The following is a 57,546-nucleotide window of genomic DNA, read 5'->3' on the forward strand; positions in this document are numbered from 1 at the left end:
GCTCAACGTGTCTCCTCCTTGTCTCTCTCTCTCTGAAGTGGCTTAGGTTAGTTAGAGTCAGTGTTAGACCCAGCTCAAGCGTGTCTCCCTCCTTGTCTCCTCTCTCTCTGAAGGTGCTTAGTTAGTTAGAGTCAGTGTTAGACCCAGCTCAACGTGTCTCCTCCTTGTCTCTCTCCTCTTGAAGTGGTTATTTAGGGTTAGAGTCAGTGTTAGACCCAGTCAACATGGCTCTCCCTTGTCTTCTCTCTCTTGAAGTGGTTAGTTAGTTAGAGTCAGTGTTTAGACCCAGCTCAACGTGTCTCCACTTGCTCTCCTTCTATCTGAAGTGGCTAGTTAGTTAGTTAGAGTCAGTGTTAGACCCAGCTCAACGTGTCTCCTCCTTGTCTCTCTCTCTGAAGTGGTTCGTTAGTTAGAGTCAGTGTTAGACCCAGCTCAATGTGTCTCCTCCTTGTCTCTCTCTCTCTCTCTCTGAAGTGGTTAGTTAGTTAGAGTCAGTGTTAGACCCAGCTCAACGTGTCTCCTCCTTGTCTCTCTCTCTGAAGTGGTTTAGTTAGTAGAGGTCAGTGTTAGGACCCAGCTCAATGTGTCTCCTCTCCTCGTCCTGGTCTCTCTCCCTCCTCTGATATGTGGTGTTAGTTTAGTTAGAGTGTCAGTGGTTAGACTCCAGCTCAACGTGTCTCCTCCTTGTCTCTCTCTCTCTCTCTGAAGTGGTTAGTTAGTTAGTTAGAGTCAGTGTTAGACCCAGCTCAACGTGTCTCCTCCTTGTCTCTCTCTCTCTGAAGTGGTTAGTTAGTTAGAGTCAGTGTTAGACCCAGCTCAACGTGTCTCCTCCTTGTCTCTCTCTCTCTCTCTGAAGTGGTTAGTTAGTTAGTCAGTGTTAGACCCAGCTCAACGTGTCTCCTCCTTGTCTCTCTCTCTTAAGTGGTTAGTTAGTTAGTCAGTGTTAGACCCAGCTCAACGTGTCTCCTCCTTGTCTCTCTCTCTTAAGTGGTTAGTTAGTTAGTCAGTGTTAGACCCAGCTCAACGTGTCTCCTCCTTGTCTCTCTCTCTCTCTCTGAAGTGGTTAGTTAGTTAGTTAAGTGTTGACCAAGTAAAACGTGTACCTCCTTGTGACTCTCTATTCGCTCTTAAGGGGTTAGTTAGTTGTAGTTAGAGTTCCGGTTAGACCCAGCTCAACGTGTATCCTCCTGTCTCTCTCTCTCTGAAGTGGTTAGTTAGTTAGAGTCAGTGTTAGACCCAGCTCAACGTGTTCCTCCTTGTCTCTCCTCTCTGAAGTGTATTTAGGTTTTAGAGTCAGTGTTAGACCCAGCTCAACGTGTCTCCTCCTTGTCTCTCTCTCTCTGAAGTGGTTATTTAAGGTTAGAGTCAGTGTTAGACCCAGCTCAACGTGTCTCCTCCTTGTCTCTCTCTCTCTGAAGTGGTTAGTTAGTTAGAGTCAGTGTTAGACCCAGCTCAACGTGTCTCCTCCTTGTCTCTCTCTCTGAAGTGGTTAGTTAGTTAGAGTCAGTGTTAGACCCAGCTCAACATGTCTCCTCCTTGTCTCTCTCTCTGAAGTGGTTAGTTAGTTAGAGTCAGTGTTAGACTCAGCTCAACGTGTCTCCTCCTTGTCTCTCTCTCTCTGAAGTGGTTAGTTAGTTAGAGTCAGTGTTAGACCCAGCTCAACGTGTCTCCTCCTTGTCTCTCTCTCTCTCTGAAGTGGTTAGTTAGGGTTAGAGTCAGTGTTAGACCCAGCTCAACGTGTCTCCTCCTTGTCTCTCTCTCACTGAAGTGCTTAGTTAGTTAGAGTCAGTGTTAAACCCAGCTCAACGTGTCTCCTCCTTGTCTCTCTCTCTGAAGTGGTTAGTTAGTTAGAGTCAGTGTTAGACCCAGCTCAACGTGTCTCCTCCTTGTCTCTCTCTCTCTGAAGTGGTTAGTTAGGGTTAGAGTCAGTGTTAGACCCAGCTCAACGTGTCTCCTCCTTGTCTCTCTCTCTCTCTGAAGTGGTTAGTTAGTTAGAGTCAGTGTTAGACCCAGCTCAACGTGTCTCCTCCTCGTCTGTCTCTGTAGCGGGTGATTCGCAGCAGAAGCCAGTCTATGGATGCCATGGGTCTCAATTTCAGGAAGCCACTCACTGTCTCCACTAGTCTCAGCGTCAACTTTACCCACAACCCACCTGAGAGTCCCAAATTCCCAGGGATAGTAAGTACACTAAAGTAACAGTCCCACTGACAGCTCTGGTCTTGAGTAAGGTGAGCGACGCTCTCTCTCCCTTCCCTGAGAAACCCTTGATAGAGCCCATTCCTTGCCTCTTCACACGCCTGCCTAACTCACTAACCTCTCACACAATAGAAATAGATAAGTCTTCACTCACACAGCCTCTAGAAGCTAGAGTTACTAGACACTCACAACTGAGCCTTGCATTGACATTTGTAGTCCGGTGAGTTGGATCAAAGGTGCTTTTAACATTGAATGCATTCTAAAATTGTTTTCATTATTAAAATCTCCTGCCTATGCATTGCATCTGAAACGCCCCCTGCACTGTGTGCTCTGTGTACATGCCAGCTCCAGCTTGTGCTTGATGCTCTGTGATGTTTATACCAAGAACACGCCTGCTTGTTATAAGAGTTCAAGTATGTCGTGTGTAGTGTATGTAGTGTGTACATGATGTTTAGTGCGTACATGGTGAGTATTTCTGAGGCGTTTGTTAGACAGATTTGTGGTTTAGGATTGTTTCAATAATGTATGTGAAATTCTGTATATGTGGGGTGTAGTATTTCACTGACACTGACTTTGTTAATGAAATGTAGGATATTATTGTATTCATTATAACACCTCTATAGCAAATCTAAGAGGAAGCTAATTTGTTCACTCACAAGATCATTGTCTACTATATAGCCTCTTGAAGCCACACAAATGTTAGTCCAAAATTTCACATCAAAAGGACAGGCGCAATGATACCCAATATTACTTATTGATCATTCAAAGCATAACACAAACAACAAGTGCTTTTCAAACGTGTATGTGACAGCACTGGAGGCTTTCTTCATGTTCCTGTCTGCTGTACTCTCTTACCCTGTAACGTATGTACTGCTGTGCTCTTCTATCCTCTTCTCCCTTTTTGCTCAAGTCCTTCTCTTCGTTTCACTGCCTGTGTCGCACCCACGGTGCCCAAAGTCTCTTTCTCGGTCTCTGTTTTATTACTGCGCTTTGATCTGTAACCTCCAGCTGTAACATGTGCTTTAATGTATTTTGTTTTATTAACATAACTTGCTGCATGAAATCTCATGGTGTTTTTATCTCCTCTCTCTCTCCCGCTCTCTCTCTCCCACTCTCTCTCTCTCTCTGTCTCTCTGTCTCTCTGTCTCTCTGTATCAGTCATTGCTTGTCCCAGGGAAAAGTCCCAGTAAATATGGGCGTCGAGGCAGTGCCATAGGGATAGGAACAGTAGAAGAGGTTCATATCTGATTCTAACTACTTCCTCCTTACTGCTCTTCCCCTCTGTCTCTTTTTTTCTACTTGACTCCACCGCATCGTGACCAAGCACTTTTCTTGTGGTTGATCAGTGAACCATAACATTAGGATTCCAGGGCAAACACTCCATCAATGCAAAAGGACGACTCCTTGTATAATGATATGTATGACTTTCGTAGCAGGAGATTGCATCTATAAAGTATTGTACACATACAGCATTTTTAAGCTATAGTTTTACTGAAACAAGTGAAGTTTATTGTCTCCTGTAACTGTTTGAACTACATCACACACTTTACATTAGTCTTTGATCCACGTAACATCAGATGAAGACACAACGATAGCACAAATAATGTTTTGTATCACGGCATAAAGACAAGTGGTCAGTTTGATGCTGTAGCACCTCCCCTTGGCCCTCACCTCACTGGTCTGTGTTGTCTTGCATATTTCCTTGTTTTGACGTTAAATTGTATTGTGTGTTCCCCCTCTGTACTCTCCACACGTATCGCTCAACATGTAATTCTAGTTTAGTTAATTCTCCATTTGTTTAAAACTATGAATATTTATGGTTTAGAGAACACCCCCCCCCCCCCCCCCAAAAAAAAGAAAACTGAAATGATCCTCAAGCTCTTTGAAGCTCACATTAGATAAAAGCTCTTTCTCAAGTCCTTATTTTGAAAGCTTACAAAGGGAGATTGAGTGAACAAAGCGTTCAGTCAGAAAGCACATTTTAGTGGTAAGCCCTGGAGTGCTAGAATCCATCTTTCATCTTATGCTCTGCTCTGCTCTACTCTGCTCTCACTAGTCTAGCTGAGTCACACTGGGTTTTGACGCTAAACCTAATATTCTAACGTCTTCTTATCTGTGTTAGCTTCAACTCCAAGCAGAGTACCATTACTCTGTAGTCTGATAATAATGATGAACTCTTGTATTTTTCCTCTGTAGATGGTCTATACTCTCACTATTTAGTTCAACGATGATCCTGTACCTTAAAAGCTATGGTATTTTGAAAACACAAGTGATGATATATAATAACACCTAACATAATGGCATTAACAGAAAAAGGAACAGCGCATAATGATGCAATAACCTTAGCGTTAACAGTAGACACAGATGCCATGTCGGGCTATTGATAGGCTGTTATTGTGATAGAAGGGATGTCATGGTTCTCACTGGTTGTTCTTACCCCTGCCCTATCAGTCTCTGATCATCCCTGGGAAGAGTCCAACCAGGAAGAAGTCTGGTCCCTTCAGTTCCAGGCGCAGCAGTGCCATCGGCATCGAGAACATCCAGGAAGTCCACGAGAAAATGTGAGTGTGAACTCAGAGACATGAATATTGTAAACATGATGTTGATATGTTAGTGACTATGCCTCTGTGTTTCTCTCTGATACCCCGTCCCTGTATTTGTGTCCAATGCCCTGTCGCTTTGTTGGTATGTACCCTCCTGCCCTTCTTATTCAGCATTCTTCCCTCCCCCCTCAGCAGCAGCCACAGCAGTAGGGAGTGTTTACCTGGCACACAGAAGACACCTGACAGTGGCCACGTGACTCAGGACCCCAAGTCTGAGAACTCCTCTAATCAGAGCTCACCAGAGGTGCTCACCACAAAGAACATGTGAGTAGATGCAATCACAGATATAGGCCAATATGATCATTCACATTAAAATGTAATCGTCATATCAACATGAAAGTTCAACATCACCAGGACAATGTGATTTCAGTACCCCAAAGAAACCTCAAATATGTACATCTTTTTTTAAACTCGGTTTATTCAGTTTTACACACATAATAAGACAACACAATAAACAATATAAATAATTTACTCAACTTGAAAACCAAATAAAATAACAAATAATTATGTTACCGGTCAAAAGTTTTAGAACACCTACTCATTCCAGGGTTTTCTTTATTTTTATTTAGTGAAGACATTAAAACTATGAAATAACACATATGGAGTCATGTAGTAACCAAAAAAGTGTTAAACAAATCAAAATATATTTTATATTTGAGATTCTTCAAATAGCCAACCTTTGCCTTGATGACAGCTTTGCACACTCTTGGCATTCTCTCAACCAGCTTCACTTGGAATACTTTTCCAATAGTCTTGAAGGCGTTCCCACATATGCTGAGCATTTATTGGCTGCTTTTCCTTCAATCTGCGGTCCAACTCATCCCAAACCATCAACATTTCGTTGATGTTTGGGGGATTGTGGAGGCCAGGTCCTTATTGGTAAAATAGCCCTTACACAGCCTAGTGGTGTGTTGAGTCATTGTCCTGTTGAAAAATAAATGATAGTCCCACTAAGCCCAAACCAGATGGGATGGCGTATCGCTGCAGAATGCTGTGATAGCCATGCTGGTTAAATCACAGACAGTGTCACCAGCAAAGCACCCCCACACCATAACACCTCCTCCTCCATGCGTTACGGTGGGAAATACACATGCAGAGATCATCCGTTCACCCACACTGCGTCTCACAAAGACACGCCGGTTGGAACCAAACGTCTCCAATTTGGACTCCAGACCAAAGGACAGATTTCCAGCAGCCTATTAGGGGTGGAGTAATGCAACCACTCACACTCACAGACAGTAATGGCCATAGACTGACCATCCACTGGACCAAAATTAAAGTTTCCAAGTAAAAAAATGTTTTTACATTTTATACAATGTAAGTGTAAACAAAATAAAAAACAGGGCAAGACAAGCTCACATTTTAGGTTCTGACAGAGCAAGAGGAATAAGGCATGCACAAGTCACATTCAATAAGAATCAATAGGCACATCACCAACCTCAATGTCCTCCCCCCCAAAAAACACAAAGAAATGGTCCTCCAACCAGTAAGTCACAGGGGTGTCAAATACAGACTTATTTTTGTTTTAATAAGAATGCCATCTGAGGGTGGACTGTTCAAAGTAAGACCGGAATGAAGCCCAAGCATCATAAAACATTTTGGAGTTTCCACGTGTATTGAATTGAAAAATAAATCAATTCAGAGAGCACAACACATCTCCCACCCAATATTTATAAGATGGGGGAGCTGCCATCTTCCAGTTCTGTAGTATTAGCCGTCTAGCTAAGGAGTTGTATGAGCAACAGTGTCCAACTGGATTCTTGACAGGGGGTACCTATGGGCAGTGCTCCATAAAGAGCTGTAAGGGGAGATGGCTCTATTACAGTGCCATATATATCAGAGAAACAGTAAAGTAATTGTTCAGCTTGTCTGGTAGAGACCTTGTCAAATCCAGATTGGAGTAGCTGGTGTTCTTTATATAGATCAGAGGAAGGATCTGTAGCATACATCCAATGTAGCCTTGGCTTCGCTCACATCTCGAAGCCGCTGAGAGTGAGCTTTGTTTTTCTTGGCTGTATAAGAAATTATTTGGCCACGTAGGTATGCTTTGAGGGACTCCCATATAGAAGAGCAGGACATACCTGGGGTTTTCAGCAGGGGTTTTCAGCAGAAATCAAATTGACAAACTCCTTATCTGAGAGTAAAATGGAGTTAAGACACCATCGATAACACATAGGAGGTTGCTGGGGTAACTCTAGCTCAAGCAGTAATGGTGAATGGTCAGAAATAACAACACTCTCATAAGTACACCTCTGAAAGTTAGGCAGAAGTGTTTGGTCCAAAAAAATAAGTAATCAGTGCGGGAGTATGTTTCATGAACATGAGAAAAAAAAGAATTCTGTCTATCTGTAGGGTGTAGGAAACGCCAGGCCTCACACATACCATTTTTCTGAAGAAAAGATTGAATAAGTAGGGCACATTTAGATGGGCCTGTAGTTCTTCATGAGAACTGGGGATATTGTACAGTTGAAATCCCCCCCTAAAATCAACGAATGGGAATCTAAATTGGGTATAGCAGATAAAAAGGTATTAATTAAACTTGTATCATCCCAATCGGGGCATAAACACTAGCCAAATCAAGAAGAGTAGAAAACGGTTTACCAGTTACTATGACGTATCGTCCCTTAGGATCAGGAATAACCTCAGAAGCTACAAAGGGAGTAGTTTTATCAACCAAAATGGCAGCACCTCTTGATTTACTATGAAAGTTAGAGTGGAACAGTTGACCAACCCAGTCCCTGCGAATCCTACATTGCTCACCAGTCCTCAAGTGAGTCTCTTGTAGAAATGCAAAATGTGCATTCAAACCCTTTAAATGTGTCAGCACCCTCTTACGCTTCACAGGGTTGTTAGCCCCTTTGATGTTCCACGGAATGTACTTGATGGTATTATTTTGCTCACCCTGAGCATTCCCGTTATACAACCCTGTCATTAGAGCCTACAGTGGAAAAGCAATGAATACCCAAAAGCCCCAGGATAACTTGTCTCAGAGTAATAATGTACTGTGTAAGATACTTGGAAAAATTACAGAAAAATAAACTAAAAAGAAGACAGAATGACAACATTAGAACTAAACAATTCAACCTCCTTCCTCCCCCCCATCTATCCATAAACTAACTCAATAGGTCAATGAGACAGCATGGAAACAAAGGAAGTACTTAAACCCTTAATAAAATGAAATAAAAATGACTGAAGGCTTTTAAGGCAAGCACACTGGACCAAAATATTCAATCACATCAAATAAACCTGAGAGGGTTCGTCAACTACCGAACTATACAGGAATAGTCCAAGTATAACTAAACATAAGAATACCACAGGTGGGCTACTTACTTACTATCAACAGTTAGCGAGCAACAGTTTCTGATCTATGAGCAAATTCAAGACTTCTTGATGTGGCGTTGAATGTGAGCCATAGCCTCCTCTGGAGAATCAAAAGTTGTAGTCTTTACCATCATGAGAAAGCCATAGACGGGCCGGGAATCGCAGTCTGTACTTCACACCTGGATGGTCCCGTAGTAGTCGTTTGGCCTGCCCGAAAGCTGTGCGTTGCCTGGACACAGTGGGGGAGTAGTCCTGGTAGATAGAGAAGCTCTGTCCTTGAAAGCTCAGAGTGGTATTGCGGGCTCGTCGGAGAATCTCCATCTTCTCATGGAAAGAATGATGTCACAGGGCCTCTCACCGTCCCGGGGCTTTGGGCGCAGTGACCAGTGGGCACGATCAATCAGGGGCTTCTCATCCATGGCGAGAACCTCTTTCAGCAGCCCGGAGACGAAATCCGTGGCGCGAAGCATTTCAGCTGACTCTGGGACTGATACCAGTCTCCGGTTACTGCCGGGAGAAAATCCTTCTAAGCTCACACAGCTCTCCTGTACCTTTTACAGATCCGCAGTCAGGTGTTTCATGTCAGCCTCCAGGGAGGTAGTTAGGTCAGAGACACTGGTAGTGGAGCTCTCCAGTGCTGCAATCGTCATGGTGTGCAACTCTGTTGTTGTTTTGAGGGATGTGATAGCTGGAACCGTCTCATTTCGCAGGATAGTTAAATCTGCTTTTAAAGTATCAGAAACCTCTTGTATTCAGACCTCAATCGTAGCAGCTACCTCTGTTTTCATTTCAACTATCTCCGAGTGTAACGTTAGTAGCTTGATGGCCTCGAGAATGTTAATTTCAGTGCCACCAGGCAAAGCCGCACCCCCAGGTAAAGTGCTAGTCTCTGGGCCCTCGGGCGGTGATAAAAATGGCTCTTGTGGGCCGGGTTTTCTCAAAGTTGTGTTTTTGGTCTTATGTTTTGTCGACATGCTGACATTTGGAAGCAAAATAGTCTTGGAAAGGGATCACCAAACTAATATTTGAATATAAATACGGTTTTGCTGCAAAATTCACATAAACTTTAAGATTACTGCGGGATCAAACAGAAAACACGTCAGTCGTACATTGCGCCCCTCAATATGTACATCTTCTCTAGACAGTTTATGTGTAACTCATTGTATAGTTCTATTGGTGTATCAATAACCCAGCCATGGTCCTGTCATAGTGTTGCAGGCTGACTCAGGGTGTAGGTTTGCTCTTTGTAACAACAGGGCCCAGTCTATCCCTGAGGGTCACGACCTTTCCCGCTCCTCCTCCAACGCCAGCAGCTTCGCCAGTGTGGTGGAGGAGAATGAGACAGAGGCCATGGAGGACTACGACACTGGCATGGTGAGTGTGCGTGCGTGTGCCTGTGTGTGTGTGTATGCTAATGTTTGTGTGTGTGTTTTGTCATGCATCTAACTGCCAGCATGTATGTGTTTCCCAGGAGAGCCTGTCTTCAGCGGGGACGCCCCACAAGCGGGACTCGTTAACCTACAGCACATGGCTGGAGGACAGTATGAGCAGCATGAGCACCACCAGCCGAGGCTGCTCGCCAGGTGAGAGAAGAGAGAGAGAGAGAGAGAGAGAGGGCCTTGGGGACTAGGGGGCAGGATGGAGATTGAGGATATACATAAAAGAGGGCATAAGGTACATATGAGGATAGTCATTTACAGTTGCTTGCCAGGTCGTGTTTGTAAAAGAGAAGGTCTTCCCCATTGGCGTCGGCTAATGGGGATCCTAATAGATCCAAACAAATGACCTACCTGGTTAAATTAAGGTCAGCATTTGGCAGTTTGATGATGTAGGAATATCTAATTTATTTGATTTATTGAGTCAGAGAAGGCTATATGTCTCACACAGTGCAGCCTGATCCTGGAGTTTTACTATTCAGGTCATGTGTTTTATTACCCAGGTCCTGGTAAACCTGATGGGGGTAAAGGGTCAGATATCCGTATCAAACTGGACCGGCCACAGGATCATCAGTCCTCATCGGTAAGAAATCCTCCATCCCGAGTCTGGGCCTGGCACTTTAAATGGATGTGTGCTCTCTGCCTTTGTATGAATTATTCTTCTGTTATGTGCTGTACTGTAGTACTTCGTTGTACTTCTGAAGCAGTTGTACGTAGTTGATCTGCTGTTCTATCAGTGCTGTGTGCTGTGGTTACCGCTGTTGTTGTGTAATTCTTCCTTGCTCTCTTTATGCATCTCTGTCTGTGTGCCCTTCCTGTCCAGAACTGTTAGCCTCTCCCACCTGATTGTTTCCTGGATGTCCATCTGCAGGTTAGCACTTTCTTCATACTGTCTTGAGTCTCTCTCTCCAATAAGTTCCCATAAGTGTACATAGAACAAGTTTGTCAATGATATTTTAAAGGTTACTCCAAAGAAGAAACAAGACCTGCATTGCTTATTCTCATAAAACATTGTATGATGTTTTCACATGTATTTCTATTTTTTGCTGTCAGTCTTTAGTAAGAGTCTGATGTCTCCTATCCCTAAAGCATTCCCATAAGACACAATCCTTCTGGGAGATGAGACGAGCGCAGGCTTTCGCCTTAACCAATGACGACGATGAGGAGGTGGACCCTGGCCAGCCTGCTGGTCAGTGAGGCCAGACCACCCCTTCCCAGAAGCCCCGGCGGTGGCGTGGGCGGCGGTTGGCATGCCAGGGGAGGAAGTCCTACGCAAACTTTTCCTCAGTGTTGTTTATTTCTGCTCACTCCCTCACCTGTCTGTCTGTACACACATCTTCTGCCTGGCTTTGTGTTTCAGAAGCACTCTTTTTGTTACCCATTAAATAAATAGGTTTATTTGTCCCAGTGAACAAATGGTACCTGTGGTTCAGTTTTGTTGAGGCTTACTGTATATAGCCATGCAGATCACACAGTGTAGCCACAGTGCCATTGAACTCTGCCAGAGACTTTGTTAGGGGCATGTTGGTGTTGTCATATGGATTGTACATTATAGTGACAATTTCATTGAACCCATTCAATCTCAAATACCAAATATCCAACAACAAAGATGTGTGCTTTTTAATTAAATGTCCATTATTGGTTATGTTGAATACAGTTTATTGTGTTAGTGATTTTTCAGGTAAAGTGATTGTAATGTGTCTATTAGCCATAGCTTTAACTTACTGTATAGAACTGTACAGCCAAAAACAGTTGCTCTGACAGAGTGAATATTTTCTTCTCAATATACAATAACTGGGATATTGTCATCACAATATACAATGTACTTCAACTCTCACCTGCTCATACTGCAAATTTAAAATGAAGATGGACATCTAACAAGAAAGAATGGAAATATAGCCTTGAACCTTTAAAATACAGTTTTCCTATAGCTTCATTATTAATGTATACCCTTATCAACATGGTCAGAAGCAGACAGTAATTGGACAATGCATGGTTTCAGATTATATGTTATATGATCACACTGTTTTTGCACACGGTGCTCATTGCTAACTGCTACCGATGTATTATTATTGTGAACCACCGTCATTTTGTGTAATTGTAACCTAACAGGCAATTTTAGCTTTGCACTTTGTGTTCACAGAAACAGTTGTTTATTTTGTTGTGTATCAAGCAGGTTACTGAGGTCAGGTATGTAGAGATGTGTTGATGACTACAGGGGTAATTCATAACTGAATTGGATAACGTACCGTATTAGTCCATCCAATCAGCTAGTTTGCCGGTCTAATCTACATTAGAAATTCTGCAGCCTAAGTGTTGCCATCGGTACCCGCGGAGAAATATGTTTGTATTTATTTATTTGGGGATGGGATGGGGGACTACTGTATTATTATACAGTATATTTGCTGTTGATAGATTTCTAGTATATTATGGGAGAGATGTACAGAGATGAATACTACAGTTTGTGCATGTTATACAGTATAATCCTACCCTCCACTCCATGCCAAATCTAATGTAACCTGACAATGACATTTATTTTAGTGAAAATCATGATGGGGTTCTACAGTTCTACATTATACATTTACATACAACTGTTGAGTACTGCCAAATGAACACAGTGTGTGGCATGTACAATTTCAAAAGTATGTTTTAAAATAAACAAAAACTATCCCACACTGTCTGCTCAATAAAAGGGAACAACGCATTACTATGAAGTGACTTGGGGTTGCATTATCATGACAGAGCTGACAAATGTGTGAGGAAAGGTAACTGAGCTAAAGAATTTGAATGTAGAACAGATATAACAGATGCTGTATATGTCCATCTAAATAAAATTGCCCTGATAGCTTTTATATTCAACTGCCTTTTGGATATGAGTTCATTCTTAGATCTTTAGTTTGTGAATAATGTTACTGTACACATTCACCTCTTTCCCTAGATCCCTGTTTAAAGATGACTTAAAGAAAGATGCCATTCCTCCTTTGGTATTTCGTCCCAGGGTTTATCCTGGCAACAACACGGTTCCACACGCCATCATAACATTTGTGACAGTTAAACAATGAAAAGTGTGTAGCCTCTTTATGATTTTCCTGTACTGAATGAAACCGTTGAAGGAATGTCCTATAAATAAGTTATTGAATGTGGCTAATCACCACCAGTCTCTAAAAGTAGAACGCTGTAAACGTTGAGGCTTCTCTCCTCCTCTCCTCTTACATAACTGTGCCACATGTACCAGATCAGCATAAATATGATTGAGTCAGTAACTCATCATCATCAAGGGGGGGAGAAATGGTATCAATGCATGAAAAGGACTGAGACAGATGCAGTTTTTTACAAATATAAATGATATACTGGCACTACTCGCAACTTCTAACCTTACCTATGTCTTTATGTTAGACTATGCTCTTCGGTCTTCACATTAGTCCAGTGAACACAGAAAAAGCTACATTTCCAATAACTCAGCAGAGTGATGGTGCCCTCCAGTGGTGTACACTTACTTATATGTGCATATTATTGTTTTATGTGAGTTGCTGTGCTTATGGGATAGTCACATTGGAGATGGGGATCTAGTAAAGCACAATGCCGCACTGTCGCATCAAGTTACTGGAATTTAAATGATAAATTATTTAGAAAATGTATGAACACTGCTTCAGTGTGATCTATTCAACAGATTGTATTTGTGTTCTGTTTTATTAGTGTATTCCTGTAAGAAATTAACTTGTAAATATGTTTTCCTTCATTTGTAAATATAGCCAAAATATGAAATAAAGAGCCTGGATTCATTCATATGTCTTACTGAGTTTTCTGCAGAGAATTTTGTTATGTTTAACTCACTACTGTATCTTAAAGTTGTCTGTCTATAATGGTTTTATGGTCATGGCTAGAATGGATCCAGCTTTGGTCAAATTAATGTCAGAATTAGGAGAATTAGGTTGAAGTTAGGAAAAGGGTTAGGGTTAGCTAAAATGTTACGTTAATTTGACAAAAGCTGGATCCCTTCTAGCCATGACCTGGTTTTATGGGAGGCATAGTTTGATGGATCCGTTCCATTTATTTTTTTATTTTTTGAATGAACCTTTATTTAACTAGGCAAGTCAGTTAAGAACAAATTCTTATTTACAATGACGGCCTACCAAAAGGCAAAAGACTTCCTGCGGGGACGGGGGCTGGGATTAAAATACATAAATAACATATAAATATAGGACAAAACACACATCAAGACAAGAGAGGCAACACAACACTACATAAAGAGAGACCTAAGACAACATAGCAAGGCAGCAACACATGACAACACAGCATGGTAGCAACACAACATGACAACAACATGGTAGCAACACAACATGGTAGCAGCACAAAACATGGTACAAGCATTATTGGGCACAGACAACAGCACAAAGGGCAAGAAGGTAGAGACAACAACACATCACACAAAGCAGCCACAACTGTCAGTAAGAGTGTCCATGATTGAGTCTTTGAATGAAGAGATTGAGATAAAACTGTTCAGTTTGAGTGTTTGCTGCAGCTCGTTCCAGTCACTAGCTGCAGCGAACTGAAAAGACGAGCGACCCAGGGATGTGTGTGCTTTGGGGACCTTTAACAGAATGTGACTGGCAGAACGGGTGTTGTATGTGGAGGATGAGGGCTGCAGTAGATATCTCAGATAGGGGGGAGTGAGGCCTAAGAGGGTTTTATAAATAAGCATCAACCAGTGGGTCTTGCGATGGGTATACAGAGATGACCAGTTTACAGAGGAGTATGGAGTGCAGTGATGTGTCCAATAAGGAGCATTGGTGGCAAATCTGATGGCCGAATGGTAAAGAACATTTAGCCGCTTGAGAGCACCCTTACCTGCTGATTTCACAGTTAGTTTGGCAGCTGGGGTGAAAGAGGAGGGATTACGATAGAGGAAACCAAGTCTAGATTTAACTTTAGCCTGCAGCTTTGATATGTGCTGAGAGAAGGACAGTGTACCGTCTAGCCATACTCCCAAGTACTTGTATGAGGTGACTACGTCAAGCTCTAAACCCTCAGAGGTAGTAATCACACCTGTAGGGAGAGGGGCATTCTTACAAATTGGTGCATTGACCTTATGATATCCAGTGGAACAACCACTTTACAATAGTGCATCTAAATCTTTAGGGGGGGGGGGGGGGGTAGAAGGATTACTTTATCCTATCCTAGGTACAAGGTTAAAGGTAGAGAAAGCTTCTTGGACACTAAGAAAGCTTTGTTGTAAAGCATTTAACACAAAATCCGGGGAGGGGCCAGCTGAGTATAAGACTGTATCATCTGCATATAAATGGTTGAGAGAGCTTCCTACTGCCTGAGCTATGCTATTGATGTAAATTGAGAGTGTGGGGCCTAGGATTGAGCCTTGGGGTACTCCCTTGGTGACAGGCAATGGCTGAGACAGCAGATTTTCTGACTTTATACACTGCACTCTTTGAGAGAGGTAGTTAGCAAACCAGGCCAAAGACCCCTCAGAGACACCAATATTCCTTAGCCAGCCCACAAGAATGGAATGGTCTACCATATCAAAAGCTTTGGCCAAGTCAATAAAAATAGCAGCACAACATTGCTTAGAATCAAGGGCAATGGTGGCATCATTGAGGACCTTTAAGGTTGCAGTGACACATCCATACCCTGAGCGGAAACCAGATTGCATACCAGAGAGAATACTATAGACACCAAGAAAGCCAGTCAGTTGATTATTGACACGTTTTTCCAACACTTTTGATAAACAGGGCAAAATAGAAATAGGCCTATAACAGTTAGGATCAGCTTGATCTCCCCCTTTAAATAAAGGATGAACCGTGGCTGCCTTCCAAGCAATGGGAACCTCCCCAGAAAGGAGAGACAGGTTAAAAAGGTTGGAGATAGGCTTGGCGATGATAGGGGCAGCAACCTTAAAGAAGAAAGGGTCTAAACCATCTGACCCAGATGGTTTTTTGGGGTCAAGTTTCAGGAGCTCCTCTAGAACCTCGGAGTCAGTGACTGCCTGAAGGGAGAAACTTTGTAGCGGGGGAGGGGGAAAAGAGGGAGAATCATCGGGGATAGTCGCTAATGGAAGGGGTGGTAGATGTTGGACGGGCAAGGAGGCATGGCTCAGTCAAATATGATTTCTGACTTAAGGAAGTGGTGATTAAAGAGCTCAGCCATGTGCATCTTGTCAGTAACAACCACGTCATCAACTTTAAGGGACATGGGCAGCTGTGAGGAGGAGGGTTTATTCTCCAGGTCTTTAACCGTTTCCAGAACTTCTTGGGGTTAGACCCACAGAGAGAGAACTGCTCCTTAAAGTAACTAACTTTGGCCTTCCGGATAGCCTGAGTGCACTTATTTCTCATTTGCCTGAACGAGAGCCAGTCAGCCTGAGTATGCGTGTGCCGAGCCTTTGCCAAATGCAATTCTTGAGGTGGGGTAACTCTGCAAGATCACAGTCGAACCTGGGGCTGAACATGTTTTTAATTCTCATTTTCTTTATGGGGGCGTGTTTGTTAACAATACCAATGAAAATATCAAAAAAGAAGGTCTTCGACAGAGGGGATCAAGCTGATTCTATGCCATTTTACAGAGGCCAGTTCATGAAGGAAGGCTTGCTCATTAAAGTTTTTTAGCAAGCGTCTATGACAAATCAGGACAGGTCGTTTCACTGAGCAGCCATTACGAACACAGGCTGTAAAACAGTGATCACTAAGATCATTACAGAAAACACCAGACTGATACCTATCAGGATTATTTGTGAGGATAACATCAAGAAGAGTAGCCTTTTCTAGGTGTTTGGAGTCATACCTTGTGGGATTGGTAATAATCTGAGAAAGATTTAGGGAGTCCCATTGCTTTAGAACTTGGTCAGGTGGTTTAAGCATGTCCCAGTTTAGGTCACCTAGCAGGACAAATTCAGACTTGGTGTAAGGGGCCGGGAGAGAGCTTAGGGCAGGTAGGGTGCAGGCCGGTGCTGATGGAAGACAATAGCACCCAGTAACAGTCAACAAAGAGCTATTTGAAAGTTTAATACTTAAAACCAGAAAATCGAATTGTTTGGGGGCAGACTTGGTGGAGACAATCGAGCACTGAAGGTGATCCTTGGTAAAGATTGCCACTCTCCCACCTTTGGAAGATCTGTCATATTGAAAAAGGTTATAACCAGAAAGGTTAAGATCAGTATTGAAAACACTCTTCCTTAACCACGTCTCAGTAATGACCAACACATCTGGATTGTAGCTCTGAACCCACACTTACCATAATAAACCAAATATATACCGTGTATTTTCAAATATTGACCACATTCAGGTCATTACTGAGTCGGAACCATGTCGGGGGAGATTTTGTAACAGGAAAAGAGGAAGAGTGTTTTAGGTGGACCGGAAGTTGTCTCCCGGAGTCACATTGAAAAACGAAAATCCTTGATAACGTTAGTTACGTGTTTAGCTAGTGTCAAGTAAGTCGTTGCGAAAATATTAATTGAATTACCTATTTAATATTGTGTTGTTAGTACACAGCATAACTTTTTAAACGTGTAAAAACTGTTTGGGATTATTCCCTGTGACGAGTACTCCATGATAGTGTTAGCTAGTTAGCAAGAGAGCTAACAACCAGTCATAGAAATCAACAGAATCTCTAAGCTAACGTGTCAGCAGCTAGCTACTCTTTTTACGCCACTTTGATGTCGAAGTGACTTTTTCGTAGCAGATTGGGAGAATTTACGCAGTAGATTTAGGATAATTAACGTAGACTTGGGTGGTAGCAAAAATGCATTCATAACGTACTACGAAAATCACATTGTATCAAAGCGGTATGTAAAGATTGTCTCGGCTAAATAAGTTAAGAGAAATACTATTTTCACGTAACTTCGATACAGTTACGATAGTGACTTTTTCGTAGCAGGTTAGGATAATTTACGCAGCATGTTATAATAATTAACGTAGCAGGTTAGGAGACGGAGGTTAACGTTAGGACATAGTAGGTTAAGTTTAGCGAAAATACTTTCCTAACCTGCTACGAAAATCAACTTGTATCAAAGCGGTTCGTAGCTATATCAAAGGGGCCACTAGCTGAAGTGTAAGCTATGGACCAGCAATACATTTCAAATCAAATGTAGACCTTACAGTGAAATGCTTACTTATACAAGCCCTTAACCAACAATGCAGTTAACCATCAATGCAGTTTTAAGAAAAATACCTTCAAAAAAAATAAAGTAACAAATAATTAAAGAGCAGCAGTGAAATAACAATAGCGAGGCTATATACAGGGGGTACCGGTTAGTCAAGGTAATTGAGATAATGTATGTAGAGGGGGGATGCAAGTAGTCTGGGTAGCCATTTGATTAGCCTTATGGCTTGGGGGTAGAAGCTGTTTTGAAGCCTCTTGGACCTAGACTTGGCGCACTACCATCTGTAGTGACTTGCGGTTGGAGGCCGAGTAGTTGTCATACCAGGCAGTGATGCAGCCAGTCAGGATGCTCTCGATGGTGCAGCTGTAGAACCTTTTGAGGATCTGAGGACCCATGCCAAATCTTTTCAGTCTCCTCAGGGGGAAAAGGTTTTGTCGTGCCCTCTTCACGACTGTCTTGGTGTGCTCGGACCATATTAGTTTGTTGGTGATGTGGACACCAAAGAACTTGAAGGTTTTTACAATTGACATGAATGGTCTAACATTTTTCCATAGGGCACGCACTGGAGCAGCCTACAGACTCATTCATTCCTGATGACTCCACTTGAATAACCATAGATATGTTTATCTCAAGGGTGGCCCCTCGCCTCAGTCTGCTTTGCAGAGCAACTGGTAAGTTTGTCAAGACCCACATCAGCTCTATAGCTAGCTTAAAGTGGAACTGACAATGTTTTAACTACTTTGCAGATGTGAAACAGACAATCATAATATCAGTAAAAAATGTCAAATGACCAGTTTATGCTACAAAACCAACTTTTATAAGAGGTTTTAAAACGAGGTTATATTTGACTCAACATTCCATAACGTACACTAAAGCATTGTTGGCAGAATAGATGGATGCAGGTAAATGCATGATAAATATAATTCACCAATACATTTCTTGGTAGTCCACAAAATATTGCTATTGAAGTTGTAATTCACAGCTGGCCTGGTGCATTGTTTGCTGCCTCCATTCGGTTGTTTCGGTTTCCATGACAAAAACGGACAATTGTAACTAAGGCAGGGAATGTCAGTACAATCAAACTAGCAAGGGCAATGATCACTAGGCAGTCATAACATAGGCTTGCGTATCTATTTAGGTAGCGAGCTAAAAACACAGCGCCTAACGCTAGCTAGCTAGCTGGGAGGATGTCATGTCACTTTCTCCTCATCGTTTTTTCGGTGGCTATACATAGCTAGACATCCAGGTGTCATTTGGTTAGCTAGCAAGAACTTGAACGACTTATCCAGTTAGCATATCTCTTGCGATCGCAAATTCACTCATCTCGATTTCGGAGCACTTTCGTCTGTGTGCCAGAGCGCAGAAATATGACCGGTGACAGTAAACGTTGGCAAAACAAATGTTAGTCACGAACGTGCTAGATAACATGAAACCAGCTCTGCCAGGGCGAGTAAAAAGGTCAGAGTGAGGTGTTCTCTCATTTGTGTCGAAGTAGCTAGCTTGCCAACTTTAGCCGCTTAGCTTGGTTGCAGGCAAGCTGCAGAAGGATGAGTAGGCTACAATTCCCCATCGTTTATCAGTGGAATTTTGACGGCCAACTAGCTGAAACAGTTTGAGAGGGTTTATCTAATGTTCCTTCGTTAGATTTGAGCTCATCTTGCTCTGGTTAGCATTAGTTGTTGATGTGCATAACTGAGGGAGAGAGAGCCCACCCTATCATGGTTTGATCAATAGGACTGTAAAGTTCCCAAATGTAAGAGGACTCCTGTGATGTTTACATATTTGCAGAAATCTATTCAGGTGTATTTTGTGGCTTTTGGCGAATGCGTTCTAATGATCTAAAGTCGCGCTGTTGCTACTTCCTGTAAACACAGTCCAGTTCAAAGTAAATGATGGCAGGCCCTACTGCCTGTGTAACAGTGTAGGTTCCGTCCCTCTCCTCGCCCCAACCTGGGCTCGAACCAGGGACCCTTGCACACATCAACAACTGACACCCACGAAGCATCGTTACCCATCGCGCCACAGAAGCCGCGGCTCTTGCAACGCGAAACCCTACTTCAAGTCTCAGCGAGTGACGTCATTGATTGAAACGCTATTAGCGCGCACCACCGCTAACTAACTAGCCATTTCACATCGGTTACACCTGTATACACACAGTCCAGTTCAAAGTGAATGATGGCAGGCCTGTGTGGCAAATGGTCTGCTTGCATAAAGGCCTGCTGTAGCTCTGATTGGCTTTGGTAAACTGGTCTGTGTAGACTCTGGTCCTGGATGAGACAGGTGTTTTTATTCAATTTTATTTACTGCGGTGTCTATTAATTGTCCAAACGCATGGCCGATTCCCCACTATATTGTTATAAAATTTTCCCAAACGCCTTAGTAAAAGCAATTCCCAAACATTCTAAGAATTTATCAAAATGACCATATCTAAGTGCTCGCTTGTCAGAAAATGTTTTAAAGAGTGTCATTCTTCCTGGGGGTGTATATGAACAGATTTTAATACGATTTTATGTTGCTAAAATGCTGTCAGTTCCACTTTAAAGTGTGGCACTATCACTTAAACAGTAAACTGATCCAATTCTGTTTATCCTCCTTTAACGCTCAGGTGCACTTCAGACTCCAGTACAGTCATTGCGTGGATCTCTACTGACCGTCTTCCCTGCTTGCTGCTCTTCTCTAAATGTAAAACCCAGAAACTATGGAACAGCAGCAGATAACACACAGCCTCCTCAACCCTGGGTGGCACTGGAGCCAGAGCTGGAAGAGTTCCTCGTCCCTCGTAATCTATCAGTGTCCCCACTGGAGAGCTGGCTCTCCCTGCACTACTCCCTCCCTCCCCTGCTAGAGGCTCCTCAGCCCCTGGAGGAAGGAGATGTGATGGTGGACACCAAGGTGTTGCCCCCATTTGCAGTCCCTCTACTGGAGGAGGGTGATGGCTCTGTCATGCCCCTCAGCTGTAAGAACGTGCTGGAGATCCGGCGGCGGAAGATGAACAGGCACAAGTACAAGAAGCTGCTGAAACGCACCAAGTTCCTGAGGAGGAGAGTGTTGGAGGGCAGGAGGAAAAAGAAGCAGGTCAGTGTTTTGGTTGGAGATGGAAGGAGAATGTTGTGATCTTAATTGTTGTTCTTATGAGTATAAACTCTTAAAGGGATACTCTGGGATGTTGGCAATGAGGCCCTTTATCTACTCCCCAGAGTCAGATGTACTCCTGGATACCATTTTTATGTCTGTCCAGTATGAAGGAAGTTAGAGGTAGCTTCACAAGCCAATGCTAACTAGGCGTTTGCGCAATGACTGGAAGTCCATTGGTATCTGTTGGATGCTACCTATAACTTTCTTCAAACTGCATTGAGACATAAAAATGGTATCCACGAGTTCATTTGACTCTGGGGAAATAGATAACGGGCCCTATTGCTCATTGGGGCGGCAGGTAGCCTAGTGGTTAGAGCGTTGGGCCAGTAACCGAAAGGTTGCTAGATGGAATCCCAGAGCTGACAAGGTAAAAATCTGTCGTTCTGCCCCTGAAAAGGCAGTTAACCCACTTTTCCCTGGTAGGCCGTCATTGTACATAAGAATTTGTTCTGACTTGCCTAGTTAAAGGTAAAAAAAAAAAGGCTAAATCCTGAAGTATCCCTTTAACTGCTTATCACTCACAGCTTATGTTACCTCAGTAATAATGTCCCCACTGCTTTGAACAGATTATAACACTTATTACAGTCCCTGTGAGAGCTCTAATAGTGTGTTTTCTGTCCTTGTGCGCAGAAACGCTTTGAGAAGGATCTGCAGAGGATCTGGATGAGAGCTGGACTGAAGAAAGCCCCAGAGGGATGGAACACACCCAAAATCTTCATTAAACAGTACAAGTCCAAGAGGGGATGAAGAAGAGTACATGCGAGGCTGAAAGCCTTCTGGCACACTGCTGACTGGCCCACATACTGGGTCATAACAGGACACGTACGCTTTTCCTCAAACACAGCAGAGCAGCCTGCTCTCCTTTGCTACTTGTCAGTGATGTGGACATTTTCCAGATGTTCTCTCCTGTTGAGTGTGATGTTCATTGTAAGTAAGTGAAAATAAACAATAAAGATTTGTTTCCCATCCTTATAATTGTATCTACTCATCTTATTTAATATATCATACCAGTATGTTCATACCTGCTTAGCATAGGCTGCTATATTATTTTATACCTTTTCCTTTGCTATTTTGTGAGAAAAACAGTGAGTGGCAGTATTGTACATCCTCTGTTTCATTGAACTTGGGAGTCTGAAAGATGGTAAACTGATATAGTCCATTGTTGTTCAGTGAGTGACAAAATGATAAAACAACAAGGTATCATGTGATATTAGGTCAGAAGAAGTGGTCACTTTCAAGGATGCCAATGTGAAGCAGGAGACTAGAAGATGCACTCCTCTGTTCACTCTGGCAGTGCCAGGAGGTGTCGGGTTTCACAGGCACGTGTAGGAGGGGCCTACACTGCTGCTCTACACTCTGGAGAAGTCTTGTCGTTTTGTTGTTGATGAACTTTCTTCAGGTGTTGCTTTCTTCTGTCCGTTGATGCACACACATCACCGTGTTGCAGCCTACCGTCTTTTCTCCCGTCTTTCGAGGAGAAGTTGGAAAAGAAAGACAGACATGTTGCTGCTGTTTCTGAGTAAGTTCCAATTTTTGTTTTTACTATAACGGAACAAAAGCTCCAATGTTAGTTGACCCACGCTAGTTGACCCTGCATCAATGCAGTCAATGCAGATTCATTTAAACGTATTTAGTATGAGTATAGTATTTATCCTGATGCCTAGTCACTTTACCCTGCCTTTAGGGACAGACAGTATCTACCTCAAATACTTTGTACCCCTGCATCAATGATCTGTTAAATGTACTCCCTATATATCACTAAATTCTTGTGTAAAATAGGTAAAGAAGAAGGGGTAATCATGTCTGCCCTGGGTATTTGTTGGCGGTTGGGTGCTTTTCTTATGGGTTCACTCCAATGTGTTTTGAGTTAACTGCGGTCAGAGTGGGAGAGTCAGCACAATCCCTGTAGCCTGTCATTATATGTGCCAGTAAATGAGGGAGTGTCTCACCATAAGTGGGCTGGAGTTACTCAAGATACAGGGATTACCACTTAAACTCAATTTAGGGCCTTAGCCTCCTATATTGAATAACATTGTCTATCAAAATGTAGAGTCACCGATTTTCATGAATTCTTACTTAAAATTATAATTAGAATGACAATGTTCATTGAATGATTTACCAATATCATGGTTGTTGCAGAAGTTGGTAGGAAGGAAGCCAATTTATTCTGCGTCCCAAGCGTCCATGCATGCCCTAGCCTAGAGGCAAACTGCTATTACAGGAATAGACAGGAAATTCACACCCTCCTGTTAGGGACGGTTTACACATTCAGAAATTGACTGATTCCAGCCTCGGCATAATGTCAACAAAATTATGCTTAACAGGCAGGATGTGCCTTATAGAGCAAAGAGTGTCTCTGAATTGACCCTTGTGTATATAGCTGAATCTGCAGCTTGGTTGTGTTATTACTGAGCTGTGCTGTGTGCTCATCAAACTACAGTGTCATTGGGATTGTTTTTCCTGCACATAGTTTAAAATTGTTGTTTTTTTTTAATTACAAACTGTCTTTCTGTTTGTGCAACTAAACTATTCATTACCCTCAGCAAAATAATACAGCATCTACATGTTTTTTTACTTAAATAATTTTTCCACATTCAGTAATGTGTATCATTGCTGTAGCGATTCACCTTCAGATTGAAGTTATTGTGAAAGTGTCAAGTCATTAAACATGGCAATTCAGTAGCAGGTAGTTAAATCTTTAAGTGTTAGTTTTGTATGTCTGCACCAGAGACCAAGGAGAAATGTACAGGGTTTGATTATTATATGGCAGCAGTGTATGTGCAAACTTTTAGACTGATCCAATAAACCATTGCATTTTTGTTAAAATTTGTTTCAAGACTGCCCAAATGTGCCTAATTGGTTTATTAATACATTTTCATAACTGTGCACTCTCCTCAAACAATAGCATGGTATTCTTTCACTGTAATAGCTAGTGTAAATTGAATAGTGCCGTTTAGATTAACAAGAATTGAAGCGTTCTGCCAATATCAGATATGTCTATGTCCTGGGAAAAGTTCTTGTTACTTACAACCTCCTGCTAATCACATTAGCCTACATTAGTTCAACCATCCCGCGGGGGACCTACCGATCCTGTAGAGGTTTTTAACCACTTGATTTGACATGTCTCCCTGAGTCATATCACTTTTCCTCATGTGAGGGGCTTCTGTCATATCAGCAGATGAACAAAACACCTGGTATCTACTGTCTCTGAAAACCCCACAACTACCCCTTAAAAACAGTATAGGCCTACTCAAAACTGTTAGGATAACTTGACTTTCCATTTTTCTGGTGTTAATTTAAACAAAACATAAGCCTGCCTGCTAAACCTCTAGGGTGGAACGAGAATAGCTCCCCTAACATTGGTGTATGAAATACAATAGGCATCTATGATCTAAGTAATGGTCACCCAGTTGTAGCTCTGGGCTGTGGCAGTGGGCACTTTGACTGGTGAGGGCTGGCTGGCTGTGTTTACCCCCAGGACTTTGGCTTTGACAGTTTTTAGCAGGGGGATGAATAGAGCCTCTGTGTTGCTGCCTGGGCTGTATGCTTCTCTCTGCAGCTGGCCCTTAGGTAAACATCAGATGTAATAGCGCTTAGTGAAAATCTGGGTTAGAACTAGCAGACTTGCTACAGGAATGCCTTCAGTCCCAAAAGGCGAAACATTGAAATATAGAGAAGTGTATATACTTCTCCCTGTTTCATTCTTGCCCCTTCTTGTTGTTTTTCTCTTGACCTATTTTCCACTCTTCCTCCACCCAGTTGTCTCATTGACGCAGCTGTTATACCAGTCAACCTTAACTACTGTATAAGCTATCCGTTCACAACAGCGCAGTGACCACAGCTCTGTGGTCAGCTCAGGTCCAACCCTGCCAGATGGATAGTTATGGTTCCTATGGTGACAATGGCATTTTCTGTTATTTGTTTCAGTTTCTGCTGTCTTCTTCGTGCCCAGTGGTAAGTCCCCGTAACATGTAACCTTTATTTTATTACACTTTTTTATCCACAACATTTATGCATCTATTTGCATCGGGGGTTTTGGTGTTTTCCATGAGCTTGTTGAGAAATGTTTTAATTTTGTGTATTTTTTTCTGTTGCAAAATGTACAAGTAAGTCCTGTGTGTGTTGCGTTAGCATGGGGCCAGAGCAGCAGCAGTCTAGGTGTGGTGGTGGAGGCCCGTAACATCACCCTCCCAGCCGGGACCCAGGCGGTACTGCCCTGCAACAACCCCCGCATGGTGTGGACCCGGGACCGCCTGAAGGACCGCCAGAGGGTGGTCCACTGGGACCTGGTCCGGAGCATACCAGAGTACTCTGTGGAAAGGATACTGGACATGTCCCCCGGGGTCAAAGAGAGAGTCTACAATGGGTTCAACAAGGGCCGCATAACCATCCCCAAAACCGCCTTCACTGACGGGAACTTCTCCCTTGTCATCAACAGTGAGTTGGGCCCGTGGTATACTGTATGCTCATGACTGTATAGAATATTACACTCATTTATATTCATCGAGAAAATGTAATTGGAATGTGTGTTATGCCAGATGTGGGAGCAGCTGACCGAGGTGTTTATAGTTGTAACCTGCACCACCACTACTGCCAGCTGCACCAATCCATCAAGATACAACTCAACACCACCAAGTTAGGTGACTATCCACAATATGTATCTGAATCATGATGATATGAAAAGTCTTCCATACAGTATCTATTATGCTTAAATCAAAAACGCTATTAACCCTGTTCCATCTCAGCCCGTAAGGAGAAGCGGTACTGGGACGGGGACAAGACGGTGTTTGTGGTGTTGCTGGGGAGCTCAGTGGTGTTGCCGTGTGTGAACCGGCGGCCCCTGTGGACGGAGGGCCAGCAGGAGGACCAGCAGCAGGTAGCCCACTGGGACTGGCAGCCCCCTGGGGTGAGACCTGATTTGGCTGACCGCCTGGTGGACCTGTACGCTTCCGGAGAGCGCAGACAGTATGGACCGCTCTTCCCCGTGGATAAGATGAGTGTTTCTGAGGATGCCTTCTCTGTAGGGGACTTCTCTTTGACCATCTCTAACCTGCAGCCCATCGACAAGGGCCTGTACTCCTGCCACCTGCACCACCACTACTGTGGCCTGCAGGAGAGACGCATCTTCAGACTCATGGTGGGGCCTCCACTCCCCCCACCTCCTCTGGTCCTCACTGCAGCTCCTGCTGTCCCCCACGCACTCCCCAATGACGAACCAAGTAAGACACTCAGCATATCCCTTTCTCTTAGGATTTATTCTCTGGTTGGAAGTTTGAACCATTTTTAAACTTCATTAGAACATGGTGGGCATAGTTAGAATAAAGCCCTTTAAATCCTTCTATCTTCTCTCTATATTCTCTTTCACATTTTCCCTGAGCTTCGTTTTCCCTAATCTGATTGGTGTGTGTGTCTGCCTGTCTTTACAGCAGCCTGTGTGTAACTGAGACCACTGTTGTATATCTGGGGTATATTTATGGGTCATATTTATAGGCATTTTTGGTCAGTGAAGTCAGTGCATCTTTGTGCCAGATCTCTTCTCAAACTTTTTCTCTGTCTGCACAAGAGGAAGGGGGAGAGAAGGAGGGAATGAAGGAGTGGGCGAAAGAGGCAACAAAAGAAACAGATGGAGAAAAAGAGGGTGAGAGAAAAAGAATGAAAGAATAGATTTGGCCGCAGATGAGCTGACAGCGAGGGGGAGAGAGCATTGAGAGCTCTAGAGTGTTGAGCTGACAGCGAGGGGGAGAGAGCATTGAGAGCTCTAGAGTGTTGAGCTGACAGCGAGGGGGAGAGAGCATTGAGAGCTCTAGAGTGTTGAGCTGACAGCGAGGGGGAGAGAGCATTGAGAGCTCTAGAGTGATGAGCTGACAGCGAGGGGGAGAGAGCATTGAGAGCTCTAGAGTGTTGAGCTGACAGCGAGGGGGAGAGAGCATTGAGAGCTCTAGAGTGATGAGCTGACAGCGAGGGGGAGAGAGCATTGAGAGCTCTAGAGTGATGAGCTGACAGCGAGGGGAGAGAGCATTGAGAGCTCTAGAGTGATGAGCTGACAGCGAGGGGAGAGAGCATTGAGAGCTCTAGAGTGATGAGCTGACAGCGAGGGGAGAGAGCATTGAGAGCTCTAGAGTGATGAGCTGACAGCGAGGGGGAGAGAGCATTGAGAGCTCTAGAGTGATGAGCTGACAGCGAGGGGGAGAGAGCATTGAGAGCTCTAGAGTGTTGAGCTGACAGCGAGGGGGAGAGAGCATTGAGAGCTCTAGAGTGATGAGCTGACAGCGAGGGGGAGAGAGCATTGAGAGCTCTAGAGTGATGAGCTGACAGCGAGGGGGAGAGAGCATTGAGAGCTCTAGAGTGATGAGCTGACAGCGAGGGGGAGAGAGCATTGAGAGCTCTAGAGTGATGAGCTGACAGCGAGGGGAGAGAGCATTGAGAGCTCTAGAGTGATGAGCTGACAGCGAGGGGAGAGAGCATTGAGAGCTCTAGAGTGATGAGCTGACAGCGAGGGGGAGAGAGCATTGAGAGCTCTAGAGTGTTGAGCTGACAGCGAGGGGGAGAGAGCATTGAGAGCTCTAGAGTGATGAGCTGACAGCGAGGGGAGAGAGCATTGAGAGCTCTAGAGTGATGAGCTGACAGCGAGGGGGAGAGAGCATTGAGAGCTCTAGAGTGATGAGCTGACAGCGAGGGGGAGAGAGCATTGAGAGCTCTAGAGTGATGAGCTGACAGCGAGGGGGAGAGAGCATTGAGAGCTCTAGAGTGTTGAGCTGACAGCGAGGGGGAGAGAGCATTGAGAGCTCTAGAGTGATGAGCTGACAGCGAGGGGAGAGAGCATTGAGAGCTCTAGAGTGATGAGCTGACAGCGAGGGGGAGAGAGCATTGAGAGCTCTAGAGTGATGAGCTGACAGCGAGGGGGAGAGAGCATTGAGAGCTCTAGAGTGATGAGCTGACAGCGAGGGGGAGAGAGCATTGAGAGCTCTAGAGTGATGAGCTGACAGCGAGGGGGAGAGAGCATTGAGAGCTCTAGAGTGATGAGCTGACAGCGAGGGGGAGAGAGCATTGAGAGCTCTAGAGTGATGAGCTGACAGCGAGGGGGAGAGAGCATTGAGAGCTCTAGAGTGTTGAGCTGACAGCGAGGGGAGAGAGCATTGAGAGCTCTAGAGTGTTGAGCTGACAGCGAGGGGGAGAGAGCATTGAGAGCTCTAGAGTGTTGAGCTGACAGCGAGGGGGAGAGAGCATTGAGAGCTCTAGAGTGATGAGCTGACAGCGAGGGGGAGAGAGCATTGAGAGCTCTAGAGTGATGAGCTGACAGCGAGGGGAGAGAGCATTGAGAGCTCTAGAGTGATGAGCTGACAGCGAGGGGGAGAGAGCATTGAGAGCTCTAGAGTGATGAGCTGACAGCGAGGGGAGAGAGCATTGAGAGCTCTAGAGTGATGAGCTGACAGCGAGGGGAGAGAGCATTGAGAGCTCTAGAGTGATGAGCTGACAGCGAGGGGAGAGAGCATTGAGAGCTCTAGAGTGATGAGCTGACAGCGAGGGGGAGAGAGCATTGAGAGCTCTAGAGTGATGAGCTGACAGCGAGGGGGAGAGAGCATTGAGAGCTCTAGAGTGTTGAGCTGACAGCGAGGGGGAGAGAGCATTGAGAGCTCTAGAGTGATGAGCTGACAGCGAGGGGAGAGAGCATTGAGAGCTCTAGAGTGATGAGCTGACAGCGAGGGGAGAGAGCATTGAGAGCTCTAGAGTGATGAGCTGACAGCGAGGGGAGAGAGCATTGAGAGCTCTAGAGTGATGAGCTGACAGCGAGGGGAGAGAGCATTGAGAGCTCTAGAGTGATGAGCTGACAGCGAGGGGGAGAGAGCATTGAGAGCTCTAGAGTGATGAGCTGACAGCGAGGGGGAGAGAGCATTGAGAGCTCTAGAGTGTTGAGCTGACAGCGAGGGGAGAGAGCATTGAGAGCTCTAGAGTGATGAGCTGACAGCGAGGGGGAGAGAGCATTGAGAGCTCTAGAGTGATGAGCTGACAGCGAGGGGAGAGAGCATTGAGAGCTCTAGAGTGTTGAGCTGACAGCGAGGGGAGAGAGCATTGAGAGCTCTAGAGTGATGAGCTGACAGCGAGGGGGAGAGAGCATTGAGAGCTCTAGAGTGATGAGCTGACAGCGAGGGGAGAGAGCATTGAGAGCTCTAGAGTGATGAGCTGACAGCGAGGGGAGAGAGCATTGAGAGCTCTAGAGTGATGAGCTGACAGCGAGGGGAGAGAGCATTGAGAGCTCTAGAGTGATGAGCTGACAGCGAGGGGAGAGAGCATTGAGAGCTCTAGAGTGTTGAGCTGACAGCGAGGGGAGAGAGCATTGAGAGCTCTAGAGTGATGAGCTGACAGCGAGGGGAGAGAGCATTGAGAGCTCTAGAGTGTTGAGCTGACAGCGAGGGGAGAGAGCATTGAGAGCTCTAGAGTGATGAGCTGACAGCGAGGGGAGAGAGCATTGAGAGCTCTAGAGTGTTGAGAAAGGGAAGGGGTTTTGTTTGGGGAATCTGACTGTTGGCTGCAGGCAGCCTGTCTGAAAGTCTGTCTGAAAGGCCACTAATTGGCCAAAACGGAAGTGCTGTTATTTTCATTGGAGACCTTTTTCATTTTTCTGTAGTTGAGTAAATGGCTTAGTTTACAGGAGGAGCCATTACAGCTCAACAGGGGCAGTAAAGCCAGACTCCAGGGGAAGGAGGGCGCATGGTGAGGCTTTGCAACTGGTGAATTGGGGTTTCTGTTAGTCTCTTTAAGTTTCATTATCTCTCTACAGTAACCTGTCTACAGAGCAGTCTCTCTCCATCACTAGTCTGATTCTCTCCTTCTCTCTGGCCCTCTGGCTGGGGCGTGTTTATCAGCAAAAGGAGGAAGTGTGCTACATCTGTTCAGCAGCTGGGACATGAAAGGAAACAGTGGGGGAGGGGTTGGCAGGGGTTGGTTCTGTGTTAGATGTGGATCCTCCTTTGTCCTTTTAAGATGGCTTGATCCATTTAACAGCATTGTAAAGTATGCAGGGAAGAAATTCACGTGGATCAATGCAGACATATCTTGAGTTCTTTCCTTTGATTTTTACTTTTTGACTTCAGCTTTCTTCTACTTAGTTGTGTTTTTCCTTTGTTAAATCCAGCCAACTCTTATATGCATCCTCTGCAATCGCAACAGCTGTTATCCCACTTTTTTGTTACACTGTAATCATTTATGGCAAGCTAAAGTAGAGCTCGGTGTTGTTGTGAGCACCAGAACCTGGGTAAGTCAGCAAAAGCATTTAGAATAGAAAATCACCAAAAATGCAGACCAGGTCGGATTCCTTCAGCTCATTGGCTTGCTAATTAACCACAGTGTTTCAACAAGACTAAAACCACTCACTGTGTGACCTCTGCACAGCACACGTCATGTTGTGTTTTCTGCGTGTAAGTTCTTGTCTGATCTGTCAGGGGAATGGAAACAGGCAACAGCTGAGATACGGAACAGTGGGAGAGAGAGAGGGAACAGGGAGAGAGAGAGGGAACAGTGGGAGAGAGAGAGAGGGAACAGTGGGAGAGAGAGAGGGAACAGTGGGAGAGAGAGAGGGAACAGTGGGAGAGAGAGAGGGAACAGTGGGAGAGAGAGAGGGAACAGTGGGGGAGAGAGAGGGAACAGTGGGGGAGAGAGAGGGAACAGTGGGGGAGAGAGAGGGAACAGTGGGGGAGAGAGAGGGGGATCAGTGGGAGAGAGAGGGGGATCAGTGGGGGAGAGAGGGAACAGTGGGGGAGGGAGGGAACAGTGGGAGGGAGGGAACTGAGGCAAGACTAATTGTTCTCCAGAGATAGTTGACCTTGACACTGCAGTTTCATGCATATTAACAACATTCAAAACAGACAAGAGATAATTAGCAACTCTGATGCCACTTGGGAAGTGTTAAATTCGATTAATTCCATACAATTTGTTCTGTAAGACTGGTGCAGTTTGCAAGATCCACCCAGGGATGGTATCTGTCCTCTGCTCATTTGTTATTTGAAGCCTGCCTCAAGCTAATACCTATCCTCAGGCTAGTTTAATCACTCACGATGCGTCATAACATACAGTACCAGTCAAAAATTTGGAGGCACCTACCTATTCAAGGGTTTTTTCTTTATTTTTACTATTTTCTACATAGTTTTGATGTCTTCACTATTATTCTACTATGAAATAACACACATGGAATCATGTAGTAACCAAAAAAGTGTTAGACAAATCAAAATATATTTTATATTTGAGATTCTGCTGCATCAGATAACCTGGCCTCCACAATTACCCAACCTCAAGCCAATTGAGATGGTTTTGGATGAGTTGGACCGCAGAGTGAAGGAAAAGCAGCCAACAAGTGCTCAGCATGTGTGGGAACTCCTTCAAGACTGTTGGAAAAGCATTCCAGGTGACTACCTCATGAAGCTGGTTGAGAGAATGCCAAGAGTGTGCAAAGCTGTCATCAAGGCAAAGGGTGGCTACTTTGAAGAATCTAAAATGTATTTTGATTTGTTTAACACTTTTTTGGTTACTATGTGATTCCATATGCGTTATTTTATAGTTTTGATGTCTTCACCATTATTCTACAATGTAGAAAATAATACAAATAAAGAAAAACCCTTAAATGAGTAGGTGTGTCCAAACTTTTGACTGGTACTGTATCTGCGGATGGGCCAAGGAGAACAGATTTAAAAGAAACAAATGCCTCTAGGTGACGGAAAGCAAAGGTATTTTGGTGTCATCAGCCTTCCCAGGCTTGGTTAATACAGGTCTCCACCATCATTATCCCCAATGACTATCATTTCTGTTCTCACCCCAGCAGGTGAGAGACCTGTGTAACAGTGGCAAGCTGATTGATGGTTATGGTGCAGTAATTGTGTAATGGGAAGGTATGGTGCATGTTGTTGTGTGCAGACGGTTTAAGAAGATCCTAGCCAGTGGAAGAAACGCCTCAGTGAGGGAAGTAACAATTTGATATGCCAATTTGTAATAGCCATTTTTGTTGATTTAAATCACATGGTTTTCACAGTTAGCAAATCCCGTTCTCCCCCGTGTCTGTTATTTTGCTTAATTAATTGTCTGAAACCTGGCAGAAGTGGTGTTTGTGTTGCACAGAGCATGACTGTGAGGTGAGTGTTGTCAAATGTCTGTTTACACTGACCAGTCAGACTGGTGGAGTTTCAGGGACTGAGAGAGACAGCAACAGCTAGGGTTCATTCGTTATACTTTGCAAAACGTTGTCTGTGTTTGAGAAAAGGTAAATATCTGGAAAACTAGTTTGGACAGGCTGACTGCACATAACAGAATTCCTCCCCTCAGTCCTTCCTTTCCTCCCTCTCCTCTTTCTTGGTTAATCGCTATTTCTCTTTTTAAGGTATGCAAGTCATTACAGCTGAACCAGGTCAACTCTTCCTTTCCTCACGGTTGCTGAAAGAAAACCACCCTAAAAATAGTGCCACAATTTTTTTTCAATGATGCAGAAAAAACATGTAATTGTCATTCAAAATGCAATATCAATGGCAAACTGAGTGTACAAAACATTATGAACACCTGCTCTTTCAATGACAGACTGACTGGGTGAAATCTATGATCCCATGATTGATTGTCACCTGTTAAATCTACTTCAATCAGTGTAGATGAAGGGGAGGAGCCCGATGAAAGAAGGCTTTTTAAGCCTTGAGACAAGTTGGGGGGGGGGGTTATGTTTATACACTCAGTTCAAATTAAACAGTATCTATTGGCTATATATTATCATTAATTTCACTCAACATGGATAAAACAAAATGTGACTAATATAATGTTCCACCGCCAGCCTGTGTTTATAACACAATGAGTGTTAATAGCAGACCAGTGAACCCACAGTGTTGTCCTTACACCTTCAGGCCACAACGTGGTTGAACCCACAGTGTTGTCCTTACACCTTCAAGCCACAACGTGGTTGAACCCACAGTGTTGTCCTTACACCTTCAGGCCACAACGTGGTTGAACTTGGTTGAACCCACAGTGTTGTCCTTACACCTTCAGGCCACAACGTGGTTGAACTTGGTTGAACCCACAGTGTTGTCCTTACACCTTCAGGCCACAACGTGGTTGAACTTGGTTGAACCCACAGTGTTGTCCTTACACCTTCAGGCCACAACGTGGTTGAACTTGGTTGAACCCACAGTGTTGTCCTTACACCTTCAGGCCACAACGTGGTTGAACTTGGTTGAACCCACAGTGTTGTCCTTACACCTTCAGGCCACAACGTGGTTGAACTTGGTTGAACCCACAGTGTTGTCCTTACACCTTCAGGCCACAACGTGGTTGAACTTGAGAGGCCACGAGTATTCAACGTCATCCTCCCTGAGCACCGAGGGCACTTCTTCCAGCAGCTGGGTTACATCCTGGCTACCTTCTTCCTCCTAGCCTTCATCATCACAACAGTCATTGTGCTTACCCGACGACGCAGAGAGAGAGGTAGTATGTGTGTGGGTGTCTCTACTGTATGTATCTCTGCATGTCTCTTTATCACACACACACACACACTTTGAATGTCCTCAATTTACACACTTTATATTTGTATAAATGTCCTTGATTTAATATTTAAATCAGTTGAATGTCTGTGTGTTTTTGTGACCTGTAAATGGTATGTTAAAGGTGTGTTAATCTTGTTTTAGGGCTGGAGTATGACCTGCAAAGATCTAAACGGTGAGAACCGATTTAGTAAGATGGTCAGCGGTCACACTTGATAATGAGAATATTACTCATTTTAATGAGGACCTGAACTCACTGAACTTTTACGACTAACCACCTCCCTCTCTTACTGGTAAACAGGAGGGGTCATGTGACTGGCCATGAGGACATTGCATTAGACGCCACGGAGCTGAAGGTCTGCAACCAGGAACACCTGAATTCAGGTAAGGCTCCCATGCTACCTACCTCATATAGACTAGAGTTTGAACAGGGCGACTCATATCAATAATGGCTGTCGCTGCACAGAGCTCATACCGTACATCATGACATGTCAAATTGAATGACCAACCCTTTTGCATTTCTATCCTTAGATTACAAAAACAACTTACTGAAAGAGAGAGATATGTCCAAAGACCGCAATAAAGGTAAATGTATGTGACATTGTGTTACATACATTTCATGACTAATTGAATGGCTTTCTTTTTGCTAATGTCACTTCTCATTTCTTTCCTATTATTCTCTTCCCTCCTCCATATCTCTCTCTCTAGAAATGGATGGAAAGTTGTGGAAGTGAGACAGAAATAGCTGATATGCTGCTGGCTGGTCCAGGGCAGACATACAGGATAAGGAAGTAAAGGATTATAATGGTGGAATTCAAAGCGGAGGACATGGGGGGGGGGGGGGGGGTGCTTTCTCTTTTTATAGACACCCCCTTACCAAACTCTCTTACCAAAACTTTTCTATTGCTGCGCCAGTCAATTTTCATACTGGTAAAGTCTGTATTCTGATCGGCTGTGATTTCAACATGGCTAAATATGTCTTCAATTTTGTATTACACAGATATTTGATGTCAAGTATTTTATATTACAAAAACACAGTGTACTGTACAACCTTCCTTTTTGTATGTAACAAAACACTTTCTATCACTGTATTCCTTTAATTCACTCTTCAAACGTTTCATTTTCAGAATGCATGTTGTCTTTGTGTGTAGGAAAACTGTCATGTTCCATTTATGATTTCAGAGCTCAGCAAGCTCATAACGGTTGAGTATGTTTATTAAAATATTTGCACAAACCTTTCTGTAATTTACTGTTAACACATTACATTCAGCCAACGTGTCTTTTCTGTAAAGGGTTATAAGTAGTTTATAGCCAGGCTTTTAATTATTCATTGGTAGATTGCTTATAAATGAGTAATAAGCCGTTATAACTGTATCGTTACCAAGTCCATTTGTGATTGATGATCATGGACCACAAAGAAGGCTATACATGTAATGGAACTCAGGAAAACAAGCCTTGAACAGAATCCAGATGTGTTTTTTAGGAAGGTATGTTAGGATATGTCCGTTTGTATGCGAGTGATTGTCTATTTGTGTAATGCAGGCTTGCAATACACTGTAAAGTTTGGAGCTGTCAAGTTGACAAGCCAAAGAATCTTGCAATCTTGGTTATTAGGATTCGTGTAGAAACGAGAACGAAGAGGACTAAGTAAGTTTGTAGAAGATGTCATATGTTTCAATTACTGTAATTGGATAAAGGGTCCTGACACTTTCAGTTTGGAAGCTTTACTTACAAGCAAGTTATCTGTGCAGCAGCATGCTGGTTCATTATCTTCGCTCTAATAAAGATTAAGAAAACAATACTGGGTTGACCATTATTTAATAATTGTATTACAAAGTGTGCGTTGTGTTACTATTGTATGAATAGGAAGAAAATATAAAGCCAAGCCCATTGCTTTAAATTATTGGTTAAATAAGATTTTCTTGAAGAGAGAGCTTATCAAGAAAAATTCTAATGAACCTTATTCAAGAAAATAACTTTTGGCATTAATGGTCAAGAGTATTTGCTGGTGGAGGTTAGAAACCACCATTCATTCCATAGCTTTCAATCAGTTTCTGTAGATAGACGCTGCTGCCACTGTACAAGACTACCACCTACTGATAAATTGGACGGGAAGGTGATCAAGAAAATCTGTACACCTTGATGATAATATTGTTAATAATTATAATTATTGTAATTAAATTAGTAATTATTACATTGATTTACAGTGATATCGGATGTTAGATATATTGTATCTAGGTTGTAATAATTAGATGACTGTAAAGAAGGCTAATAATAACGAAGATAATGATTTAATTTAATTAGTAATATATAATTTTAGTAATCAATATAATTATCAATGTTATCAACAGTTAAAAATATGACTGAAAATCCCCACCAAAGGTTTACTGAATAGAATGTGTCCTCCAAACCCTTCTTTCTTCATGGTGCAGACTGCAGTACACTATCTGTGACTAGTACCGTATAATGGAGAACATTAGCAGTCTAGCCTCAACACACCACTAGATGACAGCACTGTCTAACGAATTACTAGAAAAATGGAAATATTCCCAACTCGATATCGCAAGGATGTGGACCGTCCCTTCCTGTTTTAGTACCGAGAGAGCCACCGTACCGAGACACATTGGAGCTGGAATACAGTCACTTAGAACTCGATTATGTCTAGATTTCTACTTAATTTATCAAAGACAAGGTTATTTATTTTCCAGCGTGAGGTCTACAGTTATATTTATGAATGCTGTCACGGCAGCATTTCGTCTTAGACAGATAGATAGACAGATAGCCTCATAAACCTATTTATTATTGCACTGCCAACCCTTGTTCCTTTCCTGTGTCAATGATTGTCCTACCCTCACTCTCATGGCGGAGACTAAAATAATATATCACATTGACGAGGAGGAGACTCCTTATCTAGTGAAATTATCCGTTTCTCCCGAGAAAGTCACTTTAGCGGATTTTAAAAATGTCCTTAACAATCGTCCGGTCAATAGCTACAAATTCTTTTTCAAATCCATGGACCAGGATTTTGGGTAAGTAGCCACCATGAAAGCTTACAATTTCTTCGACGTGTATGTTGTAGTCTTGTTATTTATTTTGTATCATAGAAGTAAACATGTAGCCCAGGCCTGGTTGGTTACACTGACAACCATGTGTCCAATTTCACAACAAAGGTTGCAACATTGTAACATTCGCGCAAGACTGTGCGGTGTCTAATCCGCTGTTGGCACCTGTTCATTCATTGTATCCAATGCGCAATAGAACAGATCCTCCTTTGAAGTTCGGCCCGTCACACCAATATCCCATGATGACATTTAACATGATCCGCTTACATTGTAGTCGATGTTGGTTGTGAGGTGACTGTAGCCTCGACGTTTCTAAAGCTGAGCTGTGTTGTCATCATCATGTAATAAGCATATCTAACATGATATGTTACGTGGACAAAAGCCTCCACATGTTTGCTGTTTGGCACTAGCTCGGGATCGATTCCAAATGAATTATTGCCAGACAGGTTTCTCTTGTGTGTTTATGACTTTGTAGCACGTATGTGAATAGGGAATACAGAGAGAGAAGAACAGAACAAGTAGAATGGAGATTGATGCCGATAATGGTCACATAGCCTAACTGTTGCCAATCATGATTTTCAGGAGACAGCCATCAAACGTGACTGCATGACTATATGATGACAACTTTGACATATATATGTCTTGTTAATCTTACTTAATGTAATGAAATAGGCTATTGCATTTAATCTGATGCGTCAAATAAGCTTCTTAAATATTCCAATTGACTGAATTGTCACAGTAGGGATCATGTAATCTCCACCCGGCACAGCCGGAAGAGGACTGGCCACCCCTCATAGCCTGGTTCCTCTCTAGGTTTCTTCCTAGGTTTTGGCCTTTCTATGGAGTTTTTCCTAGCCACCGTGCTTCTACACCTGCATTGCTTGCTGTTTTGGGTTTTAGGCTGGGTTTCTGTACAGCACTTTGAGATATCAGCTGATGTAAGAAGGGCTTTATAAATACATTTGATTTGATGTGTCCCTCTCATGGCCCTCTGTCTTACAGGCACGAGCACGCGCACACACACACACACACACACACATCGTTTACATACAAAGGTAATATCCTCCGATGCTAGGCAGAAGGTGAACCAAGCGAACATGGAAAACACAACGCGCCATGTGCTCGTCATACATGTTACAACGAATAGGTTTAACATCACCTCTTTGGTTTAAAAGCTTACTCTTCGCTGTTTGGATTTGACCATTTTTGTCATTTTGCCATGGGACTGTAGGCCGCAAATCAGCTGAAAATGCTCTGAGTAGAAACATGGCTGCCCGGTGGAAGAGCACCCCCAGAAAGAGGCGAGTGTCGTGGACTGACGGCCTGCCTTAATCGTCTAATATAGCGCAAGAATTTGCTTGACATACCTCACGTAAATGTGCCGAACAACCTTCCTAACACCAATACTCTATTTAATATATAACGCGCGTTGTAACTGCCCATGTCACTGCTTTTCTAGTTATAGATTTCCAGTGATAGCAATATAACTTTTTTCTTTGTGACATGGTGGCATGTCATCAGACATTGAATGAATTATCACTGACATCAAATAGGTTGGTATACGACTGACTGACTGATTAGGTGTTGAATAGAGATGTTTTTATTACAACCTATGGTCTATTCACAGATTTTTGTATTTATTGTAGAGGGATATATCCTCGTTGTTTCCAAACGGTATTTACTAGTATTAGTTCAGAATTAATACAGGAAACGTTTATGAGTAATTCATCATACATGCTAAATATAAGTATGAATGATTGTAGTTGGACCCATGTTTTTATTATAAGTAGTATATCCTCTCAATCTTTTCTTTGCGCTCATTATTATGTTGTCATCACTCAGTCTTTCTGCGCAGACCGATAGTCCCCCAGTCATACAGATGGTAAACGTTTCTTGTTATGGGCCTGTTAATAGAAGGTGTTTGACCTCTCCTCCCCCCGTACATCCAGACAACATGGACACCTCCAATAGTAGGAGGTCAGAGGTCCACTTATTATAGAGTCCTCCTTGGAGGATGACATATTTGTGTCAATGTCTGTTTCTCTGACAAGCTCACACCATCAAAAGCATGGTGCCAAGCACAACACACGCATGTAGGCAGGCACGCACACACACAAAGCCATAGTTCTATAGAAGCCCTAACGCTCCATCCGGTGTGAATATGATTGTACTGTCCTTATTTGGATTGAGTCATCACATTGAGTCATCATATTGACTGTTGTATTAGCTGGTGACTTTATACTGAATGCAGTCAGCCGCTATCCAGTAGCCAGTAAAGTACACTTAATTCCTTTTACCAATAGGCTATTGTGCTACTGGACTATTGTTCCAGTTATTCTGCTATTGAAGATGTTTAGAGGCGATTGGCGAGCCAAGCTGTTTTTAGTACCAGGTTATCACAAACATCAAAAGGTGAAACCCACACACAGAGAGACAGGCAGTCCTTTGTCTAACACACACAGGCTAGAAATGTCACTAGCTCAGACATTTCCCACAGCAGGCAGCACGACCTTGTGAGGGAACTGGTTTTTACTGGTAGCAGGTTAGCTAGTTGGGTCTATACTGTGGCCTTAGCAGGGCCTTCTGTCCTGTCCCTCTCCCTCCAGTCAGTCCTAGTGCAGGGCCGGGGCAGACTGCTCCATGGGGCCCCAGGAGAGATGATCCACCACCTGATTAGGAAAGCAAACACAACATGTTTGCTCTAAAGAGTTAAAGTTAGGGGTTGTTGAACGCGCTACAGTACAGTGCTTTAGGCCTATTCAATCATTCACAAGAGCTGGTGCTATGTGTCATGTCAATCAACAAATTCTATCTATTGGTATCTGTACTAGGATATCATTGTTAGATTGTTTCACACATTGAACATCACATGTGAAAGTGAAATCCTTGAGCAGGGAGTGTTGTACTGGCTGTACAACTGACAGTATGGAAACAACACTGATGGTCAGGGACACACAAAGGATAATATGTCTGGTACCACATAGACATTTACATTTGAGTCATTTAGCAGACACTCTTATCCAGAGCGACTTACAGTAGTGAATACATACATTGCATACATTTTGTTTTTGTACTGGCCCCCTGTGGGAATCAAACCCACAACCCTGGCGTTGCAAACACCATGCTCTACCAACTGAGCCACAGGGAAGACCTAAGTTTAGACTGCATAGGCTGTGTTTAGACACTAATTGGTCTTTTGACCAATCAGATCAGGTCAGATAAAGATCTGATGTGAAAAGATCCGATGTTATTGGTCAAAAGACCAATTAGTGGGAAAAAGATCAGAATTGAGCTACCTATGTAAACGCAGCCATAGAGTTGCAGATAGTACTGTATGGCTGTTAGAGAAATGAACTGGGGGATAATAAGACTCCAGTAGGGAGGAAACACATGGAATCCCTTGCAGTATTAGACAGTGTTTGATTTGTAAATGTTCAGTCAGTGCAAGGTATTACATAGTAGACCCCCTGTTGTGAAGGGGAGGAAGACCATGTTAGTTTTGTGCTAATGATATCAGGATTATTTTTTATGAATTGTTTGCCCAGAAAATGTATTAAGTCCATCTGTGTATGACTATGCATAGATTGTTTAGCTTATATCTCTTGACGTATTGTGTGTCTGTAATTAGCAGTTAAAGCATAGATTTGTGTAGCATAGAATTGAAATCTGGGTTGCTGTTGAGTTTTTATCCCCCAACTACCTGGTAAAATACTACATTATACTGTAATGTTGTTCCACCACACAAATTAGTAGTGATTTGTATTTTTCCAGCAAATCCACAGTAAATGGACAATTCATTCAACCCGTGTAGTAAAATAGCCTTACAGTCTCAGTATCATTTGATCGCTTTGATGTTGATATGCTGTTTTGCCATGGCAACGGTTGAGATGTTTGTTTGAGAAATCAGTAAAATCTTTGTCATAGAGGCTCACTGGAGCTAATGATATAAGGAAAGGACGTCAGTGCTCTTGGTATGAATGAGGATACTCAGCTCCGTATGGAAGGTCAAATCTGCTGGTTTTGCACATGCTCTACTCATTTACCTCACTTCAAATATTCCTATTGTTATTATTACCGTACAGTAACTTGATGAATATGTTTGAGAACCTGGCGTTTCAGGAAGAGGAGGGAGGGTTGAGGAACTGATCCTCTTGAATTATTAAAGACATTTTCATCCTCATTTGAATAACACATATTTTGGGAACTCTGACTGTTATGGTGAGTGAAAGCCTTGGACTATGGGCCAGTGTACAGCTGGCTGGTTAGTCGTCCTCCCTGACCCTGTGCTGTTGGCCCAGACTATAACTAGCCTTCCTCCTGTCCTGGGTATAAATACACACCTCTAATCCCTACAACACACACACACACACACACACACACACACACACACACACACACACACACACACACACACACACACACACACACACACACACACACACACAGCTGGTCCACCATTAGAATATGTAGCAATCTCCCTGTAAATCTTCTGTCATTATCCTGTAAAATCTGTTAAGACTCGTTTAAGCTGCCAGCTTTGAGAAGGGAGAGTTGTGAGGACGGGATAACCAAGAGTCTGACACCATGTCCCTTTTTAAACGCAGCCCTCCTGTGTGTGTGTCACCTACTGATAGCTTCTGGATGTATTTAGGCATTGGGGAACTCGGTGTAGCAAATTCTGCTGCTGAATTCTGTTTGAATATGACAGTATGCATGAAGAAAGGTCAGGGTTTACAGAGTGCACATCATTTTGTTTGCTTTGGACGTTTGTCTGGATTCCTTTGGTTTTAATGCTTTCAACAGAAAGTGTGAGAGAGAGAGATGATTCATGTTATAGGCATCCTATTCGATCAACTTATATCACAAACGCAGGATACTTTACCATTCATTGATCAATATGATGTTGTTAAATTTGGAACAGGATTCAATTAGCACTCACTTCTAACAATATATAAGAGGCCCATCCCAAGACCTTTAGAGTTAAAAACTGTTGATTTTGACTGTAGGCTATTTGTTTGTATTGACCGCTCCCACATCCTCCCAAGTTACCTTCAGTTGGTCATGTGGCTCTACAGCGAGGATGAAAACACTTCCTACCTAATGATGTGAATCACACCCCCTCCTACTCTCTGTGGTGGAACAGAACAGGTCACACACACAGAAGCATTCCCTCTCTGTGTTAGTCAGTTCCAGCCACAAGACTACGTTATCTCTCTCTTCCACTCCCACAATACAGTATAATACAACCACAGCGGCACACAGTCATTCGCTGTCGTCATGTGAGTAGGAACTCCTGGCCAAGTGAAGGGGGAAAACTGTAAATCAATAGAGCTGCAGTTTCAGAGAAACCCTGTGTAAAGTTTTCATCAGAGACTTTGTTGCTTTTCTTTGAAGTAGTGTCTTTGTCCTGTTCATGTTCCAGGACTCTCTGGGAGACAGTGAGATGTTGTTGGGTGAACTATATTGGTTAGAACTGAACTAATCTTTTCAGAACTTTTCAGAATTCACACCTATATTAGCTAGTTATTAGCTATTAGGCATAAGTGCAGCCCTATAGCCCAGGATACAGACTGTGTGTCTGTGTTTGTCTGTATCCCAGGCCTCCAGACCAGGCCTGCTCTGAGTCTGTAGTCTGTACTCTGTACTCTGTGACAGAAGCCCAGCAGGTGTGGCTGGTTAATTCTAAACGCTGTCCCAGGGGTCAGAGGGTAACTAGGAGGTATTTTTGTGGGGAATTTACGATCTGAGATGTATACACTGAAGTAGACTCACACTCAATCCCTCTATTAATACCCGTCTGACTCCGGACACCCTAGCAGATACTACCCTGTCCCTGGGTGGAGAGGTAGGGTATAGCCTATTTGGAATGTGGATATATTATGACGATAATGTATACTGAAAAAAATATGAATGCAATATGTTAAGTGTTGGTCCCATGTTTCATGAGCTGAAATAAAAGATCCCATAAATGGTCCATACGCACAAAAGCTTATTTCTCTCTTTTTGTGCACAAATTTGTTTACATCCCTGTTAGTGAGCATTTCTCCTTTGCCAAGATAATCCATCCACCTGACAGGTGTGGTATATCAAGAAGCTGATTAAACAGCATGATCATTACACACCTTGTGCTGGGGAATATAGAAGGACACTCTAAAATGTGCAGTTTTGTCACACAACACAATGCCACAGATGTCTCAAGTTTTGAGGGAGTGTGCAATTGGCATGCTGACTGCAGGAATGTCCACCAGAGCTGTTGCCAGAGAATTGAATGTTATTTCTCTACCATAAGCCGCCTCCAACGTCATTTTAGAGAATTTGGCAGTACGTCCAACTGGCCTCACAACCGCAGACCACGTGTAGCCACACCAGCCTGGGACTTCCACATCCGGCTTCTTCACCTGCGGGATTGTCTGAGACCAGCCACCTGGACAGCTGAAGAAACTGATGAGTGTTTCTGTCTGTAATAAAGCCCTTTTGTGGGGAAAAACTCATTCTGATTGGCTGGGCCTGGCTCCCCAGTGGGTGGGCCTGGCTCTCAAGTGGGCGGGGCTATGCCCTCCCAGGCCCACCCATGGCTGCGTCGTGAAATCCATAGATTAGGGCGTAAAGAATTTATTTCAACTGACTGATTTCCTTATATGAAATGTGAGTCAGTAAAATCGTTTAAATTGTTGCGTGTTGCATTTATATTTTTGATCGGTATATATTGTGTGCAAGATAAATACAAAGTCAATGTATTTGCCCAATGCCCAGACCTGTCACATATACACACCAGCACAATGCACATGCTGTTGATCTGTGTGCTTGTCTATGTCATGTTTCTGCACCATTGTCATGCTGTTGTGCTGTGTGCTTGTCCATGTCATGTTTCTGCACCATTATCATGCTGTTGATCTGTGTGCTTGTCCATGTCATGTTTCTGCACCATTATCATGCTGTTGTGCTGTGTGCTTGTCCATGTCATGTTTCTGCACCATTATCATGCTGTTGAGCTGTGTGCTTGTCCATGTCATGTTTCTGCACCATTATCATGCTGTTGTGCTGTGTGCTTGTCCATGTCATGTTTCTGCACCATTATCATGCTGTTGTGCTGTGTGCTTGTCCATGTCATGTTTCTGCACCATTATCATGCTGTTGAGCTGTGTGCTTGTCCATGTCATGTTTCTGCACCATTATCATGCTGTTGAGCTTAGTCAGGGCCAGCAGATCACTTATGGAGGATGAGGCTCAACATCTATCTGCATTCAATGGACTAAGTCAACAGTAACATGGGTGTGAAGCTTGTTACGGTCAAAAAGTGGAAATGTAACTAATTAAGCATGAATCGCTCGCGATATGCTTCAGCTGTGCAGAGCAGGGCAGGCTAGTAGAGATGATTCCTGGGTGTTAAGCTAACAGCTGTGTGCCCAGTGTTGACTCATTCTCTCTCTCTCTCTCTCTCTCTCTCTCTCTCTCTCTCTCTCTCTCTCTCTCTCTCTCTCTCTCTCTCTCTTTGTGTGTATGCGTTTGCGTGTGTGCGTTGCACATGTGTGCTTGTGTGTTTGTCCGTCCGTTCCACAGGGTTGTCAAAGAGGAGATTTCCGATGACAACGCCAAGTTACCCTGCTTCAACGGGAGAGTGGTGTCCTGGGTAAGTGAGATGGATGGCGCCCCCCATGTGGTTTCCCCCCCGTCCCGTAGCCCCCACTCCTGTTGCTCTCCTCTCCGCCTCGCTGCGGCTCGCTGGCTCAGCGTGTAGATAAACATACGTGTAGTGTAACGGCCCGTATAGTGTATCTACCTAGAGAGATCACACTGTCACGCCTCCACAGTACAGCACTCAAGACTCTACAGTAGAGAGGGACTCACTCGTTGTTGAGCTTCTATGCTATGCACCTTATACAGGTGTGAGCTCAGCCAATGGGAGATGAACCAAGGCATGGTTGCACAACGACATCACGCAATATTGTACATTATCGACAGTTAACAATGATTTACATTGCATCTTATCACAAGGCAAACATAGGCCTACAAGATACCATACACAGGTTAGTCTGGTATAGTTGTACATGGTGCTAGGAGCAGTGATGCATTACATTATCATGACAGGCGGTTTTTACATACACTTCCTGTGGATTATATCTCGACATGCTGTGATGAGGGAATACTTCCATACTGTCGAACAAGAGGGTGCTTTACTGTATCACCATCAGGAAACCAGGCCAACTGTATCATGGCACAGTGGTAAAACAAGAAGAATAGGCTAAGAACACTCCAAAACAATTGTGAGACCTTTTTTAAGAAATAGGATTGTCGGACAATCCTAAAACATAACAGGTAGATGAAAAGTAAAGTATTGCAAGTTTCTAATGGACATTTTGATAAAATGCTGTATTTTACATGAGGTTTTCCCAGTGTCTTAACCATGTCCCAGGGTTATTAGGATCTCCTTCTGGCATGTTCCTTTAACACTCATTATTATGGTTCACATGAAAGCGGAGCAGCTGTATCTATGGGCCATTTTACATAAGCCTTTGTGCTCACACACACACAGTCACCAGAGTGAAAGCAATGTGCACTGTGACGTTCCCTCTGTTTCCTAAGGTATTTATGCGTAGCCACCAGTTATTCCTCAGGACCCTTCAATGTGTCTAATTTAATGCATCTAGTTTCAACCTAATTTGTCGACGTATTGTTACGGGGAATCTACACGGAAAATACATTGGATTTGCAAAAAGTCATCAACATAAACTGTTGTTTTGAGGGTGAAATTTCAACCACAGGACTATGTCATAATGGTAACCAATTGTCAACTTAGACAAACCTTATATCAAATATGTTTAATTTTTACCTTTGAAACAACTTCAGATTTTCAAGTTGTATCCACTATCAGAAAAAAAACAATATACTGGGCAGGACCTTCATTTGGTCTCCCATCCAGAGTAAGTCAAAGTTAAAGAATATGACAAAATTAAATCAAACTTGATTTAAAGTGCATTTAAAGTTTGATTTGATTTGATTTGGTCCTATTCTTTAACTTATATTTTTGGTTGAGATTGAGTTATGAATCCAACATATGTATTATTGAAATCAACCATAAGCTTGAAACCCATAGGCCTGTGTGTATTGTCTATTATTAGTTGAATCCTGGGCTGAATTTAAACTACAGCTGTTGATGACTTCACAAATGTTATATTGGCCTAAATAGTATCAATGATTATATTTGACTTCTAAAGCATGGCTATGTTTCATTCGCTCTGTTAAACCTTCCCTTTGGATAGACTTTGATAGCAGCACTGAATCTATTCAGTTAGTAAGTGAAGATCTCGCAATAATCATTCTCAAGATAGCACGTTGGTAGTGGTCAGTGACAAATATCCAATCAAATCCAACATATCAATTATTCAATTGTAGACAAACTGGATATTGAATTGTGTTTGGTTGTTAACACAACCAAATATCAACATTTGAAGGAGATGTACTGTATCTTCTGCTTGGATAGTTCCATCTGTGCCGCTGACTTATATTAGTCTGGATTTAATTCCAGTGTTTCTACAAATGAATCATTCATATGTAGGATTCACATCTCCATCTCAACTAAAAATCCAAGTTAAAGAATAGGACTAAATCAAATCAAAGCTCATTTTAAATGCACTTTAAATACATTTTGGTTTGATTTAGTCCTATTCTTTAACTTAGATTTTCGGTTGAGATGTAGACGTGAATCCAACCTATGAATTATTCATTTGTAGACAAACTGGACTAAGTCAGTGCAGCAGAATAGACTCCTTGAAATGTTAATATTTGGTTGTGTTGACAACCAAACACAATTCAATATCACTTTTGCAATACAGAAATAATAACCTATTAACTTGCCGACAAGTTTAACAAATGATATGTTGGATTCACGTCTCCAACTAAACCCCAAATAAAAGTTCAAGAATAGGATTAAGCCAGTGGCTCAGATGGAACTGTCCAAGCATTAGATACATCTCCTTTAAATTGAAATTGTTCATGTTCAAGATATCATGCAAAGGTCGCGGGTCTGTGGAGATCTTGCTATAATATCTGTGCAGAATCTCCGACAGCATTGGTCACTTGCACCGTGTACTTTTAATGTAACCTCAACTGCAATCCAGGTCATTTGGTTGTGCTATTAGATGAGGAACAGTGATAACACATGTAACTTGTTATCTGATATTGTTTCTCATTTGAACTTTGTTGTGCTTTAAATGGTTGAAAGCACAGTAATAAAACATTTACATGACAACTAAACCAAAAATCAGACATTGTTTCCCCCCCCCAATTTTTTAAATATTTTTTATTGTTTTATTTTTATTCACACCAAATACAAACATACACATACGAACAACAACTTACAGACAACGACTACATCTCAATCTTTTTCCATTGGATTTTGGTTGTGCTTTTAGTTGGTTGCAAGCATAGTGATAAGTTGAAATGCAATTGATCAGTGTCTCAATCAAATATTACCCAATTATCCACGTTGAAATGGCATGGTGTGCCCAGTAGGGAATTTCTCTCTTATGTCTCTCAGATAACTCTCTTAACTATGTATGTTTGTGTGGATCTGTCTCTGTGTCTGGATCTGTCTTTGTGTCTGGATCTGTCTCTGTTCCTGGATCTGTCTCTGCGCCTGGATCTGTCTCTGTGCCTGGATCTGTCTCAGTTCCTGGATCTGTCTCAGTTCCTGGATCTGTCTCTGTGCCTGGATCTGTCTCTGTGTCTGGATCTGTCTCTGTGCCAGGATCTGTCTCTGTACCTGGATCTGTCTCTGTGCCTGGATCTGTCTCAGTTCCTGGATCTGTCTCTGTGCCTGGATCTGTCTCTGTGTCTGGATCTGTCTCTGTGTCTGGATCTGTCTCTGTGCCAGGATCTGTCTCTGTGCCTGGATCTGTCTCTGTGCCAGGATCTGTCTCTGTGCCTGGATCTGTCTCTGTGCCTGGATCTGTCTCTGTGCCTGGATCTGTCTCTGTGCCTGGATCTGTTCCTGGATCTGTCTCTGTGCCTGGATCTGTCTCTGTGCCTGGATCTGTCTCTGTTCCTGGATCTGTTCCTGGATCTGTCTCTGTGCCTGGATCTGTCTCTGTGCCTGGATCTGTCTCTGTGCCTGGATCTGTTCCTGGATCTGTCTCTGTGTCTGGATCTGTCTCTGTGCCTGGATATGTCTATGTGCCTGGATCTGTTCCTGGATCTGTCTCTATGTCTGGATCTGTCTATGTGCCTGGATCTGTCTCTGTGCCTGGATCTGTCTCTGTGTCTGGATCTGTCTCTGTTCCTGGATCTGTCTCTGTTACTGGATCTGTCTCTGTTCCTGGATCTGTCTCTGTGTCGGGATCTGTCTCTGTGTCGGGATCTGTCTCTGTGTCTGGATCTGTCTCTGTGTCTGGATCTGTCTCTGTGCCTGGATCTGTCTCTGTGCCTGGATCTGTCTCTGCATGTCTTATGTATGTTTCTATGTCTGTTTTTGTGACTGAATATGTATGTTCCTCTCTTTGTCTGTTTTGTACCTCTTTCTTGAACCTCGATTTCCAGCCTTCAATACAAGACTTGGGAACTATAGCAACACATGAATGCTCTTTTTCAGTCTGTCTCTTTTTCTGTGCATCTCTATGTCCAAATTGGTCTCTGGTATTCTGTCTCTGACTCACAATCTGTCTCTGTCTCTGCAGCTGGTCCTGGCAGAGAGCTCCCACTCTGATGGGGGGTCCCAGTGTACAGAGAGCCACCCAGAGCTGCCACCCCCCCTGGAGAGGACAGGGGGCATCGGTGATTCCCGCCCACCCTCCTTCCAGTGAGTACACTGCTCCTACTGCACATAAACACCATGCACACATCATTACACACATTACACACACACAAGTACACACAAATACGCACACACACACCATGTGCACCATGTGACCTTTCTAATTCACCACAAGCCATATGCTAATCAGAATCTGGAGAGCTCATCACAGAGATTCAACCCACACGGGGGCCGAGCCGAGCGCATACGGGAGGTGGAGGTTTGTGTGTTTGTGTGTTCTTCTGTGTGTGTAGGTGTGTATGTGTGCCAAGGTTCACGCTAGCTAACTCTCACTTACTGCTCACCAATGAAGTGGCTGCCCACCCATCTGTGTGGCAACACGCTAGTCTGCTCATCTATGTAGCTAGCTAAGAGTCCTCATGGTGAATATGCACCCAGAGCGACGGCAGAAATAGCTATGATAGGGTAAACATCTTCAGGGAGAGACTGCTGCTATTCAATGTTTCCCATTGTGTAGAGCCACTAAAAGCACCCATACTGCAGTTATTCGTTAATAAAGAGATATGAGGACAGACAATGTGTGGCATAATTACATAGCTGGGTTAAACGCTTAGAAGCCAGACCCTGTTTCTCAAAGCTTGTTTGACCCGAATGCAAGCACTAGATTTTGACTTCAAACAGACTGATTACAGATTCTCACTGCACTTGTTAAAGGAAGCCCCCAAAGCTAAATGTAGCAGGACAGGCTGTGAGCACGTGGGCTGGAGCTGTTGCCATTATATTACAGTAGTGTTTTAGCTACTGCAGGAGTCTGTATTTAGAGCATGCAATCTGTCATGTTCCAGTATCACTTTATCCACTGATTGACATCGTGGCTCTTTCGTGTCCTCTGCGGGCTGCTGGTCGGTGCAGCTTGGCTGTCAGCCTGTCTGATGATTTTATTGTTCAAGCCTCTGCTCTTCCTGCTGCATCTACTGCCACCTTGTGGTCAAACATAGACATGTCGGCTGTCAGCTCCCTCACCACCACACTGCTGTCACTTTAAGGGCTTAATTTAAGGGCTTTATTGGCATTGGAAACATATATTTTACATTGCCAAAGCAAGTGAAATACATAATAAACAAAATTGAAATAAACAATAAAAAATGTACAGTAAACATTAAAGTTCCAAAATAATAAAGACATGTCAAATGACATATTATGTCAATATACAGTGTTGTAATGATGTGCAAATAGTTCAAGTACAAAAGGGAAAATAAATAAACATGAATATAGGTTGTATTTACAATGTTGTTTGTTATTCACTGGTTGCCCTTTTCTTGTGGCAACAAGTCACACATCTTGCTGCTGTGATGTCACTGTGGTATACAGGAGTTTATCAAAATTAGATTTGTTTTCGAATTCTTTGTGGATCTGTGTAATCTGAGGGAAATATGTGTCTCTAATATGGTCATACATTTGTCAGGAGATTAGGAAGTGCAGCTCAGCTTCTTCTCTTGAGTGCCAGGTCTGCCTTCAGTGGCCTTTCTCAATAGCAAGGCTATGCTCACTGAGTCTGTACATAGTCAAAGATTTTCTTAATTTCGGGTCAGTCACAGTGTCAGGTATTCTGCCACGGTGTCTAGATGGAATTTGTATTCGTGGTCCTGGCAACTAGACCCTTTTTGGAGCACCATTATTTTGGTCTTACTGAGATTTACTGTCAGGGCCCAGGTCTTACAGAATCTGTGCAGAAGATCTGGTGAGGGCACTAGAACAGTCTGCAGCACCCAGCCTCACCCTACTAGAATCTGAAGACAAATGTCTACAGTTTGCTGATGATCTGGTGCTTCTGTCCCCAACCAACGAGGGCCTACAGTAGCACCAGATCATCAGCAAACTGTAGACATTTGTCTTCAGATTCTAGTAGGGTGAGGCTGGGTGCTGCAGACTGTTCTAGTGCCCTCACCAATTTGTTGATATATATGTTGAAGAGGGTGGGGCTTAAGCTGCATCCCTGTCTCACCCCCCGGCCCTGTGGAAAGAAATGTGTGTGTTGTTTGCCAATTTTAACCGCACACTTGTTGTTTGTGTACGTGGATTTTATAATGTCGTATGTTTTTCCGCAACACCACTTTCCATCAATTTGTATAGCAGGTCATCATGCCAAACTGAGTCGAAAGATTTTTTGAAATCAACAAAGCATGAGAAGACTTTGCCTTTGTTTTGGTTTGTTTGTTTGTCAATTAGGGTGCGCAGGGTGAATACGTGCTCTGTCATACAATACAATTTGGTAAAAATCCAATTTGACATTTGCTCAGTACATTGTTTTCGCTAAGGAAATGTACGAGTCTGATGTTAATGATAATGCAGTGGATTTTCCCAAGGTTGCTGTTGACGCATATCCCACGGTAGTTATTGGGGTCAAATTTGTCTCCACTTTGGTGGATTGGGGTGATCAGACCTTGGTTCCAAATATTGGGGAATATGCCAAATCAAATCAAATTTGGTGTAGACCTTAGGTGAAAGCTGAAGGTGTAGACCTTACTGTGAAATGCTTACCTACAAGCCCTTAACCAACAACGCAGTTAAAGAAATACAATTAAGAAAATATTTCTTAAATAAACTAAAGTAAAAAACAATTAGGGGGTACCGGTACTGAGTCAATGTGCAGAGGTACAGGTTAGTTGAGGTCATTTGCAAAGTTACTTTGCATAGATAATAAACAGCGAGTAGCAGCTGTGTGAAAACGGGGGGGGGGCAGTCTTATGGCTTGGGGGTAGAAGCTGTTAAGGAGCCTTTTGGTCCTAGACTTGGCGTTCCGGTACCGCTTGCCATGTGTTAGCAGAGAGAACTTGGGTGACTGGAGTCTTTGACAATTTTTTGGGCCTTCTGACACCGCCTAGTATATAGGTACTGGATGTCAGGAAGCTTGGCCCCAGTGATGTACTGGGCCGTACACACTACTCTCTGTAGCGCCTTACAGTCAGATACCGAGCAGTTGCCATACCAGGCGTTGATGCAACCAGTCAGGATGCTCTCGATTGTGCAGCTGTAGAACTTTTTGAGGATCTGGGGACCCATGCCAAATCCAGTCTCCTGAGGGGGAAAAGGTGTTGCCGTGCCCTCTTCACAACTGTCTTGGTGTGTTTGGACCATGTTAGTTTGTTGGTGATGTGGACACCAAGGAACTTGAACCTCTCGACCCGCTCCACTACAGCCCCGTTGATGTTAATGGGGGCCTGTTCAGCCCTCCTTTTACTATAGTCCACGATCAGCTCCTTTGTCTTGCTCACATTGAGGGAGAGGTGGTTGTCCTGGAACCACACTGTCAGGTCTCTGACTTCCTCCCTATAGGCTGTCTCATCATTGTCGGTGATCAGGCCTACCACTGTTGTGTCGTCTGCAAATTTAATGATGGTGTCGGAGTTGTGCTTCGCCACGCAGTCGTGGGTGAACAGGAAGTGCAGAAAGGGACTAAGCATGCACCCCTGAGGGTTGCCAGTGTTGAGGATCAGCGTGGCAGATGTGTTGTTGCCTACCCTTACCACCTGGGGGCGGCCAGTCAGAAAGTCCAGGATCCAGTTGCAGAGAGAGGTGTTTAGTCCCACTATGGTGTTGAACGCTGAGCTGTAGTCAATGAACAGCATTCTCATGTGGGTGTTCCTTTTGTCCAGGTGGGAAAGGGCAGTGTGGAGTGTGATTGAGATTGCGTCATCTGTGGATTTGTTGGGGCGGTATGCGAATTGGAGTGGGTCTAGGGTTTCCGGCATGATGGTGTTGATGTGAGCCATGACCAGCCTTTCAAAGCACTTCATGGCTTCTGACATGAGTGCTACAGGGCAGTAATCATTTAGGCAGGCTACCTTCACTTTCTTGGGCACAGGGACTATGGTGGTCTGTTTGAAACATGTAAGTATTATAGACTCGGTCAGGGAGAGGTTGAAAATGTTGAAGACAATTGCCAGTTGGTCCACGTATACTTTGAGGACACTTCCTGGTAATCCATCTGGCCCGTGGCTTGTGATTTTGGACCTGTTAAAGGTCTTGCTTACATCGGTTACGGAGAGCATGATCACACAGTCATCTGGAACAGCTGGCGCTCTCATGCATGCTTCAGTGTTGCTTGCCTCGAAGTGAGCATAAAAGGCACCTAACTCGTCTGGTAGGCTCCATCACTAGGCAGCTCGTGGCTGGGTTTCCCTTTGTAGTCCGTAATATTTTTCAAACCCTGCCACATCCGATGAGCATCAGGGACGGTGTAGTACGATTCAATCTTAGTCCTGTATGGACGTTTTGCCTGTTTGATGGTTCATCTGAGGGCATAGTGGGATTTATTATAAGCATCCGGATTAGTGTCCTGCTCCTTGAAAGCAGCAGCTCTAGCCTTTTGCTCGGTGCGGATGTTGCCTGTAATCCATGGCTTCTGGTTGGGATATGTATGTACGTTCACTGCGGGGACGACATCGTTAATGCACTTATTGATGAAGCTGGTGACTGAGGTGGTATACTCCTCAATGCCATTGGATGAATCCCGGAACATATTCCAGTCTGTGCTAGCAAAAGAGTCCTGTAGCGTAGGATCTGCGTCATCTGACCACTTCCAAATTGAGCGGGTCACGGTACTCCCTGCTTTAGTTTTTGCTTGTAAGCAGGAATCAGGAGGATAGAATTATGGTCAGATTTACCAAATGTAGGGCGAGGGAGAGCTTTGAATGCGTCTCTGTGTGTGGAGTAAAGGTGGTCTACAGTTTTTTTCCCTTTGGTTGCACATGTGACATGCTGGTACAAATGAGGTACCAAGTTTGCCTCCATTAAAGTCCCCGGCCACTAGGAGCGGCGCTTCTGGATGAGCATTTTCTTGTTTGCTTATGGCCTTATACAGCTCGTTGAGTGAGGTCTAGTGCCAGCATCGGTTTGTGGTGGTAAGTAGACGGCTATGAATAATATAGATGACAACTCTCTTTGTATATAGTGTGGTCTACAGCTTATCATGAGGTATTCTACCTCAGGTGAGCAATACCTCGATGACTTCTTTAATATTAGACATTGCGCACCAGCAGTTATTAACAAATAGACACACCCCCGCCCCTCGTCTTACCAGACGTAGCTGCTCTGTCCTGTCGATGCACGGAGAAGCCAGCCAGCTCTATATTATCCGTGTCGTCGTTTAGCCACGTTGGTGAAACATAAGATATTACAGTTTTAATGTCCCGTTGGTAGGATAATCTTAAATCGTAGATCGTCCTGTTTGTTTTCCACTGATTGCACGTTGGCCAAAAATAAGGAGGATAGTGGTGGTTTAGCTACTCGTCGGCGAATACATCTTTTCTTCACAGGATTTGGGCGTTTTCTCGACAAAGCAGTATATCCTTTGCGTCGGACTCATTAAAGAAAAACCTTCATCCAGTTCGAGGTGAGTAATCGCTGTTCTGATATCCAGAACCTCTTTTCGGTCATAAGAGACGGTAGCAGCAACATGATGTACAAAATGAGTTACAAACAATACGAAAAAACTAACAAAATAGCACAGTTGGTTAGGATCCCGTGAAATGGCAGCCATCCCCTCCGGCGCCATTATAATCTGAGGAGCTGAGGATGATGTTATTAAAGAGTTTAAGCCAATTGGAATTTGTGGTCTGTATATTTTATCATTTCATTTAGGATACCATCAACCCCACAGGCCTTTTTAAGTTGGAGGGTTTGTATTTTGTACTGTAGTTCATTCAATGTAATTAGAGAATCCAGTGGGTTCTGGTAGTCTTTAATAGTTGATTCTAAGATTTGTATTTGATCATGTATATGTTTTTGCTATTTGTTCTTTGTTATAGAGCCAAAAAGATTGGAGAAGTGGTTTATCCATACATTTCCGTTTTGGATAGATAACTCTTCATGTTATTGTTTGCTTAGAGTTTTCCATTTTCCCAGAAGTGGTTAGATTCTATGGATTCTTCAAATACATTGAGCTGACTTCTGATGTGCTGTTCCTTATTTTTCCGTATTTCTGTATTGTTTTAGTGATTATCCATAGTGAAGGCGTAGGCTCAGGTTTTCTGGGTCTCTGTTTTTGGTTGGATAGGTTTCTTAATTTCTTTCTTAGATTTTTGCATTCTTCATCAAACCATTTGTCATTGTTGTTAATTTTCTTAGATTGTCTGCTTGAAATGTTTAGATTTGATATGAAAGCTGAGGGGAAAATATACTGTTTAAGTTTTCTACTGCTAAGTTTACACCTTCACTATTACAGTGAAATATTTTGTCTAGGAAATTGTCTAGAAGGGATTGAATTTGTTGTTGCCTAATTGTTTTTTGGTAGATTTCCACACTACTTTCCTTCCATCTATAGCATTTCTTAATATTATTCCGTTCCTTTGGCTTTAATGCCTCATGATTGAGCATAGCTCTATTCAAGTAGTGTGATTTTGCTGTGATCTGATAGGGGAGTCAGTGGACTGACTGTGAACGCTCTAAGAGACTCTGGGTTGAGGTCAGTGATAAAGTAGTCTACAGTACTACTGCCAAGAGATGAGCTATAGGTGTACCTACCAAAGGAGTCCCCTCGAAGCCTACCATTGACTATGTACATACCCAGCGTCCGACAGAGTGCAGGATTTGTGACCCATTTGTTGGTTATATTAATTTCTAGCCAGACGTAACATTTTCCTGTTTGACTTATGTAGTAGAGTGGGTTATGTCTGCTCTATACCAAATTAGCATACCCCCTGAGTCTCTTCCCTGTTTCGGTCTTGTTGGGGGGGGGGGGGGGGGGGTGTTGTTGTGCTGGTCTGTTTTGTGGGTTTGTTCTGTCTGGATTGTGTGGACTAGCTCTCTGAGCTCCACCATTTCTCTCTCCAGCTCTGTCAATGTATCCCTCTCAATAATGGAGGAGCAGTACGGTTGTGGGACCTGGGTATGTTCAGTGCTGGGGGGGGTGACTTTCCTCGTCTGCAGGACATTTTGAAGAGGTGTGATCAGACTCACTCAGGATGGGGGAGTCAAACATACCCTCGTAAAACTGACCATCCTACCGATCCTCGACTTCGGCGATGTCATTTACAAAATAGCCTCCAACACTCTACTCAACAAATTGGATGCAGTCTATCACAGTGCCATCCGTTTTGTCACCAAAGCCCCATATACTACCCACCACTGTGACCTGTATGCTCTCGTTGGCTGGCCCTCGCTTCATACTCGTCGCCAAACCCACTGGCTCCAGGTCATCTACAAGTCTCTGCTAGGTAAAGCCCCGCCTTATCTCAGCTCACTGGAGGTATATCTCACTGGTCACCCCCAAAGCCAATTCTTCCTTTGGCCGCCTCTCCTTCCAGTACTCTGCTGCCAATGACTGGAACGAACTGCAAAAATCTCTGAAGCTGGAGACTCTTACCTCCCTCACTAACTTTAAGCACCAGCTGTCAGAGCAGCTCACAGACCCTGTACATAGCTCATCTGTAAACAGCCCATCCAATCTACCTCATCCCCATACTGCATTTATTTATGCCAGGGGATGGTCTGTGTTAATATAGCACTGTGCCATGCCAGGGGATGGTCTGGTTAATATAGCACTGTGTCATGCCAGGGGATGGTCTGGTTAATATAGCACTGTGTCATGCCAGGGGATGGTCTGGTTAATATAGCACTGTGCCATGCCAGGGGATGGTCTGGTTAATATAGCACTGTGCCATGCCAGGGGATGGTCTGGTTAATATAGCACTGTGCCATGCCAGGGGATGGTCTGGTTAATATAGCACTGTGTCATGCCAGGGGATGGTCTGTGATAATATAGCACTGTGTCATGCCAGGGGATGGTCTGGTTAATATAGCACTGTGCCATGCCAAGGGATGGTCTGGTTAATATAGCACTGTGCCATGCCAGGGGATGGTCTGGTTAATATAGCACTGTGCCATGCCAGGGGATGGTCTGGTTAATATAGCACTGTGTCATGCCAGGGGATGGTCTGGTTAATATAGCACTGTGTCATGCCAGGGGATGGTCTGGTTAATATAGCACTGTGTCATGCCAGGGGATGGTCTGGTTAATATAGCACTGTGTCATGCCAGGGGATGGTCTGGTTAATATAGCACTGTGTCATGCCAGGGGATGGTCTGGTTAATATAGCACTGTGTCATGCCAGGGATGGTCTGGTTAATATAGCACTGTGCCATGCCAGGGGATGGTCTGGTTAATATAGCACTGTGCCGTGCCAGGGGATGGTCTGGTTAATATAGCACTGTGTCATGCCAGGGGATGGTCTGGTTAATATAGCACTGTGCCATGCCAGGGGATGGTCTGGTTAATATAGCACTGTGTCATGCCAGGGGATGGTCTGGTTAATATAGCACTGTACCATGCCAGGGGATGGTCTGGTTAATATAGCACTGTGCCATGCCAGGGGATGTCTGGTTAATATAGCACTGTGCCATGCCAGGGGATGGTCTGGTTAATATAGCACTGTGTCCATGCCAGGGGATGGTCTGGTTAATATAGCACTGTGTCATGCCAGGGATGGTCTGGTTAATATAGCACTGTGTCATGCCAGGGGATGGTCTGGTTAATATAGCACTGTGTCATGCCAGGGATGGTCTGGTTAATATAGCACTGTGCCATGCCAGGGGATGGTCTGGTTAATATAGCACTGTGCCGTGCCAGGGGATGGTCTGGTTATATAGCACTGTGTCATGCCAGGGGATGGTCTGGTTAATATAGCACTGTGCCATGCCAGGGGATGGTCTGGTTAATATAGCACTGTGTCATGCCAGGGGATGGTCTGGTTAATATAGCACTGTACCATGCCAGGGGATGGTCTGGTTAATATAGCACTGTGCCATGCCAGGGGATGGTCTGGTTAATATAGCACTGTGCCATGCCAGGGGATGGTCTGGTTAATATAGCACTGTGTCATGCCAGGGGATGGTCTGGTTAATATAGCACTGTGCCATGCCAGGGGATGGTCTGGTTAATATAGCACTGTGCCATGCCAGGGGATGGTCTGGTTAATATAGCACTGTGCCATACCAGGGGATGGTCTGGTTAATATAGCACTGTGCCATGCCAGGGGATGGTCTGGTTAATAAAGCACTGTGTCATGCCAGGGGATGGTCTGTGTGGAAAATGAAGTTGCTTATGTTCCCCTCTTTGTAGCATCAGCAAATAGTGTCTCTGGATTGTCATTGAGAAGCTTTTTTTGTACTTATTCCGTGCAGTGTTGTTTTTAATATCCTTGGGGTACTGTATTGTAATGACCTCTGGACAGAAATAAGCTATTGGGGCTTCAAACGCCTCTGCATTTGGGTGGGTGGGGCTGTGAAACTCTCCTGCCATCGTTGGGCTCAATCATTTTCACACCTCTCACGTCACACTTCAGTGCTAATTGAAGTTGCAGCCAGCTCTCTCTCTCTCTCTTTCTTCTCTCTCTCCCCCTCCCTCTCTCTCTTCCTCCTCTTTC

The 57,546-nt window shown here is 43.6% G+C and overlaps 4 protein-coding genes across 7 annotated transcripts; all 4 read left to right on the forward strand.

Moving 5' to 3' along the window:
- Nucleotides 1-4,647: 4,647 nt before the first annotated feature.
- Nucleotides 4,648-13,340, forward strand: LOC115188823 (rap1 GTPase-activating protein 1; the record flags this gene model as incomplete). Of its 3 annotated transcripts, none has more annotated exon segments than XM_029747670.1 (7): nt 4,648-4,757; nt 4,932-5,063; nt 9,356-9,494; nt 9,592-9,703; nt 10,060-10,139; nt 10,380-10,427; nt 10,646-13,340. In XM_029747670.1, coding segments are annotated over 6 exon segments (582 nt in total), but the record flags the coding sequence as incomplete, so codon positions are not given.
- Nucleotides 13,341-16,891: 3,551 nt separating this feature from the next.
- aurkaip1 (aurora kinase A interacting protein 1) lies at nt 16,892-21,776 on the forward strand. The gene is made up of 4 exons (XM_029747667.1): nt 16,892-16,997; nt 18,224-18,340; nt 20,275-20,744; nt 21,435-21,776. Exons 2-4 carry the CDS (start codon nt 18,289-18,291, stop codon nt 21,549-21,551), a joined length of 639 nt encoding a protein of 212 aa, XP_029603527.1. The 5' UTR covers nt 16,892-16,997; nt 18,224-18,288; the 3' UTR covers nt 21,552-21,776.
- A 376-nt stretch (nt 21,777-22,152) lies between these two features.
- LOC115188819 (matrix remodeling-associated protein 8) lies at nt 22,153-35,109 on the forward strand. Of its 2 annotated transcripts, none has more exons than XM_029747666.1 (10): nt 22,153-22,323; nt 24,732-24,758; nt 24,936-25,241; nt 25,343-25,444; nt 25,550-26,023; nt 33,090-33,254; nt 33,455-33,485; nt 33,612-33,694; nt 33,842-33,901; nt 34,019-35,109. In XM_029747666.1, coding segments are annotated over exons 1-10 (1,347 nt in total). In that variant the 5' UTR covers nt 22,153-22,226; the 3' UTR covers nt 34,021-35,109. The 2 variants fall into 2 exon arrangements, with proteins under 2 accessions (XP_029603526.1, XP_029603525.1); XM_029747665.1 differs by having other exon boundaries at nt 33,842-33,895.
- Nucleotides 35,110-35,894: 785 nt separating this feature from the next.
- On the forward strand, nt 35,895-48,930 carry LOC115188822 (segment polarity protein dishevelled homolog DVL-1-like). Its single transcript, XM_029747669.1, has 3 exons — nt 35,895-36,339; nt 43,933-44,002; nt 48,045-48,930. Exons 1-3 carry the CDS (start codon nt 36,170-36,172, stop codon nt 48,168-48,170), a joined length of 366 nt encoding a protein of 121 aa, XP_029603529.1. The 5' UTR covers nt 35,895-36,169; the 3' UTR covers nt 48,171-48,930.
- Nucleotides 48,931-57,546: the final 8,616 nt, after the last annotated feature.

Source organism: Salmo trutta, unplaced genomic scaffold, assembly GCF_901001165.1.
Source record: "Salmo trutta unplaced genomic scaffold, fSalTru1.1, whole genome shotgun sequence".
NCBI lineage: Eukaryota > Metazoa > Chordata > Actinopteri > Salmoniformes > Salmonidae > Salmo > Salmo trutta.

Excerpts from the sequence above, each read along its gene's own strand:
- aurkaip1 (XM_029747667.1), top strand. The coding sequence starts at position 18,289 with ATGTTTATCTCAAGGGTGGCCCCTCGCCTCAGTCTGCTTTGCAGAGCA. Across the intron at positions 18,341-20,274 it reads TCTGCTTTGCAGAGCAACTG|GTGCACTTCAGACTCCAGTA; the intron begins GTAAGTTTGTCA and ends TTTAACGCTCAG. Across the intron at positions 20,745-21,434 it reads GCAGGAGGAAAAAGAAGCAG|AAACGCTTTGAGAAGGATCT; the intron begins GTCAGTGTTTTG and ends CCTTGTGCGCAG.
- LOC115188819 (XM_029747665.1), top strand. The coding sequence starts at position 22,227 with ATGCACACACATCACCGTGTTGCAGCCTACCGTCTTTTCTCCCGTCTT. Across the intron at positions 26,024-33,089 it reads ACTCCCCAATGACGAACCAA|GCCACAACGTGGTTGAACTT; the intron begins GTAAGACACTCA and ends TTACACCTTCAG. Across the intron at positions 33,695-33,841 it reads CCAGGAACACCTGAATTCAG|ATTACAAAAACAACTTACTG; the intron begins GTAAGGCTCCCA and ends TTCTATCCTTAG.
- LOC115188822 (XM_029747669.1), top strand. The coding sequence starts at position 36,170 with ATGGCGGAGACTAAAATAATATATCACATTGACGAGGAGGAGACTCCT. Across the intron at positions 36,340-43,932 it reads TCCATGGACCAGGATTTTGG|GGTTGTCAAAGAGGAGATTT; the intron begins GTAAGTAGCCAC and ends TCCGTTCCACAG. Across the intron at positions 44,003-48,044 it reads ACGGGAGAGTGGTGTCCTGG|CTGGTCCTGGCAGAGAGCTC; the intron begins GTAAGTGAGATG and ends CTGTCTCTGCAG.